The sequence below is a fragment of the Sminthopsis crassicaudata genome, chromosome 1 (genome assembly GCF_048593235.1).
Source record: "Sminthopsis crassicaudata isolate SCR6 chromosome 1, ASM4859323v1, whole genome shotgun sequence".
NCBI lineage: Eukaryota > Metazoa > Chordata > Mammalia > Dasyuromorphia > Dasyuridae > Sminthopsis > Sminthopsis crassicaudata.
Genome location: NC_133617.1, coordinates 111,385,612 through 111,457,700, shown reverse-complemented (window position 1 = coordinate 111,457,700; position 72,089 = coordinate 111,385,612).

Sequence of the window (72,089 nt, the reverse complement as noted above, 5' to 3'; positions counted from 1 at the left end):
GAATGATTATGTCTGAATATAGATATAAGCATTCTGTAATTCTCTCTTCTCTCTTTTTTTTTTAATTTTATTTATAAATTTTTGACAGTATATATGCATGAGTAATTTTTTTAAACATTATCGCTTGTATTTATTTTTCCAAATTATCCCCTCCCTCCTTCTACTGCCTCCCCTTGATGACAGGCAATCCTATACATCTTAACATGTGTTACAATATAACCTAGATACAATATATGTGTTTAAATCCCATTTTCCTCTTGCACATTAAGTATTAGATTCCGAAGGTATAAGTAACCTGGGTAGATAGACAGTAGTGCTAACAATTTACTTTCACGTCCCAGTGTTCCTTCTCTGGGTGTAGTTGTTTCTGTCCATCATTGATCAACTGGAAGTGAGTTGGATCTTCTTTATGTTGAAGGTATCCACTTCCTTCAGAATACAACTTCATACAACATTGAAGTGTACAGAGATCTTCTGGTTCTATTCATTTTACTCAGCATCAGTTGATGTAAGTCTCTCCAAGCCTCTCTGTATTCCTCCTGCTGGTCGCTTCTTACGGAGCAATAATATTCCATAACCTTCTTATACCATAATTTACCCAACCATTCTCCAATTGATGAACATCCATTCATCTTCCATTTTCTAGCCACTAGGAAAAGAGCTGCCACAGACATTTTGGCACATACGGGTCCCTTTCCCCCCTCCTCAGTATTTCTTTGGAATATAAGCCCAATAGCAGCAATGCTAGATTAAAGGGTATGCACAGTTTGATAACTTTTTGGGCATAGTTCCAAATTGCTCTCCAGAATGGTTGGATTCTTTCACAACTCCATCAACAATGTATCAGTGTCCCAGTTTTCCCACATCCCCTCCAACTTTCATCATTATTTTTTCCTGTCATCTTAGCCAGTCTGACAGGTGTGTAAGGGTAAGACATCTTAGAGATGTCTTAATTTGCATTTCTCTGATCAGTAGTGACTTGGACACTCTTTCATATAACTGTATATAATTTCAATTTCATCATCTGAGAATTGTCGGTTCATATCCTTTGACCATTTATCAATTGGAGAATGGTTTGATTTCTTATAAATTAGGGTAAGTTCTCTATATATTTTGGAAATGAGACCTTTATCAGAACCTTTAACTTTAAAAATATTTTCCCAATTTGTTACTTCCATTCTAATCTTGTTTGCATTAGTATTGTTTGTACAGAAACTTTTTAGTTTGATGTAATCAAAATCTTCTATTTTGTGATCAATAATGATCTCTAGTTCTTCTCTGGTCATAAATTCCTTCCTTCTCCACAGGTCTGAGAGGTAGACTATTCGCTGTTCCTCTAATCTATTTATGATCTCATTCTTTATGCCAAAATCATGGACCCATTTTGATCTTGGTATATGGTGTTAAGTGTGGATCCATATCTAATTTCTGCCATACTAATTTCCAGTTTTCATTTGATGGGAGAGTTCATTGCATTCACATTTACAGTTAAAATTTCTAATCTAATTCTGCATTTCCTGCCATATTATCCGCAGATTATGTTTTTTCCCTTGACCCCCCTGAACCCCTTCCCCGATATTTAATTTAATCTCCCTGCTTTAAGTGTGTTTCCTATAAACATATTGTAGGGTTCTGACTTTTGATCCAGTCTGCTATCTGTCTCTGTTTGATGGGAGAGTTCATCCCATTCATATTTACAGTTAAAATTACTAATTCTGTATTTCTTGCCATCATATTTCCAGATTGTGCTTTTTCCCTTGACCACCTGAACCCCTTCCCCGATATTTAATTTATAGACCCCATTTGTGACCCTCCCTTTTTTAGTAACCCCCCTTCCAAGTCCCTTCCCTTATTCCCCTTTTCCTTTTCCCTTTTCCTCTCCCCCCTTTTGATGAGGTGAAAGAGAATTCTCTGAAAAACAAATATGTCAATTATTTACTCTTTGAGCCTCTTCTGATGAGAGTAAGATTCACACAATGTTTCTCCCTCATTCTAAATTCCCTTAGATATGGTATATTTTTTATGCCTCTTCCTGGGATATAGTTTCCCTCTTTTTATCACTCCTTCCCCTTTTTCTGATACTACCCCCTTCCCTTTACTACTTCCCCCCTTTTTTATATCAGTAAAATCAAATTATCCATGCGGACTTTCTATATATCCACAAGAGACATACAGTTCTCAAGGGTTCTGTGTACCTTTTTCTGTTTCTCTTCAGTCTTGTGGATGTAGATCAAATTTTTTGTTTAAGTCTGGTTTTTTTCTTAGAAACAAATGGAATTCCTCTGTTTCATTAAGTGACCATCTTCTTCCATAGAAGAAAATGCTAATCTTAGCTGGGTAGTTTATTCTTGGTTGCAATTCTTGGTCTTTTTGCCTTTCGGAATATCAGATTCCAGGCACTTTGATCTTTTAATGTGGAAGCAGCCAGATCGTGAGTGACCCTTATTGTGGCCCCTTGGTATTTGAATTGCTTTTTTCTAGCTGATTGCAAGATTTTCTCCTTTGGGTGGTAATTCTGCAGCTTAGCCACAATATTCTGTGGAGTTCTTTTTTTAGGGTCTTTTTCAGAAGGTGTTCGATGAATTCTTTCAATGCCTATTTTCCCTTTTGTTTCTATTATCTCTGGACAGTTCTCTTTGATGATTTCCTGTAAAATAGAATCTGGTCTCTCTTTTTGGTCATAGTTTTCGGGAAGTCCAATATGATCCTCAGATTATCTCTACTACATCTATTTTCCAGGTCTATAGATTTTTCCCAGTAAGTATTTGACGTTATTCTTCAGCTTTTCATTTCTTTTTTGTTTGTTTTCTTTGATTCTTGGGTTCTCAATGAATCATTCATTTCTATTTGCTCCATCCTGATTTTTAAGGAGTTATTTTCTTCATTCACATTTTTTATTTCTTTTTATATATGCCCAATTGAGTTTTTAAATGAATTATTTTGCTCTATTGATTTTTTTTCCATTACCATAATTTTTTAGAGAATTATTTTCTATTTCAAATTCAGAAATCCTACTTTCTTGAGACTTTTTTATCTTTTCCAATTCAGAAGTCCTACTTTCCTGTGATTTTTTAATCTTTTCTAATTCACAAATTTTGTATCCCTGAATCTCCTGTGAATTTTTTTTTCCAACTCAAATTTCAGAACATTGTTTATTCTGTATCATAGCTTCTCTTTCCTTTCCCCATTTTTCTTCAAACTCTCTTAACTATTTAATAGTCTCTTCTAGGAGAGAATTATGTGATGGGGGACAGGTATAATTCCCCTTTAGGCTGTTATCTGCTGACTCTCTGCTATTAACTTCCTTGGGGTTGGATACCCGCTCTTTCTCTATGTAGAGGGAATCAATGGTTCTCTTTAGCTTTTTACTCATGGTTAAAAAATCTTTTGGGGTCTGCCCTTGGGGTAAGAAGTGTGTATTTATTTATTTATTTACCAGCTTCCTCCCAGACTAGATGGATGCAGCAGCCCCTGTGCCTGATCTAAGAGAGAGCTCTGGGAGAGAGTTCTGCTCCCCCTCCCTGGAAGTGCCTCAGAGGTGATTAATATGCCTGCACTGTGAGGGTTGCCCAGTGAAGGACCCTGCTGTGTGTCCTAGAGATTTCCCTGATGTTTAAGATGGAACAGTAAAGGCGACAAAAAGCCCAGCCAATGTGTCCCATGAGGCGTGGATGTCAGCAGCTGACATGAAAAGCCCTGCACTCAAACTGGAAGTGTCTACCCAGAAACTGCAGTCCCTATTTCAAAGGTTCAGTTTCCCTGGGACTTCCTTGGCTTAGTTCCACTGACTCCAGCCAAACCATTGAATTAGATGTTGCCTTGGGCTGTGTCCCCACTGTTAAAGCTCTTAACTACTCCAAGGTGAAGCCCCAGGGAACAGAATGCGGCTGCACAGCCTTGCCAAGATCTGTTAAGTCACTTCCTGATTGGGATGGTTCTAGTATCTGGCTTTATATTTTAAAGTGGCTTTATTTCTCTTGTGAGCTGCTGTTTTATAAGCAGAGAAGAGCTAACAGCCTGTGTCAGATTCTTCTATCTCAGTGGCTTCTTTGATCCCAGAGTTCTCCCCAGCTCTATCGGCGCAGTGAGCTAGCACCTCACCCTGTCTGTGCTGGCTTTTTTTCTTCCTCCCCAGGTAACGGACCTTTTCTGTTGAAACTCCAGATTCTCTTCAGCTGGCAAGTTGTGCTTCCAGTCCTTGTGGTTTCTATCAGTCCAGTGTTATTTTTGAGGCTGCTTTAACTAATTGGTATTGAGGGAAGAAGGGAGCTTACAAAATTTTGCATATCTTCTCCACCATCTTGGCTCCGCCCCCCCTTCTCTCTACTTTTAATTTTTTTGAGACTTTTATTTTTCATTAAGGTAGAAAATTATGTTTTTATTCACAACTTTTATATAAATGTTTGCATAATTATAAAAGTGTTTCCATAATTGTAAGTGGGAATCAGGGATAAAAATCTTGAAAGCAAATGTCAAAGAAAAATATTGAATACATTGGGTAAAATATTCAATAAATTAAACAGCAAACAGTCCATTCACTTTTATACTTTGGAAATTATAAGAGGAACTTTGCATTTAATTAGTAAGAAAGTGAGAAATGACACTGTAGAGTTAAGAAGAGTGAGAAATGGGAAGAAAGAATGGAGGCCACAGTCAATAAACATTATGTACTGTGGGCCAAGCTCCATATTAAGCACTGGGGCATATAAAGAATGGCCCAAGCCAGGCTCTGGTCTGGAGGAGCTCCCAGTCTAAGGGGGGTGACCCCATACTAACTACTATACAAATAAGTCGGTTCCCATAAAAATGGGAAGTAATGGAGTTTCCTCTTGGGCTTCCTCCAAGTATGTAAGGAGGGAGAGCATATGCTTGAGCACACTGACAAGGGCCCAGTTATCCTCCAAAGACCAGGGATCACTCTTGGTAGGTCATAAACCCTATGTTGCTGCTATCTTCCCCACCCCAAATGTGCTTCCTGATTCCTTCCCCTTTGCTCATCTGGTCCCTTCTTCATCCACAGACTTGGTCCAGGAGGAGCAGAGGAGCTTTGTCCAGATGGGAAAAGCAAAAAAACTTCTATTCCCAGGTCCCCCTCACCGTGTTGCTCCCTTATGCAACAATGCTTCTCTAGAGAGGACACCAAATGTCCTGTTTGACATGGATACCACATCTAAGACTTCATCAGAATGTCCTCTGAACCCTCCTCCCAATGGGACCAAGGAGAGGAAGCCGAGGAAGAAGAAAGCCCACCATTTACCATCCTAGTGACCATTCCTTGGCCAAATCAGCAGGTCAAAATCCAGCTGGCACCTCCCACAGAATGCAATACCTGCCCTGAAATCTTGGAACCCTCCTCCAACTGGCCCCAAGGAGAAGATACTCAAGAAGTAACGCCACCCAGTACTGCCTCCCACAGAAGAGGCTGTGGAATCTTTAAAATTTTTACTGTAGGGAGTGTTGGAGTGGACACTCTTAAGAGCCATAAGTCCTCCACCCCCCCACACACAGTACAAATGTTTTACTGAAAGTGAATACACACATTTAAATGAAAGACTTGAGGTATCATAGAAGTCCTCCAGACCAACCCCCAAAAATGAAAAAATGACTTGGCTAGACATGAACCTGCCTGAAGTGGCAACATGTCCAGGCTAAATCATTAGAAGAAGTGGGGGCCCCTGGCCTAGTTGGGAGTGGCTGAAGCCTCAACAGAACCACAGAATTTCGTCTCCCAAAGTCTCTTGTCAAGTTGAGATTTGAGCCCTGGAGGCTTAAGAGAAGCTGGGCTGATTAGGATGGCAACCAGGCACAGCTGTGTCACTGAGTACCTGAGGACCTGGCCTTGGCAAGAAGGAATCAGCCCTCAGTGGTTGCAGAGGCAGTGAGGCAGGGATGCAGCTGGCTACCAGTATTTGCAGGACAGGAGATCTCTTGCTTTGGGCTCCTGGTCAGAGACTTTGAGGTTCCTGTTCAGAGAGAAACATTGTAGGTAAGCTTATGGAATCTTCATAACACACCACAATTAGAGGTGCTTGACCTTTTTAAAAAGAAAAAAAATCCATCTGAAAAGAGAAATCCCACCATTGAAGCATATTATGGGAACAGGGAAAAGGAGAGTTTATCTTCAGAGATCTCTGGCCATCATTTCATAAATGGGATGGTTTAGATAGATGGTGGGGAACAACCATGTGCAAGCTCAAGAAATTTTATTCACATGTTCACCTCCTGCCTAGCTGATGTCCTGCTGACTCCCAGAAAACCAAGGCAAAAAGGACAAGCTTCCTCCTCCCAATGCTTAAAGAGAGGGTCTATGAGGTCTTAGAGAAGGAGATGCCTCCCATTAATAATGCAGATCTCTGTGACCAGAGTGGGAACTCTGGCCCATGAGGTGGTCCCTACTAGTTGACAGCAGACCCTCTTTCAGGGGTCTCCACCTTTATTGCTTATTTCCTGTTGCATTGTGCTTGACGACTCCTTCAACCCTTACAATTCCCTTGTAAGGCAGGGACCACTCAGCACATTATGCAAACTTGAGCATCCACAATAGCTGACTTGATCAATGACATTATAGAGTGTATATCCGAACAAAGGCAAACAAAAGTATGACACAGAACTAGGCCCAACAGGGGCTGAAATCAACTGTGGAAAACATGGTGTTCAACCTATTCAACAAAATCATATTCAAGGAGGCAGGATGTCATGGAGGCAGGATGTCAAGGAGGAAGAATGTCAAGGAGGAAGGTTGTCAAGGAGGTGGGATGTCATAGAGCAAGGATGTCAAGGAGGAAGGATGTCATGTAAGTAGGATGTCAAGGAGGAAGAATGTCAAGGAGGCAGAATGTCAAAAGAGGCAGGGTGTCATGGAGGTGGGATGTCATGGAAGCAGGATGTGAAGTACGAAGGACTTCAAGGAGGTAGGACATCATGAAGGAAGGACGTCATGGAGGCAGGAGATCAAGGAGGATGGATATCTTGGAGGCAGGATGTCAAGGAGGCAGAATGTTAAGGAGGAAGTATGTCATGTTGGCAGGATGTCAAAGAGGAAGGAGGTCAAGGAGGCGGGTTGTCAAAGAAGCAGGATGTCATGGAGGCGGGATGTCAAGGAGGAAGGATGTCAAAGAGGCAGGATGTCATGGAGGAAGGATATCAAGCAGGAAGGATGTCTAGGAGGCGGGATGTCAAGGAGGAAGGATGTCAAGGAGGCGGGAGTCAAGGAGGCCAAATGTCTTGAGTCAGCATTGTCCATTATATACAACTTTTGGTAAAGAAAGGCACAGAGGAAGGTGTATACAAGAAAAGTCATGTATTGCAGCAATTACTCAGTAACTTTGTCAGGTGGCGTGTTGGTTTTTCACCCATTAATTTGGAGGCATTGGTTATAAGTGGAAAACAGGGCAAAGCCTCTCCCCAGGCCATCATATGGATAGCGAGTAGCTATGGGAGAAATACACAGGCCCATTGTTTAGTTATCAGTCTGCATGTATTGCATATCACACAAGGCACTCCAATTCAGCTGCTACACTGGAGTTATTTGCCATCTTTGGTGTCATCATCAGGAGGGACATGATTGCCATCTGTGTCTGGAGACGCAGGTTTCCATATGGCAAGTTCACCAGCTTTCTGCTGTTTTTTTCCTTCTCAGTTTCAGCCAGTAGGCAGAACTCTTTCTGTTCTAACTGCTGTTAGCTAACTTTTTTTTCCTTTCTCTAACTCAACCTCTAATTCAGCCTGTAATTCTGCTCTCTTTTTTTATTCTTTGTAATGGGATTTTTTGGTTTACCTCTTAACCTTGACTTCTTGTATTTTTTACTCTATACCCTCAAGCATCCTTTTTAGCTCTAGATTTTTTTAGTGCTGAAATGTATTTAATGGGCATAAAGGCCTTGAAGCTTGAAAGCAAGCTCCTGCTGTTCTTCAGAAGTGACCTTTGTTGAAAGGCCAATCATCTGGCTCTTTAACCTATTTATATGAGCCACATGCATAGCTGTGAGCTGGAGCTTGAGCCTAGGTCTCCTTAGATACATAATGCCTCTCTGCATTCCTTCCTGGGTGAGACTACCTTGTCTTCCCGATTACTTACCAGGGGCCTGGCAATCTACATACACCCCAAGTTTGGGCGCCACTTATGATTGTTAACTGGAGGCATTCAGTACATTTGTGAATGCCCTGGTTCTATCCTGCATTCACTATTGTCAGTGTCTCCTAATACCAAGATCGTTAGAGGAATCTTCAGTCACTTTCTTTTGCAGTGTTAAACCAGTTTTACCAAGCTTACCTCTGTCTGAGGTCTTCAAAGATCTCTGGCCATCATTCCATAAGAAGGATGATTTAAATACACAGTAGAGGGTTTAAAAACAGCCATGTGCAAGCTCAAGATCTTTTATTCACATGTTCACCACCTGCCAAACTGACCTCCTGGTGACTCCCAGACCACCAGGTCAAAGAGGACCTGCTTCCTCCTCCCACAGCTTAAGGAGGGTCTATGAGGTCACCAGAACAGCCAATCAGAAAAGGAGACGCCTCCTGTTAATGATGTAGATCTCAATTCGACATGAGTTCCCACCCATGAGGTGGTCCTTAGGAGTTGACAACAGACCCACTTCCAGGGGACTCAAGCATTATTGCTTCTTTACCTCCAGTTTCACTGTGCCTGATTCCTCCTTGGACCATTACACATTACCATCTCAACAAACTCAATTGTGGAAAACACATAGGGATAAATGTGCCAAATTTCAAAATCCCTCAGATCAAAGGTAAAACTTTGGAAGAAAAAAATTTCAAATATGCAGGTGTTATGATTGGAATTGAACAAGACACATCAGCAACCCCAGTAAAATACTGGAAAGATATCAACAGAGGGCTGATTGTGAGAGGAGGATGGAGACATGGCAGATAGGAAGGAGAAAAAGAGACAAGGCACCATGGAGGGAGGCCAACTGAGGAAGGGAGGGAGTAAGGAAGGGAGGAAGGAAGGGAAGATAGAAAGATTGGGAAATTGGGGCAAAAAGAGAGGGAGGAAAATGAGTGAAGTTGGCATAAGTTTGAGATCTTACTTTGGAAAGATTTCATATAGTATAGTATTTACTTTATATTTTTAATCTTGAAATTAGTATTTTTCCAAATAAAGTTTTCAATATTCATTGTCAAACTTTCTGTTCCCATTGTTTCTCCTTTGCTCCCTTAATCCCATATTGCCCAGACAGCAAGTGACCAAAGTGAAAGAATTACAATTTTTTACACATCTAACCACATTTCTCAGGTTATGGAAGAAAAAAGCTGACCCCCAGGCAAAAAAGGACAAAGGAAAAAAGCAGGGTGCAACCCCCTGACTCAAATGGGCTATTCTAAAACATCTCTCAATGCCCTTAGAAAGCATGGATTTTGGTCCTTACAAAGAGAGGTCCCAGCACACCAAGGGAGCAGCCAGCATGACATGGGGCCCCAGTCCAGAAAGAGGGAATTAATTAAATAATAAAAGGCTCATTGGATGGATGAAAAGGAAGTAACCATTTTCCAATGATTAGCAATGCTCTCTAGGTAATGTGGGTCACATGACTGCCTGAAATTTTGTCTCAGGGTCTGACCTTTTTTCCCCTACTGACCTTTAAAAATAGGGATTATGTGACTTCCTGAAATTTAGAGCTAGGCTCTGACCTTTTTTGTCCTACAATCCTCTTTATATAGGGACCATGTGATGTCCTGAAACAAAAACCTAAGTTCCTAGAGCCTCTGAGAAACCTTCCTGTGCTCCCATTCAGTCCCTTCTCTTTCACACCTCCTCACTAGTCCTGATGCATTTCTTCCACTAAGGTATCCTTGTTATCAAGGCCTTCAGGCTGGTCCTCCTCCTCCTCATTAACTGTAATCTGCTATCTACCATTTAGAAAGATCAGTGGAAGATTTCTGGAACAACTTTGGCTAAGAAATCTTGGCCCATTCTAGTTATTAAGTCTTCAAGCAAGCGGCTGAGAGAATAATGCTGCTTAAAGCAATGAGCAGGGAACCCCTTTCATCACAGAGTTACAACTGGCATCTGGCACCCAGTGGGATCCGTGGAACCTCAGCACAGTCTAGGCCCAAGACCTCAGGGCCATTATCCCATTCTCAACTCAAGCAGTTCAGACCCAAATTCATTTGAGACAAAGGGTCAAAGGTCTCATCTTCTGGAGCTGTTTCAGACTGAAAAGGGCTGAAGAACTGATGGAGCCCAGTGTGGTCCAGACTGAGGAGGGGAGACACATGCCATGTAGGTGGTGTCAGAAACTGGGGGCTGCCGAGTGTCAGAACCTGGGATCCTGGGATTTGACCAAGTAGTTGGAATTTCATGGCTTACAATCTGCAAGAAACAAACATCAAGTAGATGAAAAATGCAAGAATCCAATATGAGCAAAAAAGAATAAACACATTGGAGTCAGAATGAGGGTTACTAGGGAGAGTAAGTGGGAATCATACCAAAAGGAATACTGAGAGAATATAAGGTTATTGTGAATGTGTCTCTTCCACACAGCTTTTCCAGAAGAAATGTCTAAGGACATTTCCCCCCAATCCATACTTTTGTTTCTTTAAAGAGGAAGGGGCAATGGATGGAACAGTATGGCCTTCAGGAAGTATGACTTCCCTAGTGAAAATTCTAGATACTTTTTCACTCTTGGAAAGGAAGGCTTTGAAAAGAGTTTTCAAGCCCCTGGCAGGGGCATATGTGCACAATCCATCTGGCAATCCTTCCCTAAGAATGTACCCTTCCTCCAGGTAAGCTTCAGGATGCGAGTTTAATGGGTTTTCAGAATTATCTTGAAACTAAATGGGGGAGCAGGACTTGGACAGTTAAAGGTGCCCTGGTTAAGGGCAAACAGGAAGCAGCATGGGTATATATGATGAAAAATAACAGAAACTTAAGTCTAGGGAGAGCTTGCACTCATGGTACCCTTTCCCCTAGATGGCAAATAATCCAATATATCTTATGTTAAAATATATGTTACATGCAATATACGTAAACATTTGTATAAGTATCTTGCTGCATAACAAAAATCAGATCAGGAACAAAAAAAAATGAGAAAACAAAATGCAAGTGAACAAAATAGAAAAGAATGATAATATGTTGTGATCCAGACTCAGTTCCCACAGTCTCCTCTCTGGGTGTAGATGGCTCTCTTCATCACAAGATCTTTGGAACTGGCCTCAGTCATGTCATTGTAGAAGAGAGCCATGTCCATCAGAATTGATCATTGTATAATCTTGTTTTTGACGTGTACAATCATCTGGTGATGCTCATTTCACTTAGCATCAGTTTATGTAAGTCTAGCCCTCTCTGAATTCATCCTACTGATCATTTTTTAATAGAACAACAATATTCCATAACATTCATACACCACAGTTTATTCAGCCATTTTCCAAATGAGGGGCATTCACTCAGTTTCCTGTTTCTTGCCAGTACAACATGGTCTGCAACAAATATTTTTGCACAAGTGGGCCCCTTTCCCTCTTTTAAAATCCCTTTGCAATATAGGCTCCATAGAAACACTGCTATATCAAAGGGGATGCTAACTTTGGTAGCCCTTTGGGTACCTGGCAGACTGTCCCCCTTTCTATTTGAAATATACCTGTTTTGAAGTTCTCCAGAAACTTAAAGAAGAAGAGACTGGAACTGTACATCCAGAACCAAGCTTTTTTCCAAACCAAGTTTGGCAAGTTTACAAAGTAAGGCAGAAATCTACTTCCCTGGCCTGTCTAAATCACATTCATGTGCCTGGGGCCAAATCCTTCCCACAAAATCTACCCATGGTCAACCCCAAGACCACTGGCCTCCTGAGTCAGCCTCCCAAGTCACTGCCTAGTGGCATCCTTATCCTTTCCCTATGCCATGTGGTATCACTCCTTTTCCTTGTTCTCTGACTCTACTTCATGTGTATCATTCCTGGGACCCATTCCATCTCTCAATTGCTGGGTCTTGGAATTACCTTTTGATACCAGCCAAACATTCTGCTACTCTCTATGTCCTCCCCTATCCTGTCTCCCTCTCTCTTTCTCCTTCTTTCTACCATGCTGTCACTTTCCTTCTATCAACCTATTACATCAATAATCCTTAACGATTTTACATTTCATTATTATGAAAATACTCCCAATTTGATGAACAATTTCACCATTTCTATAAGTAATAGCTGAACAAACAGAACATAGCCTGTCACCAAAATGGATAGGAATCTCATTTTATTTTGTTTCTAATTTCATTATAAACACCAACAAGGAAAAGTTTTGTTATTTTTTTTTCTTTAAATCAACATTTAACCTTGTGGTATTCTTACTAGATGTTCCATTGAAACTATCAATTGCTTTTGCAAGTCAATCTTTGTTGTCCCTTGTTTTAAAAACCAGATTTACAATATAGCCAATATGTAAATAATTGTTGGCCAGATTTCATAAAGCTTATACAAATATTCAGCCAAGATGATGAAATTTTAAAGCATAGATTATGATTTTTATGAATTACCCAATAAACATTTTAGAAAGCAACCTATTTCATCTAATTAGGGGATCCAAATATGTGACCACTTAAGGCTAGAACTTTGTTTTATTAACCAATTTTAACATTAAATCATATCAAATACAGATTTAAATTTTCTGCAATGTTTCAATTTAATTAAACAAATACACAATTCTAGCAAATACCAGTGAATAGTGATTGTCTCATGTAACTGTAAAAGATATTTGTCATCTAAAATTTACAACTGATCTTCACATCTAAGGATGTGGCCCTTAAGCACAACATTCCAGGTGTAAAAGCCAATCAGAAATTATTTCTACTTAACAAAGTTGTAAATTGTCAATAAACTCATCCTTCATTGGGATCTTTGTAACTCCAACTAATTATTTCTCAGGGATAACAAGCTTATTCACAAGATACTTTCAAGAAATGTAACATACTTACAATTTAAGAGAAATTGCAGAAATTGACTCCTCTTCACTTTCTGGTTACTTTGTTTCACTGATACCCTCTTTCTTTGTCCTCTTTCACCTGTGTCAATTGAAAGCTGCATACTTTCAAGTCTCCAGGATTTCAAAATGCAAACCTGATCCAGATACATTTGGGGGGGGTTGTTTGTTTTTTAGATACAAACTTTTAGTTACAAGCAAAATCTCACTTCTATAATTAAAAAAATATATTAATTTTTGATTGTTCTTGTCAGTCCATACAAATCTTACTGTTTCCTCTCTGAATCAGAAAAGGTTTGAGGACTAGGCTATTTGCTGCCAGAATTTAATGGCAATCAACTGATTTTCAGTTTGTCCCCAACATTCTCAATCTATTCAAACTTCTGTTAATACAGTTGGTGCAAAGAGTGCAATTTACATATCCCTCTAGTGGGCTTTGATGAGAGATCTTTTAATATTTCTTTTACTTTTATGTCTTAAATAACAAATTTCACTTAATTGAGCAAGTATATTTCCTTTCTCTTGTTCTCACCTCTTCATCTGTGTGTCCCTGATGCAGTCAGGTTACTGGGGAAGTAGGAAGAAAGAGAAAGGCTCTTTGTACTCTATGCTTCATCCTCCTCATGGAGGTTTTAATTTAGTTGAATTTGCTTCCAGATTAAACACACACAAATTCATTTAACTCAACATTGGCTTGTATGTGGGTCACATCTAAAAACACATATAAAGTTATCTAATATGAAACAATTAAATCCAATAAAGAAGTTAATAGTTACATAATATTTGTTTTATGGTGTTTTTCAATCTTAAAATGATCACTAGTGAAACTCCTCAATCATTGCTCTCAAAAATTAGTTCCCTTCATTTCTCTAGTTTTTTCCTCCTTGGCCAGAACTGGGTCTACAGGAAAACACCAGACTTTTTTTTTCCTTCTATGGTGGGCAGTATACAAGTTTTTTTCTTCTTACTGACTTAATTTTATATCTTTCAGATAACAAATTCTCCCTCACAGAACAGACATGACACAGAATTCTGAGCAAAAGTGCAGATACAGAAAAATATTAAATGGAAGACTATGTAATCCTGTAATTCTCAGACCTTCAGATCCCCAAGTCTAGAGCAATGGCCCCATCCAGCAGTAATGCAGAAGATCCTGCCTCTGTGCAGTTTATCAGGACTTAATTGTGGCTTACTAGACCTCCCCTTTTCCCTTGGGACACCATGCCTTGATGACCCCAGGGTATCCTTCAGCCTAAGGTCACAAGCTTTGTTTTAGTTATGTGCCCCAAAATGACTTGACTAGCCCTTGGGCTAATTCTTTAGAGTCTTCTGCTTCTGTTTCTATCTCAGTGCCTCCTGCTCAGAGAGGGAGGCAGGGAGTCCAATGTCAAGGACAGTTGGCAAAAACCCAACATGGCAACTGTGCTTTCCAGTAGAATCCCAGCCATCTCTCTAGGAAGGCACAGGTCCTGGACGATCCCCAATCAACTAGGTGGGACAGGATTCTATACTCCCTTACCCAACTTAGCTACTCTGAGGCATCTCCAGATACAAACAGAATTCATTTATTCTGTCCTTGTCAGGGCAGGTCCAAGCATACCAACTGAGCAGCCCAGTATGGAATGGGATCCTGGGCCACAAACAAGGAATGGATTAAACAGCCAAGGATTTGGGTTCATTGGACTGACTAAAAAGGAAGTAACAGCTGAAAAATAATCAGCAAGGCTGTCTAATTCCTGTGGGCCATGTAACTTCCTGAAGCTTAGACCTAGTGTCTTATGGCTTTTAAATCTTCATCTCATTCAGAAGGAAGGAAGAAAAGGAAGGAAGGAAGGAAGGAAGGAAGGAAGGAAGGAAGGAAGGAAGGAAGGAAGGAAGGAAGGAAGGAAGGAAGGAAGGAAGGAAGGAAGGAAGGAAGGAAGGAAGGAAGGAAGGAAGGAAGGAAGGAAAGAAAGAGCAAGCTGTTGTCAAACTGACCTTGAGTAGGTTAAAAGAAGCCATCTTTGCCTCAATTTTTACCTACCTTAATGACACTTTTTCCCCACTTCAAGGGGTAAAAAACCTTAATAAAGTTGCTATAAAGTGGGAAAAGTTGGGGAAAGACTTATACTAAATTCCAATGAATAATCTGAAGGATTTGCATCTTGAAAAAATACAGTTTCTGTGGGGTCAAAATAGCCCTAACAAGGTAAGGAACTCAACCAATGACAACTGCAACAAAGACCCACTGAAAGACAAGATAATCCTGTCAATGCCCCTCTCCAGGTAAAACTGCTTCAGGCAAACAGACCTGTTTAAAAACCTTGTCTCCAGGGCCATTTTTAGTCATTTTCTTGTATAGCTGGGCAATGGACCCAGATGGTTCCAAAGTATTGTGAGACCTGTTACCTTGGACAGATCTCCCTCACTTAAATCCAATTCACTTCCTTGTTAAGCTCATAGGCAAATTATTCAGGCTCATTGTAGATCCTTCTCAGAAGGTGAGAGTTCTGGTTGGTATGTGCCAAACTAATCAAGCCTTTTCCCATGCTAAATTTCAAGAATTTTAGAGTAGAAAGTATGCTTTGCATATGATTAAGATACTAGAAGTATTGTATTTGTCATTGAAAAATTGGTGAGAATGCGTACCTTAAAATGGAGACAATAGACACACCTTATCTTTCATTTCAAATGATTTGTACATCTACCCTCTCATATCTTCCTACCAGTATTGCATAGGATCCCTTTTATTATCCACATTTTATAGTCGAGCAAATCGAATTACAGAATTTGTGTTGCTTTTTTTCCTCATTACAAAGGATTTCATAGTGTCTGGACAAAGACGTCAAGTTAGGTGGTCTTATTCTTAAGACATCAACCTGAATGACTTTAATACTGTGCCAAGACTCATTAATAAATAACATCAATTTATATTTTCATAAAATTATAACATTTACAGAATGCTTTTCTCAGAACGCTTCTTAATACAAGACTTGTTAAATATTTCCATTCTATAGGTGTGGAAACTGAGTCTCACAAGGAACATGTGATATTATTGGAACACCAGGGACAGTTTTATTGTTAAGCATATAGTACAGCAAGAAAAGAGCTATAGCAAGACAATATTTGCTTCAGTGCCAAATGAGTAGGTAGAATCTAGGTGTATTGGGGGTGTTAAAAGAGAAAATTGCCCACTTAATCAAGAGCTTTTCCATCTTGTTTTCAAGTTGATTTGTAGGATTATTCCCTAATAATTCCCCTGAATTATTATAGATCCTGAAATTAACCCTTTCCTAACAAATCTGCTAGTGTCTTGCCAAATTGGCTAAGTCAAATCCACAAGATGATTTCAAGAGAAGCAGACTCTCTAACTGGGGTGTGAGAATTAAAAGGAAGTTTGGTGACCAGCAGGATCATAGCAGAGAAGCCTGGAGAGGCTTACATGAACTGGTGCTAGGTGAAGTGAGCAGAACCGGGACATCATTGTACATGGCAACACAAGATTATAGGATGATCAATTGTGATGGAAGTGGATCTCTTCAACAATTAGGTGATTCAGGCCTATACCAATGATCTTGTGATGATGAGAGTCATCTCACCAAGAGAGATGACTGTGGCAACTGAAGGTAGATGACAATATAGAATTTTCACAATTTTTGGTATGATGTGTTTGAATTTTATTTTCTTTCCCAATTTTTTTTTTTACTTTTTGATCTCATTTTTTTTCTTGTGCAGCAACATAATTATGTAAATTTGCATGCCTATTTTGGAAGAAACATGTGTTTTAATCATATTTAGCATATATTGGATTGCATACCATCTAGAAGGTGGGGAGAAGGCGGGAATAATTGGAACACAAGGTTTTTCAAGGATCAATGCTGAATAAAATTATCTTTGCCTGTGTTTTTGGAAATAAAACTTCAATAAAAAATAAATAATAGAAAGTTTGACAAAAAGGTATGAATGGAGGTAAAGAATATTAGGGAAGATAGGAGGAGAAGGAGGTAAATGTCAATTCTGTTGTCCTGTCAGTAAAGAAAGCCAAATATCTGTCCTCAGTGTGAACCAGAAAGAGTAAAGAAATGAAAGCTGAATTTAAAAAGTTTTACAAAGAAGCATATCCTATCCCTTTTATCTATACACACTAAATACAAATATACATTTTTTCCTTATTAATGGACAGTCAAAGAAAGACAAGGATTTAAAAAAGTAAATCTTGAGAGGTATTTTTAATATTTGATAAATATACACTCTAGGTGGAAGATAACAAAACTATTTAATGAGAATAAGTGGGCAACATAATTTGAAACGCAATTAAGGCAGAATGGCTTCTGTTCAGGAAAGTATGTAATGAACGAGCTTCCTCTTTCTGCACATATACTCTAGCCTTCCAATCTATTGGAAGGACATAACTGATATAACAGAAAAACTGTTCCATGTGATGTCATCACTAACTCCCAAACAGTAACTAGGATCAAAGAGAGAGAGAGAGAGAAAGAGAGAGAGAGTATATTTGTGTGTGTGTATGTGTGTGTGTGTGTTCATTCCATAACCTGTTTCTTCACCAACTAAGAGATTGCCCTGCTTTTCTCATCTTCAAAAAGTTCTTACAGGTAGGAGGCTTTAGGATAACAGAGTATTCTGGGGATAGATAAAGACAAATATGGAGAAGGAGGAATGAGAGAGTTTGTATTTTGGCGGGGAGGTTTGTCATTTTGAGGGAAGTCATTGTTTCTATAGATCAATGTGAGAGACATACCTTGTACCAGCAATAGGAGATGGACAAGATGGTTGTTTCTTTGTACTCAATGGGGGGAGCAGCTAGGACACAACTGAGATCATGAGAGAGAACCCTTTTCTGTAGACTCTGCTGAGAACACTCAAACCATCTGAGACTCATTTACAAAGAAAATGGCTTTTGGTTGTTATTCTGAAGAATCCTTTCTGTTCTTAAGTAGAAAAAAGACTAGGGCCTGGGAGTTAGGATGACCTGAGTTTCAAAGTCAGTCACAAACAGAGCTGTAAGTGCTATTGATGCAAACCATTTCACCTGTTTGTCTTTATTTCCTCACAGGGTTGCTATAAGGAACAAATGAGATGGTATATTGGGAAAGGCTATTGAGTGCAGTGCAAAGGAGAGAAAAGATGCTTTCTCCCTCCTCTCCCTCCCTCTCTCCCTCTCTCCCCCTCCCTCCCTCTCTCCCTCTCTCCCCCTCCCTCCCTCTCTCTCCCTCTTTCCCTCTCCTTCTCCCTCTCCCTGTCCCTCTCCCTGTCCCTCTCCCTCTCCCTCTGATATGACCCCAAGACTGCCTCCAAATCCTCACTATTAGAGAATTCATTCCCTGCATTGGGAATTAAGCTGAACCATCAGAGACTTGTGGATCCTCTTAGGTGGAGAGGAGATGGGGCAGAGAAGCATCATAGTTCTTAACCTTTTTCTGAAAATTTACTGTTGAGGGCAGTAGCCCCTTGATATTCCTTGTTTGATCTCCAACTTCCTTTGGGACTTGGACCTTTGATACAAGATCTGGTCAAACTAGTTTGGGCTATCTGGGCTGGCCAGGGTTTTACAGCCCCCATTCTAATCTGCTCAGATAGACCAAATGGCATCAGGAAATTCCTTTTTGTCAAGAGACTTCTGTCTGTCCCCAAAAGATAACAAGAGAATCCTTATCTTATTTATATCACTCTCAGGAACCTCCTTACATAACTGCATCTGAATGATTGTGCTCTGGTATAAAAGAGAGAACTCAAAAATCTACTCTTTGCAAAATTGGCCTTGTACCATGCAGCCATTTTGCCCACCGGCTCTCAGGTGTTTCCATTCTACTCAATAAAGACTATGTTTCCATGCAGCATTAAGTAGCAAATTCCTTTGCTGCCGAACCCACCCTTGGTTACTTTGGGGAAGGAAGGAGAGAGAGAAAGCAACTGACCCATCTCTGTTTAGACCTCAGTTTACTCCTCATCATTTACTCCTCATCATTTACCTTCTGACAACTATTCCATCTTTCTCCAAACCATATTTTAAATTCATAAAACAATTCTTTCCACTCTTAAAATGTATATGTTTTCTGGGTTTTTTTGTTTGTTTGTTTGTATGTTTTAATTGGAGGGGATAGACAAGTTTGTTCATTGTACCTATAGATAACCAATGTAGGTCTGAAAAATCTTTCTTTTGTAGTTGCGCAGCCAAGCTGTCATTTCTTCTTAGAGAGCTAGTGTACTTTAGAACACTGAAAGGTTTATCCAGAGTAGAAGTGTAGGTGAGGACTTTCAAACCTCTCTTCCTGGCCCTTCTGGCCCATATCATACTTAGTACTTTCCCTTAGGTCTTGTGGGTTTGAGAATACAAATAGAAAAGAACTCTTCGGGAAAGGAGCAGCAGGAATGGGAGCCCATGGATTATAAGCCTGATAGTCCATAGTTGTCAAATCAAAAAATATTGGAATTATTATCAGAAATTTTGTGCTTTGGGCAGTCTAACAAAAGTTATCCACCAAGAGCAAACAAATGAACTTTTAAAATTCTTCTTTATGCAGACACACACTTTGCCTACAAGATTTCAATATATTTTTTCTTCTATTGACATAAAAGGGAGGTTTTCAGTTGCTACCTTTGGATTACTTGTAATGATGAGAGAGGAAAGAAGTGATAGGGAAAGGAAAGAGAGGTAGGGACCTTTAGGAATGGATCAAATTGGTTAAAATGGATAAAAAAGGATTTTTATCAATTGTGTTGATGTTGGCTCTATGGTAAAGACAAATAGGATAATGAAAGGCAATAGCTGGGCTATGCCCAATGGGCTAGTAGGGCTTTCTTGTACTACCTGCTGCTCCTTTAGCTGGCAAGATGGGGTAGTTATTGGAACCAAATCTTAGTATTAATTTGTTGACATTCTTTTCCCTCAGGAAATCTCTGTAATTCAACATGGTGAAGAAAACTCTGGTATTTCCACATTGTGAGAATCAATTAACAAACAATCAGTAGTACTTGGTCTTTATCAGGCACTATATTAAAGGATTGATACCCCGCAAAATTAATTCTAAGAGGAAGACCAAAAGCAGATAAACTAGAATATGCTGGATAACTATATAGAAAAGTAATGTCAGAAGGCATAATTCTAATGGAACAATGAGGCTGTCAGAAGAGTTTAGGAGAGAGGTGTGAACAGGGTGAATTGATTGTTAGCTATGATATTGGGGGGGGAGGAAATGTTGAGTAAGGAATTAAAAGATACCTAACTCAATGGATATGTGAGCTAAGCAAAGGGAAGAGTGATGGATGACTGAGCCTGCAAACCTAGATGCAGAAAAAGGGAAGAGGGCAGCAAGTGCCAGATAAAGAATAGAGTCTGTTTTGGACACTTTGAACTTCTGGTGCAGTTGGGCATCTAGGTCAAAATGTCTAATGTCCAACAGATATTATGTGGGAATTTGGGAAGAGCTCAAGTGAGAGACTGAAGCAGGTTCAATACACCTGGGAGTGGTTTAAGTTTGACATGTTTACATTACAATATAGGAGAATGATACTTTTAACTGATTAGGATATCAGCAATATACTGATAAGTAAAAGGAGTATATATAGTCAGAGGATAAGGGACAAAAGTGGAATATGAAGGGAAAATATCTTTTTTGTTTTTTTTTTTTTTTTTAATTGAGGGAAAGGATTGATATAGGAATGTACAGGGAAAAGGGAAAAAGAGAAGTGGAATGGTGCAAATTATTTGACATAAGAAAGAGGCATGAAAATGTTTTTCAGTGGAGGGGAAGAGGGAGATAAAAAGTTGGTTGAGAGAACTTTACTCTTATCAGTATTGGTTCAAATAGGAGACACAATAAATACTGACTAGGGATACTGAACTCTATCTTAGCCTGCAGGAAAATAGGAAGAGAATGGAATGTGGGAAGAGAGGAGGTGATAAAAAAACAGGTTATTCTGGGGAAGTCCTTAATAAGTAGTGAAACCCTTTTGAGGAAAGTCAGACTGAAAAGAGAGAAAAGAGAATAAATGCAAGGAAATACAATTATCAATGTAAATGGAAAAATAGTTTTTTGAAGCAAGTTTCTCTGATGAGATATTACTGTTCTCTGAGAAATAATGAACAGAATTTTCTCAGGGAAAAAAAAAAAAAAAAACTTGCAAAGTCCTCCATGAACAGAGTGATATATGGCATATGTGAAATGACAACAATGTTCTGGGGTGACCAGTTGAACATGATTTTTTTATTCGCAGCAACACAATCATCCACAACTACTCTGAAGGACTTAGACAAAAAAAAAAAAAAAAAAAAAAAAAAAAACCTTATCCCCTCAAGAAATTGAATGTTTACGTCTGAGTAATGATAGAAGCATTCTTTATTTCCACCTTTATCCCTCTACTTTTAATTTAATTTTTATTGAGGCTGATACATTAAAGTGGAATATCTACATTTTTATTCACAACTTTTATATAAAAGTTTGCATAATTTTAAATGTAATTCCTTGTGAGTCAGAGGCAGGGAAAGAACCTAAAAAGCAAAAATTTTAAGTATTCAATAAATTGAGTAAATCATGAAATAAATAAAAAGGAAAAAAATCATTCACTTTTGTACTTTGGTAGTTATAAGTGTAGCTTTGCATTTCAATTAATAAAACTCAACTGAAGGAGAATGTGAGAAACCACAGTGCAGAGTTTAGCAGAATGAGAGGGGGAAGAAGGAATGGAGGCCACATTTAATAAACATTATCTTCTGTGGGCCAAGCTTTATAGTAAACACTGGAGGGAGACAAAGACTGGGCCCTGGTCTGGTGGAGCTGCCAGTTTAAGGGGGTGACCCCATAAAAACTGTACAAGTAAGTGGGTTATTAGGAAAATGGCAAGCAATGGAGTTATCTCTTGGGCTTCCTCCAAGTATGTAATGAGGGAAAGCATATGCAAGAACACACTCACAAAGGCCCAGTTGTCCTCCAACGGCCGGGGATCACTCTTGGTGGATCATAAATCCTGTGCTATCTTTCCCACCCACAATCAACAGATTTATTAATCCTTCCCCTTTGCTCATATGGTCCCTTCTTCATTCACAGATTTTGTCCAGGAGGAGCAGAGGAGCTTTTTCCAGAAAGCAAAATGACTTATATTCTGAGGTCCCCCTCACCATGTTGCTCCCTTTTCAAAGAGCAACAATGTGCAAGTGCCAGAACTGAGGGCCAGAAGGGCATCCTTCCTACCAGTTCAACATTATGGACTCATCTTGGGTGAGAAGCTTAGCTTTTGCAGCTCTTTTTATAGCAATTGCAGTTCTGCTTATTCTGGCGGAACTATTCCTTCCTCTTTTCTCTGAGGGCCATCAGAAAGCCACCTGGGCCAGTCCTGACACCATTGACAGTACTCCTCTGGAGAGGACATCAAAAATCCTTTCTGACCCGGACACAAGATCTAAGACATACCCCTCCAAATGAGACAATGGAGAAGCCCTTAAAGCTGAAGAAGAAACCCCAGTTATTGCCATCAAAGTAACCATTGGCAGTCCAAAGAGGACTCCCAAAGTATATCCTTCCCTTCCCACAGAATTCAAGACATGCCCTGAAACTATCTTTGAACCCTCCTCCAATTGGCCCCAAGGAAAAGATCTTCAACCCCAAGAAGTGACCCCAGCCTCTTCTCCAAAGGCAGTGGTCCCTGGAAGAGGAGAGCCAAATTCAACCAGCCATGGCCTCCCAGTCCAAACCATCTCTGAGGACGGTCCCCAAGCAGTCCTCCCAAATCGCCCAGAGAAAAGACTGTGGAAAACAAGGTCTATTTTGAGGCTTTTGTAAAATGTTCTGCTCTGGAGGACTTTAGGGAGGTGTTGGAGCATAGACTATTAAATTCCAGCTCTCCCTATGTCCCCCACAAATTTGTATGTCAATGTGAATAAAGACTTGAGGTAGCCAGCGGTCCTCCAGACTCTGTGGATTAGAGAGAAAAGGTGAAGAACTTACAGGAATATGTGAATTGTTTTCTGTATTTTATTTTCATTATTGCTGTGTTTCCCCTATGACCAATATAATATGTGCAGACCCATATGCACTTGAGTCTTGGCCAGCTATTTCTGAAGCCTGAAGGCCTGATTTTCTGTTTCCTAGAAATCAGGTGATTTTAGGGACACAGAAGCCTTCCATTTCAATCTCTCCAGATAGCAACAACCAATTAGATGCCTCCCCCTCTCCTCCTCAATGCTCTCTTACTTATGATGCAATCTCTTGTGTAAAACCTGTATTTTTAGTACTTCCTTAGCCCTCCTACTATGAGCTTCTTTTCACTTATCTTGTGATAGAATGGTTCATCCTCCAGAGGCAAAATAAATGACCATTATTAGCAAGTCAGCTTTCATGGAATTAGAGAACAGAACGTTTAAGAAAGCTAAACTTGGTAATTGTTTTTCTGCAACATTTGATTAAGAGTTTGAGGAACTTACTATATTTTAAAGTGGTAATATTTTGAAATTGGGGGAAATAATTTTACTGTTGCCTTGTGTAGAAGGCTAGAACAGATCAGATGCACTTGGATAATTGAGCATATGAATCTAATTGCCAATTGGACAATTCTCTATTGACACTTGTTTGGAGGATGAACCTATTTAACCTATTTATTCTGTGCTGGCTCCATAGGTGGGTGAGGACAAAGAAGGGAAAGTGACATGAGTGGGTGGAGTAGGAGGAGGAGACTGATGCATTCTCCTGGAGGTGGAAAGAGAGGAAGGAGGGTATGGAGATTGCTAGGTCTAATCCCCTGACCAGGACTGCAAAAGAGCAAGAATAAAGACTTTGAATTATCCTGACTCTGGCTGATTATAAGAGATCCAGGGTCCCAGCAGCCTTCCCACATGTTAGAGTTATTCTGAGTATAAAATCTTAAGAATTGTTTGAATTGTGGCCTTTAAAACTGAAGAGAAAAAAATTTTTTTTTGACTTATTGTTTAGTTGGACTTCAAATTAAAATACAGGTTATCTCCCTACTTAAATGTTATATTGCTTTTTAAAAGCATTGGGTAATTTGTAAAGTATATAAGTTTTATGAAATTTGGTTCAAAATCAGTTGTGAATCTTGAAGTTTAAAGTTTAAAAAAGGTGATTTAAAGAAAAGGGACAAGAGATTCATTTACAAAAGCAAATAATTTAAATGGAACATCTAATCAGAAGAGTTACTGGTTTGGGAGTGTTTAAAGCAGGGGTACTCAAACTGCAGCCCGCCGGCCAGATGCGGCCTGCTGAGGATGTTTATGTGGCCCGCCAGGTTATGGCAAAATCAGACCGGAAGTGACATTCACCCTAAACTTGCATTAGCAACACACACTTCCGGCACTGGGCCAAGGCTGCAGAGACAGAGTGTGAAGTGATGCCTAGGTGAGGAGAGTTCCCAGGCCGGGTGTTTGGAGTGGGGAAAGGAGAGAGATGCAGAACTCAAGAACTGACCACCCTCGGCCTTGTAAAGGAACGGAAGCTGCCACAATATACAGGCTCTAGGTCATGTACAGTGCACGCTGCGCATGTCACAGCTACTGCAGGGGGAATATATGGGCTGTGTCTGATGCGTGAGTATAGTGACAATTAATATTACAAGTCCCAGCTCGACTATCATTGTCATTATGCTGCAGTGACAATGTAACAGCTTCCTCTCTAGCGCATGTTACAATACTGACTGCTATTGTCGCCCAGAGCGAGGCTCCTGGTACCAGGCTGTGGCCCTGTATCCATAGTGACCTCATGTCTGGCTGCTGTGGTCATCATTTTTATCATTATGTGTATGTTCTGTAGTTTCACAAAAAGATGGAACGTTGCTAACATGTGTCATCACCTTATAATCACTGGGGCTCTTACCTTAGTGTCCCCCCACTTATCCTGAGTATGAGGGGGTGCAGAGCTGCTGTACTGCTTCATCCCCCTCCAGATTCTAAAGACCCCATACACTTGTGAAGCTTCAAGTCACATGAGGACCTCCCCCAGAAACCACAATGTACGATTTGTCACTGAAGCTCATTCTGTGCATACATTATATCATGCAGTTATATATGCATATATGCACAGTCTTGCCTGCGATTATGATAAATTACAAGTGCAGCACGTAGGCTCATGCAGGCTGGATCACGAGAATTGATCCACTGTGTGTGTGTGTGTATATATATATATATATATATATATATATATATATATATATATATATATATATATATATACATATACATACATATATGTATATATGTATGTATGTATGTATATGTGTGTGTATTTTACTAATAATTTGGAATCCCTTAGAAATAATGATGTCAAGAAAAATAAAAATTGACTTGGAGTGTAGGATATTCAAAGAACAGTGGATTATGGGTACTTTTTCATGCAGTACAAGGAAAGAGCTGTACATCTGATATGCCAGAATATAGTGTCTGTGTTCAAATAATATAATTTGTGTCAACACTGAAGCTCAACATAAAGATAAATATGATTGCTTAGTTGAAGTGAGAAAAGATAAAATATCAAAAATGAAAAATACATTGACAACTCAGCAAAGCAGAAGCAGCTAAATATTTCATCACTGCAGCAAGTTTTCAAGTTGCCAAGCTAATAGCACGCACTGGCAGACCATTTGTGGAGGGAGAATTTGTTAAAAAATAACTGCCTTCTGTTGCCAAAGAGATGTGCCCAGAGAAAGCCGATTTATTTAGTACAGTGAGTCTTTCAGGACCTACAATTACATGGAGGATTGAAGAAGTGGGAAAGAAGCTGCACCAGCATTTGCAAAACTCCACAAAAAAAGTTTCATATTTTTCCTTGGCACTCGACAAAAGCAATGATGTTGGTGAATCTGCACAACTTCTAATTTTTGTTCGTGGGATAAATGATTATTTTGAAGTCATAGGAGAGCTTGCTGCACTGCAAAGCAGAGGAACAACTACAGGAGAGGATATCTATGAAAAGGTTTGCCAAACTATGAATGGTCTGGAGCTGGACTGGGCTAAACTAGCCAGCATGACAACTGATGGTGCCCCTAGCATGGTGGGGTCTAAGAAAGGAGTAATTGCTCCTGTTAACCAAGAGATGGACAAACATAACCATTCTCATCCAATAGCCATACATTGCCTCATCCACCAACAAGCCCTGTGTAGTAAATCACTGAACTGGGACTCTGTTATGAAAATTGTGGTATCTTGTGTTAACTTCATTAGAACTAATGCAATAAATCACAGACCATTTCAGGAATTTCTCTTGAGTATGAAGATGTTCTATATCACACAGACGCCCGTTGGCTGAGTTGAGGGAGAGTTTTGAAATGTTTCTATGACTTACTTCCATAGATGACAACTTTTCTGCTTTCAAAAAACAAAGAAGCACCAGAGCTCAATGATGCAGAATGGAAATGGCACCTTGCCTTTCTGACAGATGTAACAGAGCTACTCAACAATTTCAATATGCAATTTCAAGGAAAGGGGAAGCTCATCTGCTATATGCAATCACATGTCAAAGCATTTGAAGTAAAATTAGGCCTCCTCAAGAAACAAGTGAATGAGGAAAACTTCTGCCATCTCCCCACAACTCAAAATCTGTTAGCAGAAAAACCGCTGATTGCATCCCCAAACAAAACGTGAGTGGATTCATTGGAAAAATTGCTAAAAGAGTTCCAATTTAGATTTAAAGAACTTCATCTCCATGAACAGGACATCAGATTTTCCCTAACCCATTTTCTATTGACATTGAAAATGTGGATACAATTTACCAAATGGAACTGGTTGAACTGCAGAATTGTGACTCTCTGAAAGACGCTTTCAAGTCAAGCAGCCTTCATAATTTCTATGTATCTCTCCCCTCTGAGACATATCCTCATCTCAGGAACCATGCACTCAAAACGGCAACCATCTTTGGCAGCACTTATGTCTGTGAATAGATTGTTTCTAGAATGAAACATTTGAAATCTCCAAGCAGATCAAGACCAACAGATGCACACTTACATCACTTGTTACGACTAGCAGTGACAAATGTTAAACCAGATATTGACCATCTCATTAGCCAAAAGCAGGCCCATAGTTCCCATTGAAATACTGATAAGCTTGTTGATTTAACTTTACTTCATTTTAAATATTGTATTTGTTCCCGTTTTGTTTCTTTACTTCAAAATAAGATATATGCAGTGTGCATAGGGATTTGTTCATAGTTTTTGTTTTTACTATAGTCAGGCCCTCCAACAGTCTGAGCAACAGTGAATTGGCCCCCTATTTAAAAAGTTTGAGGATACCTGTCAATAGGCTCTCTTTAAGCTGTAGGAGGAGCAATCGGGTCCTTTTTGACTTGGTGTTCTGGGAGTCAGCAGGACATCAGATAGGCAGGAGGTGAACATGAATAAAAAACTGTGAGCTTGCACATGGCTGTTCTCTACCATGTATTTAAACCATTGTTCTTACAAAATCATGGCCAGAGATCTCTGAGGACCTCAGACAGAGTGAAGATTGGCAAAACAGATTTAAGTACTGCAAAAGACAGTGCCCAGAGATTTTAGGAGGGCCTAGGAATTAGGAGGAACTGGCAGTCGTGAATGCAGAGTGGGCATTAACATGGGTATTCCCAAGATTACTAAATGCCTTCAGTTGGCATTCACAGCATTGGGGGATATTTTTTTTCCCATTTCTACATTTTCCCCTCATATTTTATCATTCCAGGACACTATTCCCAAATTAGTTCTTGCATTATTGTGTCAAGGTTTTGTTTTTTGGTTTTTTTTTTTTTTTTTTTTTTTTTTTTTTTGGTCACACTTTTCAGGTAGTCGACTTCTTCTGTTTTCCATTCTATTCTATTCTGTTCTCCAGACCTGTCTTTAAATTTATATTTCACATTGTTCTATTTATTTCCAATGTGTCCAATTTGTTTGGTTATTTCGTGATTTTTCTGCATTTCCCTAGCTTCCCCATTGCCAATCTTCATTTTTAAAAGAGTTATTTTCATCTTGAGACTCCTTTCCTCCTCTGCAAGTTGGTTTCCTTTTTTTTTCCCATAAGCTTTTGGGGTTTTTTTGGATTGATTTTTTTGGTTGCTTTTCCCTCAATTTCATTTGATTTTTAAATTCTTTTTTGAGTTGTTCTACACATTTCCTTTGGGGTTGCCAGTGCTCATTACTCTTTGGGGTAAAAGGGTTTTATCTGAATGTCTGCCTCTGAAGATGAACTCTCCTTTTCCCTGTTCCCATAATATACTTCAATGGTGGGATTATTCTTTTCAGGTGCATTTTTTTTAAAGAGGTTAAGCACCTCTAATTGTGGTGTGTGGTGAAGGTTCCATAGGCTTCCCTTCAATGTTTCTCTCTGACCAGGAACCTCAAACTCTCTGACCAGGAACCTCAAAGCAAGAGCTGTCCTCCCCTGCCAGATGCATCCCTGCCGCACTGCCTCTGCACCCACTGGGGGCTAGTTCCTTCTTGCCAGGCCCAGGTCCTCAGGTTCTCAGTGACATAGCTGGGCCTGGCTGCCATCCTAATCAGCCCAGCTTCTCTCAGGCCTCCAGGACTCAGATCCCAACTTGGCAGAGACTTTGGGAGATGAAACTCTGTGGTTCTGCTGAGGCTCCAGCCACTAAAAACTAGGCCAGGGGGCCCCACTGCTTCTATGGATTTATCCTGGACATGTTGCCACTTCAGACAGGTTCATGTACAGCCATTTTAAAGGGTTGGTCTGGAGGACCCCTGTGCTACCTCAAGTCTTTCATTTAAATGTCTGTATTCAAACTGAGGTACAAATTTGTTTGGTTTGTGGGGGAAATTGAGAGAGCTGGAACTTGTACACTCTCCAACCCCTCCCTACAATCTTCCAGAGCAGAAATTTTACAAAAGCCCCAAAACAGACCTTGTTGTCCACAGCCTCTTCTCTGGGCGCTTGGGGAGGACCGCTTGGGTACTGGCCTTGGAGATGGTTTGGACTGGAGGTCTCCTCTTCCAGTGACCACGGCCTTTGGGAGAACTAGCTGGGGTCACTTCTTGGGGTTGAGGATCTTCTTCTTGGGGCCCATTGGAGGAGGGTTCCAAGATCATTTCAAAGCAGGTGTTGCATTCTGTGGGAGGGGCTGGAAGTATTTTGGCCGACCAATGGTCACTAGGATGGAAAATATCCCGCCTTCTTCTTCCTCCACTTCAGGAGCTTCTCCTTGGTCCCATTTGGAAGAGGGTTCAGAGGTCATTTCAGAGTATGCTTGGATCTTGTGTCCAGGTCAGACAGGACTTTTGGTGTCCTCTCCAGAGGATCATTGTTGGTGTTGTCAGGACAGGCCCGGGTGGCTTTCTGCTGGCCCTCAGGGAAAACAGGAGGGAATGGATGCACCAGAAGTGGAACAGGCAGGGTCGGAGAAGGAGCCGCAAAAGCTAAACCTCAGCCAAGATGTGACCATTATGTCCTTTTCCTGTCTTGACCTGGCACAAAGGATGCCCTCCTAGCCCTCCAGGTCCGGCACTTGTGCATTGTTGCTTGATGAAAAGGGAGCAATTCAATGAGGGGGACCTCAGAATATAAGCGATTTTCCCTTGTGGAAAAAGCTCCTCTGCTGCTCCTGGACCAAGCCTGTGAATGAAGAAGGGACCATATGAGCAAAGGGGAAGGAATCAGGAAGCAGACTGTGGGTAGGAAAGATAGTGCATGCAGCACAGGGTTTATGATCTACCAAAAGTGATTCCTGGCCTTTGGAGGACGACTGGGCCCTTGTCAGTGTGTTCCTGCATATGCTCTCCCTCATTACATACTTGGAGGAAGCTCAAGATAAAACTTTACTTCCCATTTTTCTAGGAACCCACTCTTTGTACAGTTGTTTGTATGGGGTCACCCCCTTAGATTGGGAGCTCCTCCAGACTAGGGCTCAGCTTGGGCCATTCTTTGTATCCCCCAGTGCTTACTATGGGGCTTGGCCCACAGTAGATAATATTTATTGACTATGTCCTAAATTTATTTTTCCTGCCTTCTCACTCTTCTAAACAAGGCACTGTGGTTTCTCACATTCTTATACAGTTGAGTTTTAATTCAAATGCAAAGTTACTCATACCTTCCAAATTGCAAAAGTGAATGAATTTTTTGTTTTTATTTAATTCATTATTTGCCCAATTTATTGAATACTTTTCTTAAGATTTTTGCTTTCTAAATGATTTCCCTGATTCCCACCCACAATTAAGGAAACACATTTAAAATTTTGCAAACTTTTACATAAAAGTTGTGAATAAAAATATAATTCTTTCACCTTAATGAAAATTATAAGCCTATTAAGTTAAAAGTAGAATAAGATGGAAATAGAGAAGACTTCTATCTATATTCACACAATCATTCCTTTTCTGTGAATGCACAGGAATTTTTTGTCTATAAGTCCTTCAGAGTAGTTGTGGATGATTGTGTTACTGGGAACAACAAAATCATTTTCAACTGGTTACCCCCAGAATATTGCTGTCATTTCATATATAGCATATTTCACTCTGTGCATGGAGGACTTTTCCCCCCAAGAAAATTCTGCTCATTTCCTAGAGAACAATGATATCTATTCAGAGAACCTTGCTTCAAAAATTGTTTTTCCATTTATCATTGATAATTGTAAATCCAGCCATTTATTCTCTTTTCAGTATGACTTTCCTCAAAAGTGTTTCATTATGGATCAAGGACTTCTCCAATTTAACTTGATCTTTTATCACCTCCCCTCTGCCCATATTCCATTCCTCTTCTATTTTCCAGCAGACTAAGATAGAATTCTATGTGCCTAGTCATTATTTATGATGTCTCCTATTTGAACCAATACTGTAAAGTTCACTCAACCAACTTCTCATCTTCCTGTTCCCCTCCACTGAAAGAACTTTTTCATGCTTCTTTTTCTTGTGGAAGATAATTTGCACCATTCCACTTCTCTTTTTCCCTTTTTCCTATACATTCCTATATCAGTCATTTCCCTAATTTTTTAAAAATATATTATCCCTTCATATTACACTCATAACCCTTACCTTTGTAAAATCCTTTTACCTATCAGAATATTGATGTCCTAAGCAGTTAAAAGTATCATCCTCCTATGTTGTAATATAAACAGATCAAATTTAAACCACTATCAGGTGTATTGAACCTGCTTCAGTCTCTCACTTGAGCTCTTTCCAGAAATTCCCACATATCTGTTGGACATTTTGACCTAGATACCCAACTGCACTAGAAGCTCAAAAGTGTCCAAACCAGAATCTGTTCTTTGTCCCGTACTCTCTGCCCTCTTCTGAAACTCCCTTTTCTGTCACCCAGGTTTTCAGGCTCAGTTATCCAACCCTCTTCACTTTGCTTAGCCCACATATCATCCATTGGGTTAGGATCTGTTTAATTCCTTACTCAATGTTTTCCTCCCAGAAGTCTTCTTTTCTTCACTCACATAGTAAACAACCCATTCACCCTGTTCACTTGTCTCATACACTCATTGTATACACTCATTGTATACACTCAATGATAGCCTCATTGTTCCATTAGGATCATGCCTTGTGACATGACTTTTCTATACTCTATGTTTATTTGTCCTATTTTCGTGTGCTTTTGGTCTTTCCTCTTGGAATGAATTTTGGGGGATATTGTCCTCTTTTAATATGGTGACAAAGAGCAAGTATTACTACATGTCGGACGATTGACTCTCACTATGGGGAAGTACCCACTTTTTCTTCACCATGTTGAATTCAGGGATTTCCTGAGGGAAAATAATGTCAAATTAATATTCAGCTTTAGTTCCAATAACTACCTCATCTTCCCAGCTAAATTAACAGCAAGTAGTACAAGAAAGACCTAATAGCTCATGGGGCACAGTTTAGCTATTGCCTTTCATCATCCTATTTGTTTTTATAGTAAAGCCAACCTCAACACAATTGATAAAAATCCTTTTTTACCCATTTTATCCAATTCAATCCATTCCTAACTATCCTTTTCCTTGATTCCTCCTTTCTCCAACACTTCTTTCCTCTCTCCTCATCATTAAAAGTAATCCAAATGCAGCAAGGGAGGAACTCTTCTTTTTTGTCAAAGAAGAAAACAATGGAACCTCGTAGCAAAATGTCTGTTTGCATAAAGAATATGTAAAGTTTGTTTGCTATGGTAGGTAACTTCCATCAAAAGAGAGTGCAAAACACAAAATTTCTGCGAATACTTCCAATTTTCTTTGATTTCACAACATCCTATGGACCTGTCAGACATACAGTCCATGGGCTCCCATTCATGCTGCCTTTTTTCCACAAGAGTTCTCTCTCATTTGTATTCTCAAACCCCCAAAACCTAAAGACAAAGTACTGACTACAATGTGGGCCAGAAGAGCCAGAAAGAGAGGCTTGAAAGTGTTAACCTACACTTTCCCTGGACAAAAATGTATTGTATTCATGAAACATTCTGAGAAAAACATTATATATTATAACTTGATGAAAATGTGAATTGCTGGTATTATTTAATAATGTGCATACTTAAAGCACATCATAAAAGTCATTCAGGCTGATGTCTAAGAAGAAGAATTGAGGTCTTAATCCAGACACTTACTATGAAATCCTTAGTGATGAGCAAATTCTATAATTTCTACAACTCAATTTGCTTAAATGTAAAATGTGGATAATAAAAGGGATTTTATGCAATATTGGTGTGAAGATATGAGAGTGTAGATGTACAAATCCTTTGAAATGAAACATGAGATGTGTCTATTACCTCCACTTTAAGGTATAAATTCTCCCAATTTTTCAATGACAAATACAATCCATCCAGTATCTTGATCATATGCAAAGCATCCCTCCTACTCTACAAAATCTTGAAAATTAGGGCGAGAAAGGGCTTGATTAGGTTGGCCCATGCCAGTCAAAGTTCTCATGAGAAGGATTTCCAATGAGCCTGAATAACATGCCTATGATCTTCACAAACAAGTGATTAGGATTTAAGTGAGGGAGAGCTTTCTAAGGTAACCTGTTTTCACTTTCTCCTCCTGAACCAACTGGGTCCATTGCCCAGGTATATATCAAAATGACTGAAGATGGCCCTGGAGGCAAGATTTTTACCAGGTCTGTTTGCCTGAAGCATTTTTACCTAGAGAGGGGCATTGACAGGATTATCTTGTCTTTCAGTGGGCCTTTGTTGCCATGGTAATTGGTTGAGTTCCTTACATTGTTAGGGTTATTTTTACTACTACAGACATTGTATTAAATCAAGTTTCAAATCCTTTAACTTATTCATTAGGAATTTAGTCTGAGTCTTTCCCCAACTTTTCTTACCTTATGACAACATAAGAACTTTTTACCTTTTGACTTGGAAAAAAAAATGTCATTAAGGTTAGATAAAAATGGAGGCAAAGATGGTTTCTGTTAACTTACTCAAGGTTAATTTGACAACAGCTCTTTCTTTCCTTCCTCCCTTTCTCCTTCCTCCTTTTTTCTTCCTTCCTTCCTTCCTTCCGTCCTTCCTTCCTTCCTTCCTTCCTTGTTGAGAGCATAATCTCTAAATTGATTGGCAAAGCCCAGCTCTGAGATTAAATGTGCACAGCACTCAAGCAGGAACAACATTTCTTTCTATGATTCTCATTAGTAGACTATTTTTCCTATATTATAATTGGCTTTATTACAGCACTAAACATTAAAAAAATCTGGTGACAAGGGGAATTTGGGCAGGTTAACTAGAAATTATTCCACATGCATATTCTGTCATAATAAAAGTAATATCTCACTGAGAGAAATGATAAAGGAGAGAACCATGGAGAGCATGGTCACCATGAGACAGAATCTACAGATCTAGGGAACAATGATGTTTACTAACTTATACTCAGAAAATCAATAGGAATGATAAAGATATAAGTAAACAAAAGTCACTGACATATTTAACCTTGTATAACGTTTACCTTTTCATTAGCTTCATGTAATATAATCAATAATTAACATTTAACCATGAAAAACTTACTCAAATATTAAATGTCAAATATAGTAACATATAAAATCAACAATATAAAATTATTATATAAAAAACATATAAAATAAAGTCAGACACATGTCTGAAGACTATGTCGACATAAAGAAATGTATATATAATCAGGAAAATTAAGTGATTATGATAAAATATTAAAAAAAATCTGAAGGAGCCTGAGGAAGGAGCATTACTTCCATCAGTTCCTCATTCAAGCTACCCCACAACTCCTGTCTTTAACCCCGACCCTATTCCTCCTGCTCAGCTCCATAGGACCCTGCAGAGGTAGAGACCCTGCATTTCCTACCTTCTAAATGAGCCCAGATGAAGCTTTCTCAAAAGCTGTAAGAACCTAAGTCTAAGCTTTAGGAAGTTACATGGCCCACAGGAATTAGACAGCCTTGCTGATTATTGGTCAGCTGTTACTTCCTTTTTAGTCAGTCCAATGAACCCAAATCTTTGCCTATAATTCATTCCTTGTTTGTGGCCCAGGGCCTCACACCATAGTGGACTACTCAGTTGTGTGCCTGGCCCGGTTCTGACAAGGACAGAATAAATGATCTCTGTATCTGGAGAGGCCTCGGAGTAGCTAAGTTGGGTAAGAGGGTCTAGCATCTTGTCCCCAGGATCCATGCCTTCCCAGAGAGATGGCTGGGATTCTACTGTAAAGCACATTTGCCATGTTGGGTTTTCTCCAACTGTCCTTAACATTGGACTCCCTGCTTCCTTCTCTGTGAGGTAGAGGACCTAAAGAGATGCACTGAGATAGAAACAGAAGCAGAAGACTCCACAGAAGTAGCCCAAGGCCTGGGACAGTCAGCTCATTTGTGGGCACATAATCCAAAGCACTGCCTGTCCCATTATGCTGAAGGGGATCCTGGGATCATCAAGGCATGGTGTCCCAAAGGAAAGGGGGATGTCTAGTAAGCCATAAGAAAGTCCTGATAAGCAGCACAGAGGCAGGATCTTCTGCATGACTGCTGGATGGGGCCATCGCTCCAGATTTGGGGATCTGAGGGTCTAAGAATTACAGGATTTCAAGACACGAGATTGGAGATGTACTCCCCAGATGGGAAAGGGGAAGGAGTGTTTCAAACCCAAATCTTCTGAGCTAATATGTAAAATACTAATAGAGATTTCACTTGATGAGATATTCCTTGTGTAAAGAAGGCATGGCTGCCTTCTATGTAATTTATTTCTGTATCTGTACCTTTGTGCAGAATGACTGTACCTTTGTGCATAATTCTCTGTCATGTCTATTCTGTGAGGTAGATTTTGTTATCTAGAGAGATTTAAAATTCAGCCAGCCAGAAAAACATGCATGCCACCCACCTAAGAAGGGGAAAAAAAGTCCATCTTTTTCTTGTAGACCCAGTTCTGGCCAAGAGGGAAACTAGAAAAACGGAGAGAACTAATGTTTGAGATCAGTGATTGACTAGTTTGGCTATTGGTCATTTTAATATTGAAAAACACCATAAAACAAATGTTATATGAGTGTTAAATCTTTATTGTATTTAATTGCTTCATATTAGATAACTTTAAATGAGTTTTTAGATGTGACCCACATACAAGACAATGTTGAGTTAAATAATTTTGTGTGTGTGTGTGTGTGTGTGTGTGTGTGTGTGTGTGTGTGTTTCATCTGGAAGCAAATTCAATTCAATTAAAACCTCCACAAGGAGGATGAAGCACATATTACTTCCCCCATTCCCTGACTGCTGCAGGGACACATAGATTTAGAGGTGAGAAGAGGAAGAAAAAATACTTGCTCAATTAAGTGAAATTTGTTATTTGAGGTATAATAGTAAAAGAAACTTTAAAAGATCTCTTGTCAAAGACCACTACAGGGATATGTATATTGTAATCTCTGCACTGACTGCGTTAATAGAAGTTTGAATAGATTGAGAATGTAGGGAAAAACAGAAAAGCAGTTGATAGCCTTCAAATCCTGGCAGCTAATAACCTAGTCCTCCAGCCTTTTCTGATTCAGAGAGGAAAGAGTAAAAGTTTTGTGTGGACTGGCAAAAACAATCAAAAAAAAATGTGGATTTTTTAATTGTAGAAGTTAGATTTGGCTTGTAACTAAAAGTTTTTTTTTTTTTTTTTTTTTTTTATCTGAACACACACACGCACACACACACACAAACTCCTAAAACGTATCTGGATCAGGTTTGCATTTTAAAAGCCTAGAGACTTGACAGTATGCAGCTCTCAATTGGTAAAGGTGAAATAGAACAACAAAAAAAAGGGTAGCAGTCAAAGTAACCAGAAAGTGGAGTCATTATCTGATTCCTCTTAAATTGTAAGTGTATTAGGCTTTTTGAAAGTATCTTGTAAGCTTGTTATCCCTGAGAAGTAACTAGTTGGAGTTACACAGATCCCAGTGAAGGAAGAGTTTACTGATAATCTACAATTTTGTTAAGTAGAAATATCTAGTGATTGGCTTTTACACCTGGAATGTTGTGCTTGAGGGTACCTCCTTAGATATCAAGATAAGTTGTAAATTTTAGATTGTGAATCTCTATTACAGTTACATGAGACAATCATCATTCATTGGTACATGCTAGAATTATGAAGTTGTTTACTTTTATCTAAAGCCCTTAGAAATTTGTGTGCAGACATTGAAATATTATGGAAAATTTAAATCTTCATTTGATATTTCATGTTAAAAACAATAGGTGATAAGTGAATAAAACAAAGTTCCAGTAACTTATCTTAAGAGGTCATATGTTTGTATCCCTAACTAGATGAAATATGTTGCTTTCTAAAATGTTTATTGGGTAATTTGTAAAAATTATGATTTTAAAATTTCATCAGCTTGATTGGACATTTGTATAAGCTTTATGAAGTTTGGTCTACAGTTATTTAGATATTAGATTTATTGTGAATAAGAATGGTTTTTAATTTAAAATAAGGGACAAGAAAGATTGATTTTGAAAAGCAATTGATAGTTTGAATGGAACGTGTAATAAGAATACCACCACAAGGTACAATAATTGATTTAAAAAAACTTTTCTTAATTGGTGTGTATGTTGAAATTGGAAATGATGTAAATTAAATGAGATTCCCATCCATTTTTTGTGATAGGATATGTTGTGTTTCTTCAGCTATTACTTACAGAAATTGAGAAATTGCTCATCAAATAGGGTTATTGTCATAATGCTGAAGCCTAAAATTGTATAGGAATATTGATGTGATAGGTGGATAGGTTGAAAGTGAAAGCCTGGTAGAAAGCGGGAGAAAAAGAGTGGGAGGCAGGAGATGAGAGGGCACAGAGAGTAGCAGAATGTTTTGGCTCTCCCAAAACAATTATTTTTTCTAAAACTATCAGGGGCTGATTTTAGAGGGGCTTGGAGAGACTTACAGGAACTGATGCTAAGTGAAATGAGCAGCACCAAGAGATGATACTCATCAAAAAGAAGATTATACAATGATCAATTGTGGTGGACCAGGCTCTCTTCTACAATGAGATCTCTGAGGGCAGTTCTGAAGTACCCACATGAGAGAAAATACAGGACAGCCTTTTATTTAAGAGTGTATATTGCTAGCTAGAGACTGAACCTTACCAGAGCAGGGGAGTCAGCGAATAGGAGTGGTTTCAGGGCCATATATTTATAGAATGAAGAGATACCAAATTGTTCCTTGATACATTTGTCATAATAAAAGGAATTTCTATTCTAGACAGAAGGCAAAGGTTATGACACCAAGGATAGCAATAAGACAGTGTGTTTATCAAGGTGTCAAGGTCTTAGGTTTTTCAGGGCAGCAAATCTGGGGGTATAAAAATACCATCCACATTAGGGCATGAAGAGCTAATGCCAAAGTTTTAACTACAGAGTTTCAAGATTGTTTTTCATGGTCACATCTGAGCTGCTTTTCCACTTCATTACCCACTTTTTTGAAACTGTTTAGAGGCTTGACTCATCAGAGGCCAGGAGAGGCTAAGTGACCCCGGAGACAAACAACTTAACAGCCTGGATCCTTTTCCTGATATATGTAGTTAAACAATTAAAGGAGGGGAATCAGAGCAACATAATAGGGTAAGGGAGCCTATGGGGAGGTCACAAGAGAGATTACCCAGGGAGAGCAATTGAAAAGTGACTGGGAGCAAGTTATTGATTGGCATTGAGACGTCTCCTGGTCCTTGATACACTGTCAAACTGCAAAAAGGGACTCTCTTATCCCCACAGCTGGAGAGCCTGCTATCCCCAACCCCACTAGGAGGGGAACTAGAATAGGAGAGCCCTCCTGGCCCTAATAAACCAAAATGTTCTTCAGCTCCTCCTTCACAATACAGAGAGACCTGAGGGAGCACGTCCACAAGCAGGCAAAACTCCAGGGATTCTTCCAAGGCCAAAGTGAAGTCACTGACACAAGGGGTTAGTCCCATGGTACATGCCAATTAGGACCCTGCTGGGCCTATATTAGAGAGGTTACGGTATTTTTGTATGGGCTATGACCAAAGCAGATATAGACTTCACAGGAAAGGCTTTGGCCTAACCTAAGGTGTTAACAAAAAGCAAAATGATGTCCTTGAACCCAGGTTTCTGTGTCTGTGAAATCGGCTTCCCAGTGTTCCCAGGTGTGAGCCCTCAGGGTCACAGGGCAGGCACACTGGGGGATGGGCAGAGTTTGCTTTGGCACAGGTCAGGCATCAGCAGGCAGCAGTCTCAGTGACGGATTCCATTCCAGGCAAGAGAAAAAAGCAAAAAAGAAAAGCAGATCATTATAAGGGAGTCCCCCCTAAGTGAGTTAGAGAATACAGTTTAGAAACAAAGAACAGCACAAGGCTTTTGGAAGATTCACACATCATTCTGCAGGGCATTGCCAGCCCTGGCCATCAGCCAGGCCTGGAGATCTTGAAGCCTATAGGAGAGTCAGTGCCCATAGGTTTCATTGAACTTCCCTTATCTGGAGTTGGCCCATTTACAATTTATAGCCTTAGAGTAACCCTAAATTATATCAGTCCTAATGAAAAGGAGGGGGGTTGCAAAAAAACAAAATAGAACTAGAAAAATACAAGGACTAATATGGCAAGGGCAAGTCTCTCCCTGATAACCCCAAAGGCTCCCTGCTGTAGAATGATACATCCTCTGCATTTGGAGCACCATCTCAGCCAGAGAATCCAATGTGATGGACAGTTCACTGTGAGTTAGGTGGTCTGCACTCATTTGTGCCCTTAACAATTCTCTGCTTTTACAGGGAGTAGCAGGGCTCAAGGCAGTCATGCTGCCCATTCATAGGGACAACTCACTGCAGGGGAGAAGGATGAGGCTTGGAATTGCTCCACCTGTCCCCACCCAGAGGAACAGGCAGGACTGCTACTAGGATATAGATTTCTGGGCAGAGTATCAAGAGTATGCAAAGTTAGATCGAGTCAGGCAAACCCTGTACTTTTAGAGGCTTGATACCAAACTTCAATGTCCTGTGAGAATGCTAAGATACCACTTAAGAACCTGGGCTTACAGGACTAAAGACTGCTAAGTCTAAAGGTGTCTGATTTCTGGTGGTTTCAAAAAAAAAAAAATCCCCAAAACTCAGTCTACCAAAGCAACTCCAACAGAATAAGCAGTTTCAAAGTTAAAGCATAACCAGCAGTCACATTCCAATAGGTTTAAGCAAGGAGTAAAAATGAAAAAATGACTGCTTAAAGGACTTCTACTTCAATCTGAACTAGTGAGATGATGGGGGGGGGGGGAAGTGCCTAGGGCAAAGTGAAGAGGAAATTAGAGGTTCCCATTCTTCCAGGTATTTTTGAGAAAAATCCACAAGTTTCCCCAATTTCCTATCTCTTCTTCCCTCCCTTTTTCTCTCAGGCAAATGGAATCATCCAAAAATCAGATAAATTGTCAAATAATCATCCCACATATAAATCCCAAGAGTGAATTCCTATACATATCACAGTAGGGTTTCCTAAAAATCATTCAAACATAATAGCAGGAGTTATACAATTTTAACAATTTCCATCCCAATCTCAACACATAGTAATAAATGACTCATTCAGGGTTTAACAGTCATTCATCAACCATTTTCCAATTCCCCATATCAGTCTAACAAGGGTAAGGGGTGAAGCATCTCATTCAAAAAGTGCTTCATGCTGATTAGGGGCGAAGACAGCCTGAGATGGAAAGACTGGTCCACAAGGACTGCTGCAAGATGTGGGGAGGCCAAAATAGACCGGCCAGTAGCTGCCCATGGAAAGAAACAAGCTTGTCTCACAGGACAGCCAAATGGCTGTCAGCTGTAGTCACAATAAAAACAACAGGTTTCACAGACCACTGTTAGTTGTCCTCTCATCATTTAGAAACCTTTAAAAACCTGAATATCTACAGACACAAATATCTACTAACATGACCAGGCAAAACACTCATTTGCCTAAGTATTTAGGATACAATTATTACATATAACCAGATTGGAAACAGCAAGATATGACATAATTGAATTGCATTAACAAATTCTATTGACCATTGGCTTTTATTAGACACAGGAGGGAAAAAAATGCAGGAATATAACTACAACAAAATATAAAAGCTGATTCTTCAGCATGTACAGGACACAGGATAAAGTAGCCATAACCTAGTTTTACTCCAGGTAATTGTCCCACGAACCGTCAGAGGGTGGAACTTTAAAACTGCCTATAAATATTAATTACAAGCTCAAGAAATTGTCATTCCAATAACAAATTCCATTAACCAAAGTTTCAGATAAATCCCAAATAAGTATTTACCATGACCTTATATTGAAAATAGTAAGAAATTTGTCCCAGTAAGCTCACAACTTACCTTTCATATCTAAGTAGGCAGTTTCATAAGTTGAATATTATACAAATCATTTTGTTTTAAAATACCCAATACATAGAAAAATTCCAAATTACATATTACCAATAACAGAAACATTTTCAAAAGGACAAAGGAAAAAAACAAACAAACTATTATTTTCAGAATCCCTTTAAATGATGGGGATAACCTCAGGATACAATCAATACAATCAATTAAAACTGATACAGAATATCCTAATACCACATAAAAGAATCTGAAGGATTCTTAAAAATATCAATTAAGCTTTTAAAAAAACTCTACCCTTGAAATTCTCGACCTTTTGTGGTTCCATATGAATTCTGTTGTTATTTTTTCTACATTATTAAAATAGTTTCTTAGAAGTCTGATTGGTATAGCACTAAATAGATTAGTTTAGGGAGTATTGTCATCTTAATTATATTTGCTCGGCCTATCCAAGAGCACTGAATGTCTTTCCAATTATTTAAATCTGACTTTATTTTTGTGGCAAGTGTTTTGTAATTTTACTCAAATAATTCCTGACTCTCCTTTGGTAGATATATTCCCAAATATTTTATACTATCGACCGTTATTTTGAATGGAATTTCTCCTTGTATCTCTTGCTGTTGCATTTTGTTGGTAATGTATAAAAATGCTGAGGATTTATTTGGATTTATTTTGTATCCTGCAACTCTGCTAAAATTCTGAATTATTTCTAATAGCTTTTTAGCAGAGTCTTTGGGGTTCTCTAAATATACCATCATGTCATCTGCAAAAAGTGATAATTTGATTTCCTCATTTCCTACTCTAATTCCTTGAATCTCTCTCTCAGCTCTTATTGCTGAGACTAGAGTTTCTAGTACTATATTGAATAGTAATGGTGATAGTGGGCAACCTTGTTTCACTCCTGATCTTACTGGGAAAGGTTGCAGTTTATTTCTATTGCATATTATGCTTACTGATGGTCTTAAATATATGCTTGTTATTATTTTAAGGAATAGTCCATTATTCCTATACTCTCAAGCGTTTTTAGTAGGAATGGATGTTGGATTTTATCAAATGTTTATTCTGTATCTATTGAGATGATCATATGGCTTTTATTAATTTGATTATTAATATGGTCAATTATACTAATAGTTTTCCTAATATTAAACCAGCCCTGCATTCCTGGTATAAATCCCACTTAGTCATAGTGTATTATCCTGGGAATGATTTTCTGAAGTCTTTTTGCTAATATCTTATTTAAGATTTTAGCATCAATATTCATTAAGGAAATTGGTCTATAGTTTTCTTTCTCAGTTTTCGATCTACCTGGTTTAGGTATCAGTACCATGTCTGTGTCATAGAAGGAATTTGGTAGGACTCCTTCAATCCCTATTTTTTCAAATAGTTTACATATCATTGGAGTTAGTTGTTCTTTAAATGTTTGGTAGAATTCACCTGTAAATCCGTCTGGTCCTGGGGACTTTTTCTTAGGAAGTTGGTTAATAGCTTGGTCTATTTCTTTTTCTGAGATGGGACTATTTAGGCTACTTAATTCTTCCTCTGTTAATCTGGGCAAGCTGTATTTTTGAAGGTATTCTTCCATTTCATTTAAGTTATCAAATTTATTGGCATAAAGTTGAGCAAAGTAGCTCCTAACTATTGTTCTAATTTCCTCTTCATTAGTGGTGAGTTCACCCTTTTCATTTTCAAGACTAACAATTTGCTTTTTCTCTTTCCTTTTTTTAATCAGGTTTACTAAGGGTTTTGTCTATTTTGTTGTTTTTTTCATAGAACCAACTCTTAGTTTTGTTAATTAATTCAATAGTTTTTTACTTTCAATTTTATTAATCTCACCTTTTATTTTTTGAATTTCAAGTTTCATGTTTGTCTGGGGGTTTTTAATTTGTTCCTTTTCTAGCAATTTTAGTTGTAAGCCCAATTCGTTGGCCCTCTCTTTCTCTATTTTATGCAAGTAGGCCTGTAGAGATATAAAACTTCCCCTTATTACTACTTTGGCTGTATCCCACACATTTTGGTATGATGTCTCATTATTGTCATTTTCTTGGGTGAAGTTATTATGTCTATGATTTGCTGTTTTACCCAATCATTCCTTAGTATAAGATTATTTCGTTTCCAATTATTTTTGGTCTATTTTCCCCTGGCTTTTTATTAAATGTAATTTTGCTTGCATTGTGGTCTGAAAAGGATGCATTTACTATTTCTGCCTTACTGCATTTGATTTTGAGGTTTTTATGCCCTACTATATGATCAGTTTTTATATAGGTTCCATGAACTGCTGAGAAGAAAATATACTCCTTTCTGTTTCCATTTAGCTTTCACCGAAGACATATTATATCAAACTTTTCTAGTATTCTGTTTACCTCTTTGACTTCTTTTTTATTTTGTGGTTTGATTTATCTAATTCTGGGAGTGCAATGTTGAGATCTCCCACTATTATAGTTTTGCTGTCTATTTCTTCTTGCAGCTCTGTTAATTTCTCTTTTAAGAATTTAGATGCTGCACCACTTGGTGCATATATGTTTAATATTGATATTGCTTCATTATTGATGCTACCCTTTAGCAGGATATAATGCCCTTCCTTATCTCTTTTAATTAGATCAATTTTTGTTTTTGCTTGATCTGAGATGAGGATGGCTACTCCTGCTTTTTTGGTTTTGCCTGAAGCATAATAGATTCTGCTCCATCCTTTTACTTTTACTTTGGATGTATCACCCTCCTTTAAGTGTGTTTCCTGTAAACAACATATTGGATTCTGGCTTTTAATCCAGTCTGGTAACTGCTTTCTCCTTATGGGGGAGTTTACCCCATTCACATTTATGGTTAAAATGACTAATTCTATATTGCTTGCCATCCTGTTAACCCCTGCTTATGCTTTTCTCCTTTCCTTCCTTCTTAACCCCACTCCCCAGTATTAAACTTGTGAGCACCACTTGCTTTTCACAGGTCTCCTTTTTTAGTATCCCTTCCCAACCTTAAAGTTCCTCCCCCTATTTTACCCCTTTTTTCCCACAATTTCTGTATTCCCTTCCCCTTAGCTTACTCCTTCCCTTCCACTTTTCAATGAAGTGGAAGATGTTTCACCATAAATCAAATATGTCTATTGATACACATTATGTTCATCCCCCTCCTTTCTTTCTCTCAGATATAATAGGTTACCTTTGCCTCTTCCTGAGATGTAGTACCACCACTTTACACTTTTTTATGATATAATTTCCTTTCCCCCTCTAGTTTCTAAGACAAATTGTATATATGCTCTTTACATATTTTTTGGCAGAAGTATAGTTCTAAAGATTTCTTTTTACCTTTTTAGAAATCTCTTGAGTTCTGTATTTGAAGATCAAACATTTTATGAAGGTCTGTTTTGTTCATCAAGAATAGATGGAATTCATTTATTTCGTTAAATGTCCATCTTCTTCCCTGGAAAACGATGCTCATTCTTATTGGGTAAGTTATTCTTGGCTACATACCAAGTTCCTTAGCTTTTCAGAATATCATATTCCAGGTCTTTTGTTCTTTTAATTTAGACGCTGCTAGATCCTGGGTTATCCTTATTGTGGCTCCTCCATATCTAAATTGATTTTTTCTAGCAGCTTACAATATTTTTTCCTTTGTCTGATGGTTCTTGAACTTGGCCACTATATTTCTTGGTGTTTTGATTTTAGGGTCCCTTTCAGTAGGTGATCGATGAATTTTTTCAATGTCTATTTTACCCTCTGTTTCCAAAACGTCTGGGCAGTTCTCTGATAATTTCCTCGAAAATAGTGTCAAAGTTCTTTTTTTCGTCACATTTTTCAGGGAGTCAAATTATTCTCAAATTGCCTCTCCTGGATCTGTTTTCCATGTCTGTTGTCTTTCTAATAAGGTAATTGACATTCTTTTCAATTGTTTCATTTCTCTGGTTTTGCTTGACTACCTCTTGGTTTCTCCTTAAGTCATTCATTTCTACTTGTTCGAGTCTAATTTTCAGTGATATATTTTCTTCACTCACTTTTTTCTATATCTTTTTGTAATTGTCCAAATGTATTTTTAAGTGAGTTTTTTCTTTTAGAGAGCTGATTTCTTTATCCAGCTCATTAATCCTGTTTTCCTTGGAGTTGTTTACCTTTTCCAGCTCACTAATCCTTTTTTCCTTGGAGTTGTTTATATTTTCCAATTCACTAATCCTGTTTTCCTTGGAGTTGTTTGCCTTTTCTAATTCACTAATTTTATTTCTCAATGATTTCATCTCTATCCACTCTGGATAACTTCTCCAGGCTCTCTTTCCAAGCTTCCCTTTCCTTTTCCAATTTCTCTTCTAGCTCTCTTGTGAGAGCCTTTTTGATTTCCTCTATGACGTTCTTTTGTATTGAGGAGCAACTCATATCCCCCTTAGGGGATTCCTCTGAGACAGTCTGTTTTTAGTCTCCTCAGTATTTGAAGTCTGCTCTCTCTCCATGCAGAAGCTGTCAATGGTTAGAGCCCTTTTGAATTTTTTGTTCATTTTGTCAAGAAGGGAATTGAAGAAAACAAATTGACAAGAGAAACAATTGGTCTGTTTTTTTGGGGGATGGGGCTGGATGGTGTTAATGGGCTTCCTCTACATACTGGGGGTAGGGCAGCAGAGAGCCACTAACAGGAAAGTGATGGCTGCACTGAGTCTGCGCTCTGAGGCTCAGAGAAAGCACTGAGTCAGTCCAGGTGAGGGTTGGGGGTGGTCAGTTCCAAGAGATGCTAGCTTTCTGGGGTTTTAATCTTCACCTCCGGTGTTTACACCCTCTCCCTGCTCCTGGCTTGCTGCCAAGACAAAACATCCACACTGGGGTAAAAGCCTTTTCACAGAAATGGCAGAGATTGTACCTCTCCCCCTTGGGTCTAAGCTGTGTGAGCTGCTTGTCTCACTCTGGCTGCCTGCCCTCAGTCTGTGCCCAGTCTGATTGACCCTCCCCCAAGCAAATACAGACCTTCTCTGGCGAATTTCAAGGATGTCTTCTCTTGGTGATTATTTGTGGGTTTCTTTTCTGGTCAAGCATTAACTCTGAGGCTTGTCATGAAGTAAGTCCTGAGAGAAAGCGTGGAGCTCAAGCAGCTGTCTGCCTCCACGCCACCATCTTGGCCGGAAGTATATAATAAAGATGACAATACTCCCCAAACTAATCTATTTATTTAGTGCTATACCAGACTTCCAAGAAACTATTTTAATGACCTAGAAAACATAACAACAGAATTCATGTGGAAGAACAAAAGGTCGAGAATTTCAAGGGAAGTAATGAAATAAAATTAAATGAAGGTGGTCTAGCTATACCTGATCTAGAAATGTATTATAAAGCAACAGTCACTAAAACCATCTGGTATTGGCTTAAAAATACACTAGTTGATCAGTGGCATAGGTTAGGTTCACAGGGCAAGATACTGAATAAAAATAGCAATCTAGTGTTTGACAAACCCAAAGATCCCAAATTTTGGGATAAGAATTCATTATTTGACAAAAACTGCTAGGAAAACTGGAAATTAGTATGGCAGATACTAGGCATGGACCCACATTTAACACCACATACTAAGATAAGATCAAAATGGGTCCAAGCTTTAGGCATAAAGATCGAAATCATAAATAAATTGGAGGAACATGGGATGGTTTGCCTCTCAGACTTGTGGAGGAGGAAGGAGTTTGTGTCCAAGGGAGAACTAGAGATCATTATTGATCACAAAATAGAAAATTTTGATTACACCAAATTAAAAAGTTTCTGCACAAACAAAACTAATGCAAACAAGATTAGAAGGGAAGTAACAAGTTGGGAAAATATTTTTACGGTTAAAGGTTCGGATAAAGGCTTCATCTCCAAAATATACAGAGAATTGACTTTAATTTATAAGAAATCAAGCCATTCTCCAATTGATAAATGGTCAAAGCATATGAACAGACAATTTTCAGATTATGAAATTAAAACTATTTCCACTCATATGAAAGAGTGTTCCAAATCACTATTGATCAGAGAAATTCAAATTAAGAGAACTCTGAGATATCATTGCACACCTGTCAGATTGGCTAAGATGACAGGAACAAATAATGATGAATGTTGGAGGGGATGTGGGAAAACTGGGACAGTAATACATTGCTGGTGGAGTTGTGAAAGAATCCAACCATTCTGGAGATCAATCTGGAATTATGCCCAAAAAGTTATCAAACTGTGCATACCCTTTGACCCCAGCCATACTACTACTGGGCTTATATCGCAAGGAAATACTAAAGAAGGGAAAGGGACCTGTATGTGCCAAAATGTTTGTGGCAACCCTTTCCATAATGGCTAGAAGCTGGAAGATGAATGGATATCCATCAATTGGAGAATGGTTGGGTAAATTATGGTACATGAAGGTTATGGAATAGTATTGTTTTGTAAGAAATGACCAGCAGGATGAATACAGAGAGGCTTGGAGAGACTTACATCAACTGATGCTAAGTGAAACAAGCAGAAGCAGAAGATCATTATACACTTCAATAATGATACTGTATGAGGATGTATTCTGATGGAAGTGGGTATCTTCAACATAGATAAGAGCTAATCCAATTCCAATTGATCAATGATGGACAGAATCAGCTACATCCAGAAAAGGAACACTGGGAAATGAGTGAGCATTGTTTGTTTTTTTGTTTGTTTGTTTGTTTGTTTTGTTTTGTTTGTTTTTGTTTTTATTTTGTTTCTCTTCCCAGATTATTTTTACCTTGTGAATACAATCCTTCCTTTGCAACAACAACAAAATTCGGTTCTGCACATATATATTGTACTTAAGATATAATATAATATATTTAATATGCATGGGAATGCCCACCATCCAGGGGAGGGGATGGAAGGAAGAAGGGGAAAAACTCGGAACAGAAGGGAGTACAAGGGATAATGTTGTAAAAAAAAAAAATTACCTATGCATATGTACTGCCAACGAAAATGTTATAATTATAAAAATAATTTTAAAAAATGATTAATAAAAAAAAAGAAATAAGAGAAAAAAAATAAAAAATAAAAATAACTCTACCAAGTTATAGATCATCTTTTTTATTTCAGTTTCATTTCCTTTTTTTTTTATTATACCTTTTTATTGACAAAACATATGCATGGGTAACTTTTCAACATTGTTCCTTGCACTAACTTCTATTCCAACTTTTCTCTTTCAACCCAGCCCCCTCCCCAAGATAGCAGGCAGTTTCATACTGTTTAATACATAGATCATATTTATGACTATATTCCTTAAGGAAACCATTATGTGTCTTAAAACTGTAGGCTGTCTCTTTGAAATCGCTCCTGTCAGCGATCTAGACTTGATAAAAAAAAAAAAAAAAAAAAAAAAAAAAAACATACTTAATGGGGGGTGGAGGGGAAGTAGGGAGAAAGGAAGGTGAGCTAAATCTGCACAAGATATTCCCTCCTGTTCCCTCTCAAGTTTCCCCACACAGAAATCCTTCCATTTAAAAGAAATTCTAATAACCCTTCTAACTAGATGCTCCATTGCTCAAGAAGCAGAAGCAGTAGGGGGGTGTGAGTTGAATCTTTATCCTTGAAGGCAAAAGATCCTCTCCCATTTTTCTTACCCCCACCTCTTCTCTTTCCTTACTCCTAAGACCCTTCAACCCTGTAGCTGCTCTTTTTTTTTTAATTTAGATTTTTTTTTCCACAGTATATGAGTATTTTTTAATATAATATTATCCCTTGTATTCATTTTTCCAAATTATCCCCTCCTTCCCTCTACTCCCTCCTCTTGATGACAGGCAATCCCATACATTTTACATGTTTCAAAATAACCCAGATACAATATATGTGTGTAAATACCATTTTCTTGTTGCACATTAAGTATTAGATTCCGAAGGTATAAGTAACCTGGGTAGATAGACAGTAGTGCTAACAATTTACATTCACTTCCCAGTGTTCCTTCTCTGGGTGTAGTTATTTCTATCCATCATTGATCAACTGGAAGTGAGTTGGATCTTCTTTATGTTGAAGATATCCACTTCCATCAGAATGCATCTTCATACAACATTGACGTGTACAGAGATCTTCTGGTTCTATTCATTTCACTCAGCATCAGTTGATATAAGTCTCTCCAAGCCTTTCTGTATTCCTCCTGCTGGTCATTTCTTACAGAGCAATAATATTCCATAACCTTCATATACCATAATTTACCCAACCATTCTCCAATTGATGGACATCCATTCAACTTCCAGTTTCTAGCTACTACAAAAAGAGGTGCCACAAACATTTTGGCACATACAGGTCCCTTTCTGCTCTTTAGTATTTCTTTGGGATATAAGCCCAATAACAGCAATGCTGGGTCAAAGGGTATGCACAGTTTGATAACTTTTGGGGCATAGTTCCAAATTGCTCTCCAGAATGGCTGGATTCTTTCACAACTCCACCAACAATGTATCAGTGTCCCAGTTTTCCCACGTCCCCTCGAACATTCATTATTATTTGTTCCTGTCATCTTAGCCAATATGACAGGTGTGTAGTGGTATCTCAGAGTTGTCTTAATTTGCATTTCTCCTATAGCTGCTCTTACAAAACAATCTTTCATAAATTGCCATCATTCTCCTTTTCTTTTCCCTTCAAAAGTTTTAAGATTCACAATGCAATGAATAGCTAAATAACACCATAAAACCCACATGTCCAGCAAAATATAACTTATAATGGTAACAAATTGCTCAGTATTTCAGAAGCAATCAAACAGTTGTTGTTTTGTGTGTGTGTGTGTTTGTTCCTTCTGCCTGAGTGTTTCAAGGCCACTAATATAAACTTCTTTTCCCAGGCAGTGTCAAGCAGATAAGGTTTTATTGATGTTACTCCTCTCTAGCAGGCTTTTAATACCTTTTCAGGGAAAACTTCCCCGCCAGTTTAAAATAGTCAATTTTTTTTTTTTTACTTACAAATTAGTACCATAGGTTAAAAAGTTTAAAATCACAAGCAAATTTTTATACTAAGCACAGTTACAACATTGAAATAACTAATTGCCAAATTTCTTAATCATTGTTCTTAAAACTTAACAAGAGCTCTTTAAATCAACACACAGACAGACAAGTCACAAACACAGAACAAAACTCACACAGCCATAGGCAGCACAACTACAACATTAAACAAAACATTTAACATATACAGACTAGGGCTATTCAGAAACCATAGAGTAGCCCTGAGGGATGTTGTTGAAGCTTGAGAATCTTCCCTCCCAGGATCCAAACGTAGTTTTTTATGCTTATAAGTACCAGTTTTGTGCATTTCTCTGCCTTCACAGAGAACCCCCAGAGAGAACCACATAATGCCAAAAGGCACTCAGAACCAGAGTTGTGCCACTGGCACTCAGAACCAGATAGACACAAGTATACTTAAACACAAAGAGACAGTAGACAAATAATTCCGGAACACAACAGACAACCAATAAGCTAGGGCTACTTGGTCAAATCCTGGGATCCCCGATTCTGGCATTCGGCAGGCCCCTGCTGCTGACATCACCTACAAGTCATGTGTCTCCTCTCCTCAGGCTGGACCCCACTAGGCCCAGTTGGCTTGTCGCTCCTTTTCAGTCTGAAGCAGTTCCACATTGTGAGACCTTTGTCCCTTTGTCTCAAATTAATTTGGTTCAGGATTGCTTCAGGTGAGAAGAATGAGATAATGGCCCTGAGACCTTGGGCCTGTACTGTGCTGGAGTTCTAAGGACAGTACTGGCTACCAGATGCCAGTTGTGGCTCTGTGATGAAAGGGGTTCCCAGATGGATGGTGGGAGCTGGTGGAAACATGGTCTTCCATTGCTGCTCATTGCTTTAAGCAGAAATATCTTCTCACCTGCTTGCTTAAAGACTTAAGAACTAGAATGGGCCAAGATTTCTTAGCTAAAGTGGTTCCAAAAATCTTCCACTAATGTGAGAATATTGGATCTTTCTAAATGGTAGATGGTGGGTTATAGTTAATACCAAGGAGAAAGACCAGCCTGAAGGCTTTGATAACAAGCATGTCCTAGTGGAAGAAATGCATCAGGACTGGTGTGAGAAGGTGTTCAAGAGAAGGGACTGAATGGGATGAGGGGAAATTTTCTTAGAGGCTCTAGGAACTTAGGTTTTTGTTTTAGAACATCACATGGTCCCTATTCTCAGATGATTGCAAGACACAAAAGGTCATACCCTAGCTCTAAACTTCAGGAAGTCACATGATCACTATTTTTAAAGTTCAGTAGGGAAAAAAGGTTAGATCCTCAGCCAAAATTTCCGGCAATAACATGATCCACAGGACCTAGACAGCATTGGTGGTCATTGGTCAATGCCTACTTACTTTTCACTCCATCCAATGAACCTGAGCCTTTGCTATTTAATTCATCCCCTCTTTCTGGCCTGGGGTTCTACTCCATCTGCTAGTGTTACTCCCTTGGTGTTCTGGGACCTCTCCTTGCAAGGACCAAATCCATGCTTTCTGTGGGCATCTGGATCCCTTTGATTAGCCCATTTTGAGTCAGCAGGTCACACACAGATTCCTGCTTTTTTTCCTTTGTCCTGGTTTTTTTGCTGCGGGATAGGATTTTTTTCATCCATAACCTAAGAAATGTAGCTAAGTGTAAAAAAGAATTGTAATTATTTCATTTTAGTCACGCCTGTCCTGGGTAATGTCAGATTAAGAGGGATGAAGGAGAAACATTTGGGAACACAAAGTTTGACAACAACGAATGTTGAAAAACTATTTGGAAAAATACTAGTTTCAATATAAAAAACAAATTTTAAAATAAATCCTATATGAAGCCTTTCTGATGTAAGATCTCACTCTTCTGCCCTCTTTTCTCATTTTCCTCCCTCCCTTTTTATCTCAATATTTATCCTCTTTCTGTCCCTTCCTCCTTCCTTCCTTCCATCTTTCCCTCTCTCCCTCCCTCCCTTAGTTGGTCTCCCTCCCTCAGTTGGTCTCCTTTCATGCTGCCTGGTCTCTTTTTCTCCTTCCTGCTTGCCTTGTCTCCTGCCTCCTCTAAGAATCAGCACTCAGTAGATATCTTTCCAGTCTTTTACTGGGCTGCTGATACATCTTTTTCAATTCCAATTGTAAAACACCAATATTTGATTTTTTTTTTCTTCCAAAAATTTCCCTTTGATCTGAGGGATTTTGAAATTTGGCAATATTATTCCTATGCGTTTTCCACAATGGATTTTGTTGAGATGGTACATTTTCTCCTAATATTCTATCATTCCAGGACAATAATCCCAATTTAATTTCTTGTATTATTCTGTGTTTTTTGTTTTGGTTTGGTTTGGTTTTTTGGTCACTTTTCAGTAATACAGTTCTTCGATTTTCTATTCTATTCTAATCTGCTCTCGAGATCTGTCTTTGAATTTATGTTTCACATTGTTCTATTTGTTTCCAATGTTTACAATTTTTTTCTTGAATTTCCTGCATTTCCATAGCTTTCAGTTGCCAATATTCATTTTTCAAAGAATTATTAAGAATTATTTTCAACTTAGGACTCCTTTCCTTCTTTTGCAAGTTGGTTTCCTTTTTTTTTTTTTTTTTTTTTTTTTTTAATATGCTTTTGGTTTTTCGTGGAGAGATTTTTTTTTTGGTTATATTTTCCTCAATTTTGTTTGATTTTTAAATTCTTTTTTGAGTTCTAAAACATTTTCTTTGGGGTTGCAACCAATGCACAGTAATCTTTGGGGTAAAAGCTTTTTAAATTAAGTATCTGCTTCTGAAGATGAACTCTCATTTTCCCTGTACCCTGTATTTCAATGATGGGATTCTTTTTTGCAGGTGCATTTTTATCAAAAAGTGATTAAGCACCTCTAACTGTGGTGTGTGGGGAAGGTTCCTCAAGTTTCCTTTCAGATTTTCCCTCTGACCAGTAACCCCAAAACCCCAAAAACAGGAACCCCAAAGCAAGAGCTCCCCTCTCCTGCAAATACTGGCAGCCAGTTGCATTCCTGCCCCACTACATCTGTACCCATTGGGGGCTACTTCCTTGTTGGAAGGTTCTTTTGGTCACACTTTTCAAGTACTCCAGTTCCCACATATTTCTATTTTATTCGAATCTGTTATCCAGATATGTCTTTTGTGTTTCACATTGTTCTACTTATTTCCAATATTTCCAATTTGCTTTGTTATTTCTTGATTTTTCTGCATTTCCTTGTCTTCCCATTGCCAATCATTTTTCAAAGAATTATTTTCATCTTGAGAATCCTTTCCTCCTTTCCAAGTTGGTTTCCTTTTTTTTTTTTCCCATAAGCATTTTTTACATGTTTTTTGGTTACATTCATTTGATTTAAAATTTTTTTTGAGTTCTTCTATAAATTTTCTTTGGAGTTGCAGCCATTATACATTTCTCTTTGAGCTAAAAGCTTTTTTACCTGAGTATCCACCTCTGAAGATGAACTCTCCTTTTCCCTGTTCCCATAATGAATTTCAATGGTGGGATTCTTCTTTGCAGATGCATTTTTTTTTAAAAAAAAGAGGTTAAGCACATCTAACTGTGGTGTGGGGGGACGGTTCCTCAAGCTTCCCTTCAATATTTACCTCTGACCAAGAAGCCCAAAGTTTCTGATCAGGAACCCCAAACCAACAGATCCCCTCTCCTGCAAATACTGGCAGCCAGTTGCATTCCTGCCCCACTACATCTGTACCCATTGGGGGCTACTTCCTTGTTGGAAGGTTCTTTTGGTCACACTTTTCAAGTACTCCAGTTCCACATATTTCTATTTTATTCGAATCTGTTATCCAGATATGTCTTTTGTGTTTCACATTGTTCTACTTATTTCCAATATTTCCAATTTGCTTTGTTATTTCTTGATTTTTCTGCATTTCCTTGTCTTCCCATTGCCAATCATTTTTCAAAGAATTATTTCATCTTGAGAATCCTTTCCTCCTTTCCAAGTTGGTTTCCTTTTTTTTTTCCCATAAGCATTTTTTACATGTTTTTTGGTTACATTCATTTGATTTAAAATTTTTTTTGAGTTCTTCTATAAATTTTCTTTGGAGTTGCAGCCATTATACATTTCTCTTTGAGCTAAAAGTTTTTTTACCTGAGTATCCACCTCTGAAGATGAACTCTCCTTTTCCCTGTTCCCATAATGAATTTCAATGGTGGGATTCTTCTTTGCAGATGCATTTTTTTTTTAAAAAGAGGTTAAGCACATCTAACTGTGGTGTGGGGGGACGGTTCCTCAAGCTTCCCGTCAATATTTACCTCTGACCAGGAAGCCCAAAGTTTCTGATCAGTAACCCCAAACCAACAGCTCCCCCTCTCCTGCAAATACTGGCAAAGCTGCATTCCCTGACTCACAGCCTCTGCACCCACTGGGGGCTGGTTCCTTCTTGACAGGGCCAAGTCCTCAGGTTCTCAGTGGCACAGCTATCGTTTTTCTAAATCTCTATCTTCTATCTTCTCTATCTCTATAACTATTCTATCACTCTCTAATTTCTCTGTCTTTATCTTCTCTATATTTGTCTATCTTCACTAAATCTATATCTTCTCTAGCTCTCTTCTTTATCTCTATCTTCTCTATATATCTCTATCTTCCCTATATCTATCTCTATCTTCTCTATCTATCCCTATGTTCTCTATATCTGTCTCTATCTTCTCTATATTTATCTCTGTCTTTTCTATATCTTTATCTTCTCTATATCTATCTTCTCTAAAACTATCCCTATGTTCTCTATCTATAGTCTATTTCTATCTTTATATCTATCCCTGTCTTCTCTATATCTCTATTATCTCTATCTCTATATCTTCTCTATATCTATCTCTATACTCTATATCTATCTTTATCTATACTCTATATCTACCTCTATCTTCTCTATATCTATCTCTATGTTCTCTATTTGACATCTCTACCTCTATATCTCTTTTTCTATTACCCCTCTCCATTTCCCATACAGAATAAATTTAAAGCTCTGTTCAAATATTTGAAAATAAGCATCATCTCTCTCTCTCTCTCTCTCTCTCTCTCTCTCTCTCTCTCTCTCTCTCTCTCTCTCTCTCTCTCTCTCTCTCTCTCTCTCTCTCTCTCTCTCCTGCACAGAGCACTGCTGTTGAGATTCCTGGGTTTTTATCCTACTTACTGTTTGTGAGGTAGAGATTATGTCATATGGAATACTTTTTCTGTTCTATCACTTGAGTTCTTCCAGTCACCTGGAGTATATGTGCAGAAACAGGAATCTTGTTGGTTACATAGTTTCCTGAACCTAAGCCACTCTGCCTTACGTGGATTTCAAACTGTATTTCCCATTGACTCTCATTACATACTTTCTCATCTTCCACCCAGAGTGTATCTTTACAAAAGATTAAAAATATCTCTCAACATTTAACTTTTTAAATTCTTGTCTTTGTCTGATTGTCCATTAATAAGGAAAAAATATGTTTGTATCCAATGTGTATAGATAAAATGGATATTATATGCTTCTTTATAAAACTTTTTTGATTCAGCTTTCACTCCTTTTCTCTTTCTGGTTCAAGTCTAGGACAGATAATTGGTTTTCTTTATTGACAGGAAAACAGAAGTGACATTTTCCTCCTTCTCCTCCTCTCTTTCTTCCTTTTTTTTTCTTCCCATTCATACCCTTTTGTCAAACTTCCTTTTATTTATTTTTATTGATGTTTTTTATTTCCAAAACATAGGCAAGTCTAATTTTTTCAACATTGATCCTTGACAAACCTCTCATTCTAATTATTTCCACCTTCCCCCCACCTAGATGGCATGTAATCTAACATATGCTAAGAATGATTATAATCCATGTTCCTTCCAAAATAGGCATTCATATTTACACAATTAGGTTGCTGCACAAAAAAAAAAATAAATAAATAAAGTAAAGAAATAAAAATAAATAAATAAAAGATTAAATTCAAGCAAATCATACCAAAATGCTATATTGTCATCTACTCTCAGTTCCTACAATCCAATTTCTGGGGGTAGATAACTCTCACCATCACAAGATCATTGGTATAGGCCTGAATCACCTCATTGTAGTAGAGAGCCAATTCCGTCACAATTGATCATCCCACAATCTTCTGCCGCCATGTACAATGATCACCTGGTTCTGCTCACTTTACCTAGCACCACGTAACTCTCTCTAGGCCTCTCTGATATCACCCTGCTGGTCACCAAACTTCCTTTTAATTCCCAGAGCCCTGGGTAGAGAGTCTGCCTCTCTTGAAATCATTTTATGGATTTGACTTAGCTAATTTGCCAAGGGACTAGTAGATTTATTGTGAAAGGGTTAATTTCAGGCTCTATAATAATTCCCCTACTAGTCCTACAAATGCACTTGAAAATAAGATGGAAAAGAGATTTGATCGAGTAGTTAATTTTCTCTAAACTAAAAGTTTGTAGCTGAAAAAAAAACACATATCCCTAAAACATATCTGGATCAGGTTTGCACTTTAAAGCCTGGAGACCAGAGAGTATGCAACTCTTAACTGGGACAGGTGAAAGAGAAAAAAGAAAGAGGGTATCAATCAAACAAAGTAACCAGAAAGTAAAGAGGAGTCATTTTCTGGAATTTCTCTAAAAGTGTAAGTATGTTAGGCTTCTTGAAAGTATCTTGTGAGTAAGCTTGTTATCCCTGAGAAATAACTAGTTGGAGTCACAAAGATCCCAATGAAAGATGAGTTTACTGATAATGTACAACTTTGTTAAGGAAAAATAATTTCTAATGATTAGCTTTTACACCTGGAATGTTGTGCTTAAGCCCACCTTGTCATTCTCCAGACAACCTTAGTTCTCACCTTGTTACTGTCCAGACAACCTGAGTTCTCACTTTGTAATCCTAACACACCTCCTTAGATATCAAGAAGAGTTGTAAATTTTAGATGATGAATCTCTATTACAGTTGCATGAGACAATCACTATTCACTGGTATGTACTAGAATTGTGAATTTCTTTAATTTAAACACAAGGTCTTAGACATTTGTGTGCAGACATTGAAGCATTACAGAAAATTTGTATCTATATTAGATATGATTTTATGTTTAAAAAAATAGGTGAATAAAACAAAAATCTGGCTACTTATCTTAATAGGTAACATGTTTGTATCCACTAATTAGATGAACTATGTGGTTTTCTTAAATGTTTATTGGGTAATTTATCAAAATTAAGATCTATGCTTGAAAATTTCATCAGTTGCCTGGACATTTGTATAAGCTTTGTGCAATTTGGTCCACAGTTATTTAGATATTAGATATATTTTGAATAAGAATGGTTTTAAAAACCAGGACAAGAAAGATGGGTTTGCAAAAGCAATTGATTGTTGGAATGGAACATTTAGTAAGAATGCCACAAGATTAAATGTTGATTTAAAGAAAAGAAAAAAAAAACTTTTCTTAATTGGTGTGTATGTTGAAGTTGGAAATGAGTGTAAATTAAATGAGATTCCTATCTATTTTTGTGATAAGCTATGTTGTGTTTCTTTAGCTATTATTAATGAAAATTGTGAAATTGCTCATCAAATAGGGTTATTGTTATAATACTAAAACCTAAAATTGTAAAGAATTATTGATGTGATAGGTGGATAGAAAGAAAGAGACAGCATGGTAGAAAGAGGGTAAAGGAGAGAAGAAGGCAGCAGATGTGAGGGCATAGAGAGTAGCAGAATGTTTTGGCTGGTATCAAAAGATAAGTTTCACAACCCAAAAATTGAGAGCTAGAATGGATATCAGGAATGGTAGATATGAGGTGGAGTCTGAGCAGATTGAAAGGGGTTTTAATATTGATGGAAAGAAAGGATCATTCTTTAGTGGAACTTGCCATTTTCCTGGAGAAAGGAAACATGAGTTTGGGGCATGTCTTTAGCTGTCAGGCAAAAACCTGACAATATCCTAACAGCATTAGCTCTAAGAAAGAGAAGCAGGTTTGCAAAGCTTAGTGGGCTTAGGAGTGATACCACATGGCATAGGGAAACGACAAGGACACCACGAGGCAGAGTGTTTTGGGGAGCTAACCCAGGGGAGGCCAGTGGCTTTGGGGTTGCCCATGGGTAGATTTGGTAGGGAGGATTTGGCCCAGACACATGAATGAGATTTCTGGGTAGACAAGGCAGGAAAGTAGACTTCTACCACTGCTTTGTAAACTTGTCTTGGTTCTGTAGGTCAAGTTCCAGTCTCTTCATCTTTAGGTTTCTGGAGAACTTCAGAACAGGTATATTGCAAACGGGAAGGGGGACAATCTCTTAGGTAGCCAAAGGGCTACCAAAATGTGCATCCCCTTTGATATAGCAGTGTTTCTATGGAGCGTAAATCCTAAAGAGATCTTAAAGGAGGGAAAGGGACCCACATGTGCAAAAATGTTTCTGGCAGCCCTTTTTGTAGTGGCAAAAAACTGAGTGGATGCCCATCAGCTGGAGAATGACTGAATAAACTAAAGTGTATGAATGCTATGGAATATTACTGTTGTATAAAAATGATCAGCAGGATGATTTCAGAGAGACCTGGAGAGACTTACATGAGCTGATACTACCTGCAATGAACAGCACCAAGAGATCATTGTAGATGGCAACAATCATATTATACAGCGATCAATTCTGATGGAGGTGGCTCTCTTCTAAAATGAGATGTCTTGAGGACAGTTTCAATCATTTTGTGGTGAAGAGAGCCATCTATACCCAGAGAGAAGAATGTGGGACTTGACTCTGGCTCACAACAAAATATTTTCATTCTTTTTTGATTTTGTTCACTTGCATTTACACAGTTTTTGTTCCTGATCTGATTTTTCTGGTGCAGCAAAATACTTGTATGTTTACACATATTGCATTTAGCTAATATCTTAACATGTATAATTATATAGATAGATAGATATAGATATAGATATAGATATAGATATAGATATAGATATAGATATAGATATAGATAAATATAGATATAGACATATATAAAATTTGGATTGCCTGCCATCTAGGGGAGAGCGTACAATGAGTGCAAGCTCTCCCTGGACTTAGGTTTCTGTTATGTTTCATCATATACAGTCCCGTGCTGCTTCCTGTTTGCCCCTGACCTTTAAGTCCCCAAGTCCGGACTCCTACACTCACTTAATTAACTCCCAGTCAATTCTGAAAGCCCATTAAACTCCCATCCTGAAGCCTATCTGGAGGAGGAGTACATTCTTAGGGAAAGATTGCCAGATGGATGGTGCACATATGCCCCAGGCAGGGTCTTCAAAAGTCTTTTCAAATTCTTCCTTTGTAAGAGTTACAAAGTCTTTAGAATTTTTGCTAAAGGAGATCATGTTTTCTAAAGGCCACACTGTTCCATCCATTGCCCCTTCCCCTTTGAGGAAACAAAAGCACAAATTGGGGGGAAAAGTGATTTTAAGATTTATTCTGGAAAACCTGTCTGGAGGAGAGACATCCATGATAGCCTTATCTTTTCCTCTCAGTCGTCCTCATGGTTTGGTCCCCACCAAACTACTCTCCCTGGTAACCCCCATATACTGACTCTGATTTGTTTCTCTTTTGCTCATATTGGATTCTTGCATTTTTCATCTACTTAAGAGTTGTTTCTTCCAGACTGTAAGACATGAAATTCCAACTACTTGGCCAAATCCTGGGATCCCCGATTCTGACACTCGGCAGTCCCCTGCTGCTGACATCACCTACAAGTCATGTGTCTCCCTTTCTCAGCCTTCACCCCACTAGGCCCCATCAGCTCTTCAGCCCTTTTCAGTCTGAAACAGCTCCAGAAGATGAGACCTTTGACCCTTTGTCTCAAATGAATTTAGGTCTGGACTGCTTCATGTGAGAAAAATGGGATAATGAGCCCTGAGGCCTTGGGCTTGGACAATGCTGGGGTTCCATGGATCCCACTGGCTGCCAGATGCCACTTGTGGCTCTGTGATGACAGAGGTACCCAAACTGATGGTGGGAGCTGGTGGAAGCAGTGTCTTCCATTGCTGCTCATTGCTTTAAGCAGCATTATCCTCTCAACCACTTGCTTAAAGACTTAAGAACTAGAATGGGCCAAGATTTCTTAGCTAAAGTGGTTCCAGAAAGTTTCCATTGATGTGAGGCTGTTGGACTTTGCTAAATGGTAGATGGTAAGTTACAGTTACTACTGAGGAGAAGGACCAGCCTAAAGGCCTTGATAACAAGGATGTCCTAGTGAAAGAAATGCATCAGGACTGGTGTGAGAAGGTGTGCAAGAGAAGGCACTGAATGGGACCAGGACAAGATTTCTCAGAGGCTCTAGGATTTTAGGTTTTTGTTTCAGGACATCACATGGTCCCTATCTCAGAGGATTGTAGGACAGGAAAGGTCAGACCCTAGCTCTAAATTTCAGGAAGTCACATGATCCCTATTTTTAGAGGTCAGTAGGGCAGAAAAGGTCAGACCTTCGACCAAAATTTCAGGTAGTCACATGACCCACAGGACCTAGACAGCATTGCTAGTCATTGGTCAATGGTTACTTCTTTTTCAGTCCATCCAATGAACCTGAGACTTTTGCTATTTAAGTCTTTCCCTCTTTCAGGCCTGGGGCCCTGCTCCATGCTGGGTTGCTCCTTTGGTGTGCTGGGACCTCTCCTTGCTCCCCTCAGAGTCAGCCCTCCATAGATATCTTTCCAGTCTTTTACTGGGCTGCTGAAGTGTATTTCTCAATTCCAATTGTTACACCCGCATAGTTGATTTTTTTTTTCTTCCAAAATTTGCCCTTTCATCTAAGGATTTTTTGAAATTTTGCACTGTTATTTTTATGTGTTTTCCACAATGGATTTCTTTGAGATGGTATTAGGGGATTGTTTTTCTCTTTCTACATTTTCTCCTCATATTCTCTCATTCCAGGACAATATTCCCAAATTATATCTTGTATTTTTGTGTCAAAGTTCTATTTTTGGTTACACTTTTCAGTAATATATTCCTTCAATTTTCTATTCTTTTCTGTTCTCCAGATATTTAATTTACATTTCATATTTTTACCCCTGAAGTTTTCTTTTCTTGATGTGAATAGCTAACAACCAGTTCATCCTGTTCATATGTCTACTAAACTCTTCTGACAGCCTTGTTGTTCCATTAGGATTATGCCTTCTGACATGACTTTTCTATATTCTATATTTATCTGGCATATTCTTTTTGTGCTTTTTGTTTTACCTCTTAGAATGAATTTTGGGGCATATATTCCTCATTTATTATAGTGACTGATAAAAGAACAAGTATTACTACATATTTCTTGAGTAATTGATTCTCACCTTTGAGAAATAGTCAATTTTTTTTCATCATGTTGAGATTCAAGAATTTCCTGAGTGAAAAAAAAAAGTCAACAAATTAATACTATGCTTTAGTTCAAATAACTATCCCATCTTCCCAGTTAAAGGAGCAGCAAGTAGTACAAGAAAACTCATTGGGCACAGCCCAGCTATTGCCTTTTATTGTCCTATTTGTTTTTTTCCAGTAGACCCAGCCTCATCACAATTGATAAAAATCCTTTTTTACCATTTTATCCAATTTGATACATCCCTAAAGGTCCCTTTCTCTCTTTCCTCCTTTCTCCGTCCACTCTTTCTTCTATCCTAATCATTAAAAGTAAACCAAAAGCAGCAATGGGGAAATTCCCTTGTATGTCAATAGAAGAACAAAAAAAAAGAATGGACCCTTGTAGGCAATATGTCTGTCTGCATAAAGAAGAACCTGTAAAGTTCATTTGTTTGGTGTGGTGGGTAAGTTCTTTCAGACTGCCCCAAAACACAAAATTTCTTAGAAAAATTCCAATTTTCTTTGATTTCACAACGTCCTATGGACTTGTCAGGCTTACAGTCCATGGGCTCCCATTACTGCTGCTTATTTGCCTGAAGAATTCTCTATTATGTGTAATCTCAAACCCTGAAGACCTAAGGGCAAAGTCCTAACTTTGATCTTGGCCAGAAAGGCCAGAAAGAAAGGCATGAAAGTCCCCACCTACACTTCTACCCTGGACAAAGCTTAACTCTTTCAGTGTTTTGAAGGACACTACCTCTTTAAGAAGAAATGACAGATTAGCTAGCAAACTACAGAGGAAAAAAATTTCAAACCTACATTGGATATCTACAAGTACAATAAATTTTCCACCCACTCTATTCAAAAAAAGAAAGGAAAACATATTTGCTTTGAGATTGCAAAGAATTTCTTTTATGAATTTAAAATATTGTTTGGAGAAAGATGGAATAATTGTCAGAAGGTAAATTTTCAGAAAAAAGGTTAAGAACTATGATGCTGCTCTGCCTCTTCTCTCTACCTAAGCTCTACCTTCTCTCTACCTACCTACTCTCTACAAGCCTCTGATGTATCAGCTTGATACCCCAATGGATGGAATTGTTTAAATGCTCTAACAATAAGGATTTGGAGGCAGTCTCAGGGTCGTATCAGAAAGAGAGAGGAAGCACCTCTCTTCTATCCTTTGCATTGCACTCAACAGCCTGTCCTAACATACCATCTCATTTAATCCTTATGGCAACCCCGTGAGGAAATAAAAGTCAAACAGTTGAAATGGTTTGCCTCAGGAAAACTCAGCTCTGTGTGAGGTTGAATTTTTAACTCACATCATTCTAACTCCCAGGTCCATGTCTTTGTTCTACTTGAGAACAGAGAAGCTATAGTGAATAACTCTAGGAAACTAATGTTTGACAAGCCCAAAGATCCCAACTTTTGAGATAATTCATTATTTGACAAAAACTGCTGGGAAAACTGGAAATTAGTATGGCAGAAATTAGGCATGGTTCCAAACTTAACACCACATACCAAGATAAGATCAAAATGAGTCCATGATTTAGGCATAAAGAACAATATCATAAATTAGAAAAACATAGGATAGTTTACCTCTCAGACCTGTGGAGGAGGAAGGAATTTGTGACCAAAGAAGAATGAGAGATCATTATTGATCACAAAATAGAAAGTTCTGATTACATCAAATTAAAAAGCTTTTGTACAAATAAAACTAATGCAAACAAGATTAGAAGGCAAGTAACAAACTGGGAAAACATTTTTGCAATTAAAGGTTCTGATAAAGGCCTCATTTCCAAAATATATAGAGAACTGACTCTAATAAGAAATCAAGCCATTCTCCAATTGATAAATGGTCAAAGGATATGAGCAGAATCTTAAGATGATGAAATTGAAACTGTTTCCACTCATATGAAAGAGTGTTCCAAATCACTATTGAGCAGAGAAATGGAAATTAAGGCAACTCTGAGATACCACCACAAACCTGTCAGATTGGCTAAGATGACAGGAAAAAAATAATGATGAATGTTGGAGGGGATGTGGGAAAACTGGGACACTGATGCATTGTTGGTGGAGTTGTGAAAGAATCCATTCATCCTGGAGAGCAATCTGGAATTATGCCCAAAAAGTTATCAAACTGTGCATACCCTTGATCCAGCAGTGCTACTACTGTGCTTATATCCCTAAGAAATACTAAAGAAGGGAAAGGGACCTGTATGTGCCAAAATGTCTGTGGCACCACTTTTAGTAGTAGCTAGAAGCTAGAAAATGAATGGATGCCCATCAATTGGAGAATGGTTGGGTAAACTATGGTATATGAATGTTATGGAATATTATTGTTCTGTAAGAAATGACCAACAGGAGGAATACAGAGAGTGCCCAGAGAGTAGGTTGTGGAAACTGTTTTGGGGCCTGTGTACAAATTTCTGCTCTGCAGGACTGGAGGGAGGTGTTGTAGTGTGTACTATTAAGTTCCAGCTCTCCCAATTTTCCCCCACAAATAGAACAAATTTGTACCTCAGGGTGAATAAAGGAAAGACTTGAGGTGAAGTGGAAAAGCACCCCAAAAGAGACCGTGAGAAACATCATCTTTAATCTTTGTAGTTAGAAGTTTGTTCCTAGTTCTTCACTCCCTACTGCAGATTTTTACACCTTCCCCACCCCCAGATATGTTGTTCTGAAAGACCCGGGACCTTCAGAACCTGATCAGCTTAAAGAAATACTGCTTTCTGCTGCCTGAGAATGACCCCTTTAGAGTGATAACTTTTTTTGCCTCCTGTTTAGAATAGAAATTGCTTTATTATAACAAATGTATCAAGAAACATTTTGATGTCTCTTCTTTCTATAAATGTGTGGCCCTGAGACCACTCATTGGATGACTCCCCTGTTCTGGTGGGGTTCAGTCGCTAGCTAGCAATAAACGCTCATAAATTTCCATTATTTTGGCTGCTTTCTTTTTTTGGCTCTATTTTGATAGCTCTTCTCTAGAGGGCAAAGGGGGTTACTGCCCTCTACTGCCTCTAGAGGGTGGCCAAGGAGAGATATTCCTTTGCCTCAAACTTTGGTCATCCACCCTTATGGACCAGGAAAGGAGATATAAATTTGACTCAATTGGCTTTGAGCATTATGGGAACCGGTTTAATTCTGGTAGAGTACTCAAGGATAGTAGGTCCTTATGCTGGATGTAGCAATGAGTAATGCCTACAGGCCTCCACAGGACACTATTGGAGTGCACTGGCTGCTTTGGTTGTCTGTTGTGTCCCAGAATTGTTTTTCTACTGTCTCTTTGTGTTTAAGTGTGAAGGCAAAGAAATGCACTAAAGTGAGACTGGAAGCCTAAAAAGCTCCTTTTGGATTCTGGGAGGGAAGATTCTGGAACTGCAACAACTTCCCTCAGGGCTATTCTATGGTTTCTGAATAGACCCTAGTCTGTATATGTTAAATGTTTTGTGTAGTTTTGTAATTGTGCGCCTGTGTCTCTGATTTTTGTTCTGTGTTTGTGACTTTATCTATTGTGTTGATTTAAAGAACTCTGTTAAGTTTTAAGAACTCTTGGTAAGAAATTTGGCAACTGGTTGCAACTATGCTTGATATATACATATATATATATATATATATATATATATATATATATATATATATATATATATATATATATATATATATGTGTGTGTGTGTGTGTGTGTGTGTGTGTGTGTGTGTGTGTGTGTGATATTAAACTTTTTAACCTGTTGTACTAATTTGTAAGTAAAAGAACAGAAAACTTGACTATTTTAAACTGGTGGGGAAGTTTTCCCTGAGAAGCAGGTTTTCAAAGCCTTCTAGAGAGGAGTAATGGCAATAAAAACATTATCTGCTTAATGCCACTTGGGAAAAAGATATTTTGCTAGGGGTCTTGAATCACTCAGGCAGAAGGAAGAAAAAAAAACCATTTGGTTTTCTTCTGAAACACTGGATAATTTGTTAACATTATGGGTTATGGTTGCTGGAAATGTGGGATTTATAGAGTTATTTAGCTATTTACTGTATTGTGAATCTTAAACTTCTGAAGGGAAAAGGAAAGGAGAATGATGGTGATTTATGAAAGATTGATTTGTAGGAGCAACAGTAGGTTTGAAGGGTTTTAGGTGTAAGGAAAGAGAAGAGGTGGGGGTAAGAGAAACGGGAGAGCATCCTTTGTTTCAAAGGTAAAGATTCAACTCATACACACCCCTCCCATGGCTTCTGCTACTTTAGCAATGGAGCATCTAGTAGAAGGGTTGTTGAAACGTGTTTATAGTATGTAGCTGAGGAAAAAAGAAGAGTTAAGTAGGAAGAGAAAAAGGGTTTTAGTGGAAGTATTTCTGTGTAAAGAAGCTTTGAGTGGGAACAGGAGGGAATCATTTGTGCAGATTTAGCTCACCTTCCTTTCCCCCTCTTTCCTACCCACTGAGAGTGTTCCAGCCTTTTTGATCAAGTTGCAGCCTGTTGATAGGAACAACTGTGATTTTAAAGAGACAGCCTACATTTCTTTTTGTTTTGTTGTTGTTGTTGTTGTTGTTTGTTTTTGTTCCTTTGTTTGTTTGTTTGTTTGTTTTTTGGATACATGATTTCCTTGGTTAAAGAATATAGTCATAAATGTGATTTATAATTTGGTAAAGTTATTTTTAAAAGTTTAATTGATATTTTAAAGAATGTTTCAGATTCTTTTATGTGGCATTAGGATATTCTGTATAAGTTTTAATTGATTGTATTGACTGTATGCCCATCATTTAAAGGACTTCTGAAAATATTTTTTCTTTGTCCTTTTGAAAAAGTTTCTGTTATGGGCAATATGATGTTTGGAATTTATCTATGTATGGGTATTTTAAAGCAAAATGATTTGTATAATGTTCGACTTATGATACTGCATACTTAGATATGCAAACTTACTGGGACAATTTTCTTACTGTTATCAATATAAGGTCATGGTAAATAGCGGTTTGGTATCTATCTGGAACTTTGTTCATTGGAATTTGATATTGGAAGTAAAATTTGTTGGGCTTGTAATTGAAGGTTAGTGGGACAGTTACCTGGAGTATAACTGGGTTAAGGTTACTTTATTCTAGGTCCTGTAGGTGCTGAAGGGTCAGTTTTTATATTATGTTATAGTCATATTGAAGTGCCCAGGCGAGAGAAAAACAGGGCAGTCAAAATAATGAAGTTTTAAGAGCTCTTTATTACTGGCCAGGACTGAGTCCCACTCCACAAGAGGAGGGATCAGTAAAGAGTTGCCTCACAGCCATATATTTATAGAAAGAAGAGAGAGAGAGACATCAAAATGTTTCTTGATACATTTGACACAATAAAGGAATTTCTATTCTAAACAGCAGGCAAAAAATTTTGTCACTCTAAGGGGGTCATTCTCAGACAGCACCAAGCTTATCAGGTTTCAAGGTTTCAGGGCAGTACATCTAGGTTGTTAAAGTACCATCTGTAGCAGGGAGTGAAGAAATAAAGTTCTAACTACAAAGATTCAAGATTATGCTTCTCACGGTCCCATTTGGGGTGCTTTTCCACTTTATTCCCCCTTTTCTGGAGGCCATCTGAGACTGGACTCATCAGAGGCCACAGAGACTAAGTGACCCTGGCAACAAACAACTTAACAGCTTGGATCCTCTTCCTGATATATCGGGTAATTAGGCAAGGGGCAATCAGTAGAGCCAGCAGAAATAGGGTAAGGGGGCCTATCAGGGAGGTCACAAGAGAGGTTACCCAGGGGGACCAATAAAAAATGACTGGTACCATGACATTGATTGGGGTCGAGTTGTTTCCCCATCCTTAATTTGTTGTTTAACTGCAGAGAGGCACTCTCATCCCTCCAGAGTTGTTAGCATAGAAACATCAAGCTTCTCCAAGGGCCATACATACCTGGGAACCCAAAGGCAACAACTGGCTGTCACCATGGAATCAGGGTAGTGGTTCCCACAGCCATGGAGCCTGCTATCCCCAACCCCACTAGGAGGGGAACTAGGAGAGCCCTCCTTGCCCTATCTAAATGTTCTTCAGCTCCTTCCTCAGAATACAGATAGACCTGAAGGAGCACATACACAAGCAGACAAAGCTCAGGGGATTCTTTCAAGGCTAAAGTGAATTCACCAATACAAGGGGTTAATCCCATAGTACATGCAAAATAGAACCTGCAGGGGCTCATATTAGAGAGTTTACGGTATTTGCGTGTGTGTGTGTGTGTGTGTGTGTGTGTGTGTGTGTGTGTGTGTGTGTGTGTGTGTGTAACAATAACATCCACAGGATGCTTTTTGTATGGAGAGCCCTTCAGGTCATAGCTCTCTGATTTGGTGCACCATGCTTCACCCAGCACCCATCCTAAAGTTAACCTGGTGATGTGGGCGGTGCACTCTGGTGGCAGATCCTTCTGAAACAGTGAAAGATTCTGGATGGAGTGTGCCTCTGTCCCCCAGGTGGCTTGAATAGCTATGCCCACAAAGTAAGAGGGGGCTGGGTCCAGGCAAAGCCAGCAGCCTAGGCAAGGCTGGGATGGGTCAGGTTTATCAACCAGTATATTCCATCAAGGGCTGACATAAAGGTTTTATATGGAGACAACTGTCCTCTGGGGAGTGGAGGCTGAGGGGGCATGGGGACAACTGAAATGGTTTTCCCCTTTTGAAGAGAGGTGGTTGTGGCTGATTGATTCCAGGAATAAATGAGGGGGAATAATAACAGCATTAGGGCCTATGAGGATGCTTTCCTTTGGAAGGGTCCTTCTCTGGATTGTGAACAGGGCTCCTAAATCTTTTGCTGACACATAAAACCTGACACCCCAGGTCCTCCCAAATTCCTGGGGATCATTATACCATTCTTTCATTGTAACTGCCATGGGATTGCAAGTGTCTTCCTTCTGATGCTGTTGTGGAGGTGTTAACCTATACTCCTTAATGGAGGAGTCCTTTCCTCCATCAACAAGCCAATCTGCTATGGTCTCACAGCCCCATGATCCACAGTGGTACTGGCCATCTGCTGGGCACATATAGTACTGGTCTTCCTTAAGCCTTTCTCCATGCCCAAGGAGCCACACCCATATGAGGGCAGGGCTGTGTTCCCACACTCCCTCCCTTCAATGTGAAGACAGCATTTTTTCATGTGTGTTATAAAACAATGCTGGTGAGAGGGGGGGAATTCCAAGAGGTTCCCAATAGCTGACATAGAACCAGACAGAACGATGGCTGCCAGTAAGTTCATTCCAGGCTGCCACCTCCTCCACAGTAGTCCATATCAGAGTCCACACATATCTGTGGGGGGAATAGTGGCCCAGTAGGGTGGGGGAAGCAAGAGGGATGAACAAGCTGCAAAAGGGGAGGAGACAGAAAACCATCATCTCCCCAATCAGGTCAGGTAGGCACATCTGGCGGCAGGGCAGGGCTTCACTTGTGAAAGAAGGATCCATGCTTTATGGTCGGCCACCTTTATAGCTGAAGGACTGGAGAGGATGACTCGGTGTGGGCCAGTGCAGCGGGGTTCCATTGCAGAGTCACAAGGAAACTTCCTGGTCAGGACCCAGTCACCTGGTTGAAAGTCCGGTCCAGCAGTCTGTGGTGGGGGAGGCTGGGCAGAGGCCTGATAGAGGGCTCTGACCTCTGTGTGAATATCCTGAAGAGCCTGTAGGGACTTGAAAAGGGAACCATTTGCAACCTCATAAGAGCCGTTCTGCCCCAAGCAGGGAAGAATAGGGGTGGAGCACCAAACAGGATCTCAAAGGGTGAGAGGGAAAGAACAGAATGATTAGAAGGATGCCTGGCCCTAAAGAGGGCAAATGGAAGGAGCCCTATCCAGGTCTCCCTAGTTTCCAACCAAAGCTTAGAAATGTGCTCCTTAAGTGTCCTGTTCATCCTTTCCACCTGACCCAAACTCTGTGGACGATAAGCAGAGTGAAGGCACCACTTGAACCTGAGGGCTTTAGCCAGAGACTGAACAACCTTAGAAATGAAGGCTGGGCCACTGTCAGACCCCAGGGAGAAGGGGAGCCCAAGCCAGGGAAGAATCTCAGTCACAAGTTTCTTGGCCAAGACCAGAGCAGATTCAGATTTCACAAAAAAGGCTTCCGGCCATCCTGAGAAGGTATCAATAAATGCTAAAAGAAAACGATGTAAGGACCAAAGACATGGTGGACAGCCAGCAGAAATAGGGTCTGTTTGCTTGAACAGATAAGCCACAGGGAGGGACCAAGGAACAAGTCTCTGGAGTAGGACTCCTTTAGCAGTCCCTGCTTTTTCTGCAACAAAAAGCCAAAAAGGTTTAGAGAGGTCTGGCAGGGCAAGCGAGCTTGGGCAGTTTAGTGCTGACTGGAGTGAGTGAAAGGCAGTGTCCTGTTCAGAGCCCCACACAAGGGATTCCCGGGGCCAGCGAGGGAGCCTTATAAGGGCCTTGCAATCTCAGCAAAGCCAAGAGCCCAGAGTCTGCAGTACCCAGAGGCTGCCAGAAATTCCCTCAACTGACACTTGGTAGTGGGAGTAAGAGTGTTCAGAATCCTGGACATGCTGGAAGGGGACAGCAAACAAAGCCAATTATGTCATTTCCTGGGAACAGGGTTGGGCCTTCTTCCCTGAAACCCCATATCCTTTCTCTGCTAAGAGTGCAAGGAGGGACAAGGTGAACTGGAAACTTTGATCTTTATCTGGGGAAGCCAGCAGCAGATCATCAACATATTGTAACAGGACAGCTCCAGGGTTAGGCCCTGAAGTCCTGCAGATCACTCTTCAATGCATCTCCAAAGAGGATGGGGGAATTTTTAAACCGCTGGGGGAGCCTAGTCCAAATCAATTGCTGAGAATTTCTAGTAGTGGGATCCTCCCAAGTAAAAGCAAAAATAGGCGAGCTAATGGGTGCCAAGGGGATTGAGAAGAACGCATCTTTAAGGTCCAGTACTGTATACAAGGTTAGAGCAGGGCTCAGGGAGGACAAAAGAGTATAAGGATTAGGCATAGTTGGGTGTATGGCCTCAACCCGCTTACTTACTTCCCTAAGGTCCTGAATGGGGCAGAACTCTCCAGACACAGGGTTTCTGACGAAAGAGAGGAGTATTCCATGCACTCTGGCAAGGGCAAAGTATTCCAGCTTGTAAGAGTCTACCAATGTGAGGCTTAATCCTCAACAAAAATTGCTGAGGGATAAAATATCGTTTTACCAGTACAGGAACAGCAGTCACCTTGAGTTGGACTATCAAGGGGAACTCATCCTTCATAGGGATCTTTGTAACCCCAACTAGTTATTTCTCAGGGATAACAAGCTTACTCACAAGATACTTTCAAGAAGCCTAATATACTTACCATTTAAGAGAAATCGCAGAAAATGACTCCTCTTCACTTTCTGGTTACTTTCTTTGACTGATACCCTCTTCTTTTGTTCTCTTTCACCTATCCCAGTTAAGAGCTGCATACTCTCAGGTCTCCAGGCTTTCAAAGTGCAAACCTGATCCAGATGTGTTTTAGGGATTTGTGTATTTTTTTTTGTTTGTTTTTGTTTATGTTTTGTTTTGTTTTTTTCAGATAAAATCTTTAAGTTACCGACCAAATCTCACCTCTACAATTAAAAACAAACAAACAAAAAAATAAAACATTAAAGAAAAACATGACTTTTTGGTTGTTTTTGCCAGTCCACACAAAACATTTACTCTTTCCTCTCTGAATCAGAAAAAGCTGGAGGACTAGACTATTTTTTGCCAGGATTTAAAGGTAATCAACTGCTTTTATGTTTTCCCCTAACATTCTCAATCTATTCAAACTTCTGTTAACACAGCCAGAGCAGAGATGACAATTTACATATCCCTCTAGTGGGTTTTGATGAGAGATCTTTTAAAGCTGTGTCTACTGTTATGTCTCAAATAACAAATTTCACTGAAATAAGCAAGCATAGTTACTCTTCTTCTCCCCTCTTCATCCCTGTGTCCCTGCTGCAGTCAGGGAATGGGGGAAGGAGAAAGAAAGGGAAAGACTCCCTGTACTCTATGCTTTATCTGCCTCCTAGAGGAGGCCTTAGTTGAGTTAAATTTCCTTCCAGATTAAACACACACAAAATCATTTACCTCAAAATTGTCTTGTATGTGGGTCATATCTAAAAACTCATATCAAGTTGCCTAATATGAAAGGATTAAATCCAATAGAGAAGCTAACATTCATATAACATTTGGCTTATGTTAAGTGTTTTTCAATCTTAAAATGACCAATAGCCAAATTGCTCAATCATTGATCTCAAAAATTAGTTCCCTTTACTTCTCTAGTTCCTTACTTGTCCAGAACTTGGTGCACATGAAAAAGTAAGACTTTTTTTCCTTCTAAGTTGGGCAGCATATAATTTTTCTTCTTGCTGGCTGAATTTTAAATCTTTTAGATAAAGTCAACCTCACAGAACAGACATGACATGGACATTCTACACAAAGATACAGACACAGAAAAAAATTACATGGACTAAGACCATGCCTTCCTCTCACAAAAAAAAAAAAAAAAAAAAAAAAAAAAAAAACAATATCTCATCAAGTGCAATCTCTGCTAGTATTTTACATATTTTCTCAGAAGTTTTAGGTTTGGAACACTCCTTCCCCTTTCCCTTCTGGGGAGAGCAGCTCCAATCTCATGTCTTGCAATCCTATAATTCTCAGACCCTCAGATCTGGAGCAAAGGCCCCATCCAGCAGTCATGAAGAACATACTGCCTCTGTTCTGTTTATCAAGACTTCCTTGTGGCTTACTAGACATCCCACTTTCCCTTGAGACACCATGCCTTAATGATCCTAGGATCCCTTTCAGCCTAAGGGCACAGGCAGTGCTTTGGATTATGTGCCCACAAATGATCTGACTGTCCTAAGCCCTAAGCTAATTCTTTGGAGCCTTCTGTTTCTGTTTCTATCTCAGTGCATCTGCCTCAGGCTCCTACATCACAGAGAGGGAGGCAGGGAGTCTGATCTCAAGGACAGTTGGAGAAAACCAAACTTTGCAACTGTCTTACAGTAGAATCACAGCATCTCTCTGGAAAGGCTCAGATCTCGGACAAGCCCCCATCAACTATGTGACGCAGGATGCTAGACCCTTTATCCAAATTAGCTACTCTGAGGCATCTCCAAATACAAACAGAAATCATTTATTCTGGCCTTGTCAGGACTGAGCATCCCAGTATGATGTGGGGCCCTGGGCCACAAACAAGGAATGCATTAAATAGCAAAAAGATTTGGGTCCATTGGACTGACTAAAAAGGAAATAACAGCTTTCCAATAATCAGCAAGGCTGTCTAATTCCTGTGGGCCATGTAACTTCCTAAAGCTTAGACCTAGGTTCTTACAGCTTTTGAGAAAGGTTTTTAGGTAATT